The 71,598-nt window shown below is 50.4% G+C and overlaps 2 protein-coding genes and 1 pseudogene across 2 annotated transcripts; all 3 read right to left on the reverse strand.

The window, feature by feature from the left end:
- Positions 1-406: 406 nt before the first annotated feature.
- LOC149344191 (uncharacterized) lies at positions 407-5,476 on the reverse strand (annotated as a pseudogene).
- Positions 5,477-8,367: 2,891 nt separating this feature from the next.
- LOC149344192 (uncharacterized) lies at positions 8,368-13,365 on the reverse strand. The gene is made up of 2 exons (XM_089547166.1): positions 13,000-13,365; positions 8,368-8,709 (listed from the first exon to the last, which is right to left on the reverse strand). Exons 1-2 carry the CDS (start codon positions 13,309-13,311, stop codon positions 8,368-8,370), a joined length of 654 nt encoding a protein of 217 aa, XP_089403292.1. The 5' UTR covers positions 13,312-13,365.
- A 13,675-nt stretch (positions 13,366-27,040) lies between these two features.
- Positions 27,041-30,908, reverse strand: LOC149344193 (uncharacterized). Its single transcript, XM_089547167.1, has 2 exons — positions 29,026-30,908; positions 27,041-27,368 (listed from the first exon to the last, which is right to left on the reverse strand). Exons 1-2 carry the CDS (start codon positions 30,906-30,908, stop codon positions 27,041-27,043), a joined length of 2,211 nt encoding a protein of 736 aa, XP_089403293.1.
- Positions 30,909-71,598: the final 40,690 nt, after the last annotated feature.

Below are 71,598 nucleotides of genomic sequence, written 5' to 3' on the forward strand. Positions count from 1 at the left end.
GTGTTAGTCACTGCTGGCTTTTCGCCACTAGACGACATTCTGCCAACATCACCAGCTCTCAGAGACCGTGAAGAACATTGTGGAGTGTTTGTGAGAAAGAAAATCTTATTTGGCTCTTGGCATGTGGCTTTATATATCGGCGTTATACAGCCGGACGCAATTGTAACCTGGATATCCAAGGCCGAATTCGAGTAGAGCAATCGCAACTGATAGAAATCATTTTCCAACAACTATTGTTCGCATTTTCCAAGCCTCCTTGATTGCGGGATGTTCCATGAATTCAGTGTTATAGTGTGGAGAGCAGCGATATATACTGAATATGTATTTAGTATTTACTAGTATCAGTGGGCTGGTGAAACAGCGAATAAAGCTCTTCAAGGCATTTCGTATGCATGACCATGCGTTTCTATAGGCCCGTCGCGAGCGTAGCTGAGGCAGCGTCGTCAGTGTCCTCGTGATATGTGTCCGCCGCTTCCTCCAATGGAATGTCTGTGCTGGGCAGGACGCTCGCATTTACGACCGCCGCCTCGAGTATGCGTGGCCCCTTTGTGGGCAGGGGTTTGGTGGTTATGCTGGCCTTGTCTAAGTCAGGCACCCTTTCGCTTGACTTGAGGAGCAGCACGATGAGCAGCACAGTCAGGGCGATAAGGAGCACCACCACGCCGAACGCGCAATGTTTGCCTACGGTCGGCTCTTCCATCAACTCTTGCATGTAAGAGGGGGGCTGATGGCGTCGGTCCTCAGGAACCTGGGAGGAAGGTCAGGGACAGTGGACAGATCAAGAGATCCCACAAAATAAGGGAACTGCGCGATCCCAGAGCGAATTGTAACAATACGACAGGAGAATGCTGTTTGTTCTTCATCAGAACAATTGTGGTCTCGCCAGCCAACGAGGTCCTACGCGGAGGAGAAAAAACAACGCAACTGGCTGCAGCAGGGCAGTTCCTGTTGACAGTTTGCTAGTCTTCCGCTTGTTTTGACGCCATGGATAGGAACACATGCGTCCTGGATTCATCAATTTTGTCTCCATTGCACACTTCAGCCAAACGTTCTTGGCATCTCCTTAGAGCTGTAAAAACAAGAGAAAACGGGGCTCTACATGTCTGGCGCGTTCGCAGTGTGCACTATTTGCACTCTGAGTCTTTTCTCTTCATGTTTACTGGTACATTTGTGTCAAAACACTGCTATAAAGAAATGATAGCGCAGGAGAACCCTTTAAGAGCTACACAAACGACAGGCCTGTTCCGTTTACGCTCGACAGTTTTCCCATACGGGAATATGGGCGCTCATCTCCAGAGGACGGAACCGAGAAGAGTTGAGTGAATGCATTGGAATACTGTCTCCTTCGTGCACTTAATCGTGCACTACAAGACACCCTTAGAGCGTGTGGGGGTAGCGGTCTCTAAGGAGATGCCCTCAACTCATCGTGGCAAGCCCAGCCAGAAACCAGCTACCAAGTGACAAGGGGGAGGTCGTTTGCTGCCCAGCTTTCGCCGGTCGCAAGCCAAAGAATGGGTCGGAGGCAAAGCTTCACAAACAAAAACAAAGTTTACACAGCAAAGAGACGGTACAGAGGAATTTACAAGCACTCGTATGAGCCTACACAAAGTGATTTACCGTACAATGAAACACGTGGAAAGTAACATTTGAGAGATACTACAATACAAAAAAAAGATATGATTCTAAAGAGCACTAACTCAAGACAGGCAAACAAACACAATTTGTTCACCGGGCACTGCGATAGTACGACGACAGGAGGAACATGACGGAGCCGTCCAGCAGGTTGGCGCACGCTGCCTCGCTGGTCCGTGGCTGGGCAAGGGGTGTTGACCCGGGAGTTCTCCGGCCGCGCTTCTCCGAAGCTTATTAAACAGCTGTACGGGCTGACTGACAGCTCTCAACGTCCTTCTTGTAGCATAGGCGCGTGCCGCGTCTGTTCGTTTCTTCACGACAAGGCAGGCGCGCACATACGCACAGTATTAACTGTACATTCGCTGTCTCATTCTCGCGCCGGGCGTGCATCCCCTTTAGTCAGGCCTGGAGACCATTTTCCGGAAAAGTCGAGTTCTTTTATCCGATCCGCGTCCGCCGGCGCGCTAGCGAAGTAGACAGCGCATCACTGTGCACGCTCAAGGCTACGCCCTCTGTGTCGGCAAAGTGCAGCATTTACTACAAACTTCTCGAAAGTTCGACGGCGCGCGCGAACATGTTTCTTTTCGAGGCGCGGGGAGACGGCAGGAACACACATAAGGTTAGGTGCTCTCCACATTTCTTTCTTCCAGTGTCCCAGAATGTTCTACTGCGCGCACCGGCGAGATTGCTTATGTGCAGTCTTCAAAATATCGGCCTAATTTTGTGACAAATGCGTAAATTCATCACACACCAAGAAAGCCATCGCGGCATGGGTACATCTACCTTGACTTCTGGCATGCGGCAAACATGCAGGTATCCGCAAGGCCGGTCACAAGACGGCGAGAAGAGGCTCTTTTTCGCCATCCAACCTATTGCCATCTTCCCCCAACTTACGTTTCCTCGACGTGGATCATGTAGGAAAGCCCCAGCGGCCGCGCTAAGCAGTCCGTCTGGTTGACTGTATGCATGAACAAGCTAGGTGTTTATTAAATAAATGATGCACCCCACCACTTAAAAAGAGTGGTAGCCATAGTACCATGTTTTTGACAGGAATGTGGAATTGTTAGACTCAAATGCTGATTTCAGCTTTCGCACGCCAGCTGTGAAATCACTGAAACAAACAGGTAGTCAGTAAAAGTTAAGGGCACTTCAGCCCGGTTTCAGTACGCTTATTTAAGATATGAACCACACTGGAAGCGTGATTCTTGGTGCTTCACGGCATCTCAGGGCGTTCACTTAAGGCAGATGGCTAGTAAGGTGGGCGTCTAACTCGTCAACCCTGCATAGCGAGCCATACCATGTAAGTACATATAGACTGTACAAACCTCGATGGTTTTGATTTACGTTACCTAATGCGTGACCATTTTCTTACAGCCATGCACAAATTACCAGCTCGGGACAGGTCCTAGCCTGCACCTCTAAGCCTTGCGGCCTGTGTTGCTTCGATTAGAGAAGTTGCTTTCATTGTAATAGCTGAACCTACAGATAACAGATTGGATCGTTTCCACACTTATCACGCGCACTGACTGCTGCGCAGCTCGCACCCCCGCCAACCAGTGTTATGGTGTCAAACCTGACTCTCACTGGGTGACTCTGATGTGACGTCACGACCTGCGCTGACCAATTCTCAATTAACGTTAAGGCGCGCGGCATTTCCTTGGAACAGACCTGCGGGCTCCACTGCAATCACGCATTGGACAGGCGCTCCATGACAGCAGCTTTGTTGTCCAAGCTGATCCTCTCGCTGCTCTACCAGTGACCCCGCCACATCGAGAGCGCTCTCTAAACATTATCCTAAACATTCCTGGCGTCCGCTGAAAGCTTCGCATGCCCCAATGTCCAGTGCGGTAGGGAACGGAGCACCTCGCACAGGAAGGTCACGCCGAAAGAACCCACCTGTGCAGGGATGGGTCAGTTACACAAGACGAAACAAGGCCGCAGCTGCGTGTGTCGCTCCCTTCACTCCGTCCACCACTGCCTAAATTGCCGCATTACATTGATCTGCCGATATCGTCTGAGAGCAGCCAAACCTGACGCAAGTCGATATATTTTCAGTAATTTCTGAGCTGCCCTTTCGCAACTGCTTCAGCCGGATCATAATGCGCCATGTGTTCAGTGGTTGCACCACAAACTATGTTCGCTCAGTGTGCGCGCATGTCACATTGCGTTGCAGAAGGTGCCATCGCATGTGGGAGCGCCAAGCAATACGGCTGCCGACAACTCTATGAAGCCATCTCGGCCTTTGCCGTAGCGCGTCACATCCTCCGCTACAAGGGAGCCCTCTGTCATCCAGGCCCTCGCGTCGCATCCGGCAAGCTCCCCAGGCATAGCCCATACCTTGCCATGGAACGCTCGGCCTACTGTCTTGTGCGCATTTGGTGCAGCATTGTGCCGTGTTCCTTCCGCCTTTCCTGCGTCCGAACCAGCCCCTATCATATACCTTTATTTTCCCTTCCCTTTCTCCGCGCAAATCAGACAAGGTGTTCGCCACAGAGACTGTTGCACGGCCTGCACACATTTTTCCAACAAACTAGAACCACTTGAAACGTAACCTTAAACGCTGGTGGTTTAGAATAAGTAGAAAGGAATGTGTGCCTGACGACTCAGTAGAGAAGCACTCGGTTCTAGTGAGAGCTTTTCGCAAACGCACACGAAGTTATGATGGTAGTAAAGCCGCCGAAGTTGTTACCGGGGCAGACGTCGACGGTTGCGGTGAGGGTAGAATGAGCGTAGAGCGACGAGTGCCGATTAAAACGGGGCGGGTAGCACGGTCTATGAACCGTACTAGAATGTGATAAGCATTTCGTGCAAACTCCTCCGTGCTGACACCTGCTATCGACGACCAGGTCGATATCAAAACTTTGAAATGCAGTTTCGGCTCAATTTCGCGAGAGCGGTAATAGTGCTGCACCTTGGTGACTTTTACGGCCCTTAATCCACATACTGCGTAGTAATGCAAGTATTTTTTGTATTCGAATTGAGAATGGTATTCAAGGGCTTTAATTAGTTCTTTCAGAGGTGGGCTGGATAAAAGTTTATGGGGAATGAAGTGGGGAATGACAAGGATGATGAGTGAAGGTTTGCTTGAGGAAGATAAAAATCACCCCGAAGTTTTTATCTTGTTTTTGACTGAGCTTTACATTAGCGGTATTACTGCTGTGCCGTGGCATGTTTTGTAGCTGCAAATTTTAAAACATCTCAGCCATATGGCTAAATCCATTTTTCTTATTCGGAATGTGTTACAGCGGTTTAAGGAATTCTTGAGGAGTAGGCTGCATAATTCTCTTTAGGCAACAAACTGAAGGTCGGCAAGGACAATCCGTGGACGTCGGCTTGTAGAAGATACAAGCTTTAAGGCGAAATTTTTCCCTCAAGCAATCACTAAGGGCTGTCGTGCCGTGCCTCACCAGTGGTGGAGGGGGTTCCGGTGGTGCCGTCATGTACACCTGACTGTGCTCCCTGCTTACGAGTCGAGGCCCTCTCGCCTTCGGCTCTGCTCCAGCGCCGGCGAAGTTGGCCACGGCGATGTCTCGAGGCGGCGGTTTGAGGCTGGCCCGACGCTCCGCTGGTTTGTCCTGTGGGTCGTAGATGGAACCGCGTCGGGACCTGGGAGGCTCCCGGACCAACGGCTACGGCTGCTGGGGACGACGTTTGGAGGCGCTGGACCCGGGAGCGGTGACGGCCGCGGAAGCTGCAGCGCTTCGTCCGCTTTGGACATGGAGCGGCTCCTCCGGCGGATGTTGAGGGCTGGCGACGGCGTTTTGGCCGCATTTTGCCGTGGAGCATCGCTTTTGACCAACGCTACAAAGCTTGGCTTCGAGGTGGCACCCTGTGAGGGATTCATTCTCTTCGTCTTCCTCGTCACAGCTCGCACGTGTGGGGCCCCTCTGTTTCCCTATATTACTAGAATGGTGGTAAAGAGCAGCCCACATTCCGGCAAAAGAGGAAAGAAGAGTGGAACGCAATCACAGTGGCTGACAGGCAACTCTGCTTTTACTCCCATGCACTGCGTTTTTTAGGCGTTGTTGGGATTTGAACTGGGAAATCCAGCTCCGACCCCTCACAAGAGCAAGTTGGAGCGCAAGTAAGGAATGAAAATAAAATATCGTCGCCCGTGCCGCAGGCTACCAGCCGCGAAGCACTCGAGGTTACAAGAGCAACAATGGATAGCGAACTAGGACAAAAAGCTGCATCAATATTTGCTATCGGTTATGGCGAAATGGCGGAGAGTGACAGAGGTCCCACGTTTACCGGGTCTTACTTGGGCTGGCAGTGTAACTTTATCTCGGGCCAATTACCAAATAATTAAAACTTGATCTGGGTGGTGTATCGGCTGCTGCTGAGCCCTACGTCAGAAAGTCAGCAAGGTGCATCGGGCCCGCTATGTCGGCCTTTAGCTAGCCGCTCCGGTTAGCTCAGTTGGTGGAGAGAGTGCTCCGGTGAAGCCATGGTAACGAGTTTAAACTCCGGACAAGGACGAATTTTTTTCAACTACAAGGTTTCTGAAAAATTCGTACAGCTTTCAGTGGTAGCCGTATGGCTGAGCTTGAGTAGATGTCAATAAGTAATTACTTCCTTATTTTAATGTAGCCCTTCCAACAGCGTCGCAACGAAGATGCTGCAGATCCGTGTCTGTGCAGACACGAAGTGCTCCCAACCCATCGAAGCCTGCTTTTACAGTGCAGTAGGACTACTAGGCGCATGTTCCGATTCCGGGCGCGCGTACGTACCTATATCGCTTAAGTCTGCTTTGAGGCACGCGGACCACTTGCCCACCAGATTTTGGGCAACCTGCCAGATGCGTGCACCTGGCAGACCATCTCTGAAGGCCTGGGTGAAGGGTACAACTGCGTGAAGGTCTTCAAGAGAAATGCCTTCAGGGTCAAGTTTAAAGACCCCTTGGTCTAGCTAGCCTAGCCACACGCGGTTGTACCATTAAAAAAGTGACTGCAAATGTGCCAGAATAGTATTTCCAAATAGCAATAAAGTAGCCAGGGAGCCAACCTGAACTTTTCATCGGCAGACGGGGTCGTAAATTAGCCAATTTTCCTCAGAGTATCCATGAACGGCAGCCCTGCCATACACACTTATAACAAAGCTTCGTGGGGCAAGTATGCATCAAATAAAAAAAAGAGGTAAGAGGCATCCTAGTGAAGTAATATGAAGCTATAAGAAAAGCGCCCTGGAAACCGACATGGTACGTATGGATTTTAAGCACAGCTATGTTACCTCTTGCCCGGAGAACTTCTAGTGGAGAAACTAAGTACCGATCACGAGCTCGTTATCTTGCGTCAGAGCATAATCTGCCTATTCCTCGTGCGCCCACTTCAGAACAAGAACTGCCTCTGTGCAACAGTGCAAGTCTCCACACGAACTGTAAATTATCGGCCCTGTCTGCTCGCGGCAACTTTCCTTCACGTCCGACCGGCGTTCTAAATCTAGACGAATAAACCTTTGAAAGATAGGTCGGGACTGCATGCAAGGCGATTGAGCGACTTTGGTTATAGAGCGAATTACCCGTAGTAGCAAGGCTGTTCGCTGCGTGTGGTGGAATCTATTCAACAAAAATTTCCAGACATTCATATCGGGTTTTTCATCTCATAAGAACGTGCTCAATAAGCCTAATGCGCCATAAAAGTTTACCTTCATCAAACAGGATCTTATACTTAAAACCGAAATAGCGCAAAATGGCAAAAGGGACCAGAAAGAGAGGGTAGAAAAATGAGCACCACACGACGAAGCGCTCTGTTTATTGTCACTTGCTTTAATTTACCCTAGATTCTTAGATAAAATACAAAATATCCCCAGTCTTTACTTTTTTTAGTTTTTGCTGTCCTAGGATTCTATTATTGTCATGATGTTTCTAACACCACGTAGGCGCACAGTTCAAAACCCTGTACTTAGAACACTTAATCTACCGAAATACCGAACACCAAAAAACTGAGGACACCGAATTTTTTCACCGCGCTGTGCTCCAGCATTAATGAAATTGTGGCGGGTTATTGCAACTTCAGTTTGGGTTGACATGTTTTCACAAACCTTTAATTCTGCCTTGTTCAAAGAATACAAGCCTATTTCCTTTGTAAATCGGGGATCGACTATCATAGCCAGAGTGGCTTTGGAATGTTAAACCGCATAAACCATAAACCAAATCTCTCGACTGGAGTACAAATCAACACAACGTTGTTCTACATTTCACGATTACTTGGACAGAAATTTTGGTACGCTGAGCTCAATAACCCACAAAGCGTCGCGCTTTATGAACATTTTCTATTCCGTACTGGTTAAAGTGTGAATGCAAGGTGAGCTTCAAGGTGATAAACGTATATGTTAGTCACTGCTGGCTTTGCGCCACTAGACGACATTCTGCCAACATCACCAGCTCTGAAAGAGACAGAGAAGAATGTGGTGGAGGGTTTCAGGGAAAGAAAATCATATTCGGCTTCTTGTTCGCGGCATTATATATCGGCGTTATACAGCAGGACGTACTTGTAACCTGGATATCGAAGGCGGAATTCGAGTACAACAATGGGAACTCGTAGAAATAGTTTTCCAGGGACTATTGTTCGAATTGTTCAAGCCTCCTTGATTGCGCGATGCTCGATGAAATAAGTGTTATAGTATGGAGAGCCGCGATATGTACTGAATATATATTTAGTATTTGCTAGTATCAATGGGCTGGTGAAACACTGGATAAAGCTCTTCAAGGCATTTAGTATGCATGACGAAGAGTTCCTATTGAACCGTCGCGAGCGTAGCTGAGGCACCATCGTCAGTGTCCTCGTGATATGTGTCCGCCGCTTCCTCCAATGGAATGTCTGTGCTGGGCAGGACGCTCGCATTTACGACCGCCGCCTCGAGTATGCGTGGCCCCTTTGTGGGCAGGGGTTTGGTGGTTATGCTGGCCTTGTCTAAGTCAGGCACCCTTTCGCTTGACTTGAGGAGCAGCACGATGAGCAGCACAGTCAGGGCGATAAGGAGCACCACCACGCCGAACGCGCAATGTTTGCCTACGGTCGGCTCTTCCATCAACTCTTGCATGTAAGAGGGGGGCTGATGGCGTCGGTCCTCAGGAACCTGGGAGGAAGGTCAGGGACAGTGGACAGATCAAGAGATCCCACAAAATAAGGGAACTGCGCGATCCCAGAGCGAATTGTAACAATACGACAGGGGAATGCTGTTTGTTCTTCATCAGAACAATTGTGGTCTCGCCAGCCAACGAGGTCCTACGCGGAGGAGAAAAAACAACGCAACTGGCTGCAGCAGGGCAGTTCCTGTTGACAGTTTGCTAGTCTTCCGCTTGTTTTGACGCCATGGATAGGAACACATGCGTCCTGGATTCATCAATTTTGTCTCCATTGCACACTTCAGCCAAACGTTCTTGGCATCTCCTTAGAGCTGTAAAAACTAGCGAAAATGGGGCTCTACATGTCTGGCGCGTTCGCAGTGTGCACTATTTGCACTCTGAGTCTTTTCTCTTCACGTTTACTGGTACATTTGTGTCAAAACACTGCTATAAATAAATGATAGCGCAGGAGAACCCTTTAAGAGCTACACAAACGACAGGCCTGTTCCGTTTACGCTCGACAGTTTTCCCATACGGGAATATGGGCGCTCATCTCCAGAGGACGGAACCGAGAAGAGTTGAGTGAATTCATTGGAATACTGTCACCTTCGTGCACTTAATCGTGCACTACAAGACACCCTTCGAGCGTGTGGGGGTAGCGGCCTCTAAGGAGATGCCCTCAACTCAACGTGGCAAGCCCAGCCAGAAACCAGCTACCAAGTGACAAGGGGGAGGTCGTTTGCTGCCCAGCTTTCGCCGGTTGCAAGCCAGAGAATGGGTCGGAGGCAAAGCTTCACAAACAAAAACAAAGTTTACACAGCAAAGAGACGATGCAGAGGAATTTACAAGCACTCGTATGAGCCTACACAAAGTGATTTACCGTACAATGAAACACGCGGAAAGTAACATTTGATAGATACTACAATACAAAAAAAAGATATTGATTCTAAAGAGCACTAACTCAAGACAGGCAAACAAACACAATTTGTTCACCGGGCACTGCGATAGTACGACGACAGGAGGAACATGACGGAGCCGTCCAGCAGGTTGGCGCACGCTGCCTCGCTGGTCGGTGGCTGGGCAAGGGGTGTTGACCCGGGAGTTCTCCGGCCGCGCTTCTCCGAAGCTTATTAAACAGCTGTACGGGCTGACTGACAGCTCTCAACGTCCTTCTTGTAGCATAGGCGCGTGCCGCGTCTGTTCGTTTCTTCACGACAAGGCAGGCGCGCACATACGCACAGTATTAACTGTACATTCGCTGTCTCATTCTCGCGCCGGGCGTGCATCCCCTTTAGTCAGGCCTGGAGACCATTTTTCGGAAAATTCGAGTTCTTTTATCCGATCCGCGTCCGCCGGCGCGCTAGCGAAGTAGACAGGGCATCACTGTGCACGCTCAAGGCAACGCCCTCTGTGTCGGCAAAGTGCCGCATTTACTACAAACTTCTCGAAAGTTCGACGGCGCGCGCGAACATGTTTCTTTTCGAGGCGCGGGGAGACGGCAGGAACACACATAAGGTTAGGTGCTCTCCACATTTCTTTCTTCCAGTGTCCCAGAATGTTCTACTGCGCGCACTGGCGAGATTGCTTATGTGCAGTCTTCAAAATATGGGCCTAATTTTGTGACAAATGCGCAAATTCATCACACACCAAGAAAGCCATCGCGGCATGGGTACATCTACCTTGACTTCTGGCATGCGGCAAACATGCAGGTATCTGCAAGGCCGGTCACAAGACGGCGAGAAGAGGCTCTTTTTCGCCATCCACCCTATTGCCATCTTCCCCCAACTTACGTTTCCTCGACTGGATGATGTAGGAAAGCCCCAGCGGCCGCGCTAAGCAGTCTGTCTGGTTGACTGTATGCATGAACAAGCTAGGTGTTTATTAAATAAATGATGCACCCCACCACTTAAAAAGAGCGGTAGGCATAGTACCATGTTTTGACAGGAATGTGGAATTGTTAGACTCAAATGCTCATTTTAGCTTTCGCACGCCAGCTGTGAAATCACTGAAACAAACAGGTAGTCAGTAAAAGTTAAGGGCACTTCAGCCCGGTTTCAGTACGCTTATTTAAGATATGAACCACATCGGAAGCGTGATTCTTGGTGCTTCACGGCATCTCAGGGCGTTCACTTAAGGCAGATGGCTAGTAAGGTGGGCGTCTAACTCGTCAACCCTGCATAGCGAGCCATACCATGTCAGTACATATAGACTGTACAAACCTCGATGGTTTTGATTTACGTTACCTAATGCGTGACCATTTTCTTACAGCCATGCACAAATTACCAGCTCGGGACAGGTCCTAGCCTGCACCTCTAAGCCTTGCGGCCTGTGTTGCTTCGATTAGAGAAGTTGCTTTCATTGTAATAGCTGAACCTACAGATAACAGATTGGATCGTTTCCACACTTATCACGCGCACTGACTGCTGCGCAGCTCGCACCCCCGCCAACCAGTGTTATGGTGTCAAACCTGACTCTCACTGGGTGACTCTGATGTGACGTCACGACCTCCGCTGACCAATTCTCAATTAACGTTAAGGCGCGCGGCATTTCCTTGGAACGGACCTGCGGGCTCCACTGCAATCACGCATTGGACAGGCGCTCCATGACAGCAGCTTTGTTGTCCAAGCTGATCCTCTCGCTGCTCTACCAGTGACCCCGCCACATCGAGAGCGCTCTCTAAACATTATCCTAAACATTCCTGGCGTCCGCTGAAAGCTTCGCATGCCCCAATGTCCAGTGCGGTAGGGAACGGAGCACCTCGCACAGGAAGGTCACGCCGAAAGAACCCACCTGTGCAGGGATGGGTCAGTTACACAAGACGAAACAAGGCCGCAGCTGCGTTTGTCGCTCCCTTCACCCCGTCCACCACTGCCTAAATTGCCGCATTACATTGCTCTGCCGATATCGTCTGAGAGCAGCCAAACCTGACGCAAGTCGATATATTTTCAGTAATTTCTGAGCTGCCCTTTCTCAACTGCTTCAGCCGGATCATAATGCGCCATGTGTTCAGTGGTTGCACCACAAACTATGTTCGCTCAGTGTGCGCGCATGTCACATTGCGTTGCAGAAGGTGCCATCGCATGTGGGAGCGCCAAGCAATACGGCTGCCGACAACTCTATGAAGCCATCTCGGCCTTTGCCGTAGCGCGTCACATCCTCCGCTACAAGGGAGCCCTCTGTCATTCAGGCCCTCGCGTCGCATCCGGCAAGCTCCCCAGGCATAGCCCATACCTTGCCATGGAACGCTCGGCCTACTGTCTTGTGCGCATTTGGTGCAGCATTGTGCCGTGTTCCTTCCGCCTTTCCTGCGTCCGAACCAGCCCCTATCATATACCTTTATTTTCCCTTCCCTTTCTCCGCGCAGTTCAGAAAAGGTGTTCGCCCCATAGACTGTTGCACGGCCTGCACACATTTTTCCAACAAACTAGAACCACTTGAAACGTAAGCTTAAACGCTGGCGCTTTAGAATAAGTAGAAAGGAATGTGTGCCTGACGACTCAGTAGAGAAGCACTCGGTTCTAGTGAGAGCTTTTCGCAAACGCACACGAAGTTATGATGGTAGTAAAGCCGCCGAAGTTGTTACCGGGGCAGACGTAGACGGTTGCGGTGAGGGTAGAATGAGCGTAGAGCGACGAGTGCCGATTAAAACGGGGCGGATAGCACGGTCTATGAACCGTCCTAGAATGTGATAAGCATTTCGTGCAAACTCCTCCGTGCTGACACCTGCTATCGACGACCAGGTCGATATCAAAACTTTGAAATGCAGTTTCGGCTCAATTTCGCGAGAGCGGTAATAGTGCTGGACCTTGGTGACTTTTACGGCCCTTAATCCACATACTGCGTAGTAATGCAAGTATTTTTTGTATTCGAATTGAGAATGGTATTCAAGGGCTTTAATTAGTTCTTTCAGAGGTGGGCTGGATAAAAGTTTATGGGGAATGAAGTGGGGAATGACAAGGATGATGAGTGAAGGTTTGCTTGAGGAAGATAAAAATCACCCCGAAGTTTTTATCTTGTTTTTGACTGAGCTTTACATTAGCGGTATTACTGCTGTGCCGTGGCATGTTTTGTAGCTGCAAATTTTAAAACATCTCAGCCATATGGCTAAATCCATTTTTCTTATTCGGAATGTGTTACAGCGGTTTAAGGAATTCTTGAGGAGTAGGCTGCATAATTCTCTTTAGGCAAAAAACTGAAGGTCGGCAAGGACAATCCGTGGACGTCGGCTTGTAGAAGATACAAGCTTTAAGGCGAAATTTTTCCCTCAAGCAATCACTTAGGGCTGTCGTGCCGTGGCTCACCAGTGGTGGAGGGGGTTCCGGTGGTGCCGTCATGTACACCTGACTGTGCTCCCTGCTTACGAGTCGAGGCCCTCTCGCCTTCGGCTCTGCTCCAGCGCCGGCGAAGTTGGCCACGGCGATGTCTCGAGGCGGCGGTTTGAGGCTGGCCCGACGCTCCGCTGGTTTGTCCTGTGGGTCGTAGATGGAACCGCGTCGGGACCTGGGAGGCTCCCGGACCAACGGCTGCGGCTGCTGGGGGACGACGTTTGGAGGCGCTGGACCCGGGAGCGGTGACGGCCTCGGAAGCTGCAGCGCTTCGTCCGCTTTGGACATGGAGCGGCTCCTCCGGCGGATGTTGAGGGCTGGCGACGGCGTTTTGGCCGCATTTTGCCGTGGAGCATCGCTTTTGACCAACGCTACAGAGCTTGGCTTCGAGGTGTTGTTGTTGGGTTTGTCCTCTAGATAATGGCGCATACCCACTGCGGGGGATTGGCCAAGACACAGGCGGCAACTGATAGGTGTACAAAATGTTAAACAAGAAAATAATGGTGGGGAAAAATAAAATAATCATGATAATAATAGCAATTAGGAAATAAATGAAAGGATCTCAGATGTGTAATTGAAATAGGCTAAACAAATGCTGTGAGATCGGTGACTGAAATAGAGAACGGGGCTAGATGTTCCACGTTTCAGAAAGCTTTCATTCCAGAGAAATATTGATCAAGAGAAAGAGCAGAGCTTAAGACGGCAGCCGTTTAGTGTCTGTAAGGAAGTTTTGCATGGCGGAGAGCACATTCCAGTTGCTGTGCCCAAGGGAGGAAGCCCCAAGAGACAGAGCAACCCCAGCTGACAGACTTAGACCAAGCTGTCGTAACGGAAGCTCCAGCAGGCGGCTCCGTAAAGAGGAGAAACGGCGGCAGGTCAACAAGAAATGATCTATCGTTTCGGGTTCTCCGCAGAACGGGCACAATGGGGAGACCGCCAGACCAGATCTATAAAGGTAGAAGTTTAAAAGAGGCACGCGACAACGTAGACGCGTGAAGGAAACCTCAAGCTTGCGTGATCGCCATCCTTTACTGCACCACGGGTAAAGGAGATGCCGGAATTCGGGAGAGGAGGTCAGAGCTGATGCTGCGAATTCTTTCAAGAGCAGATACCTGCGAAACCTGGCCGCGGTAATATATGCGCTGGGTGGAAGCACAGATACGATTGGGCCTTGAAGAGATGCCTTCGCCAGGGTATCAGCAACCTCATTCAAATGGATTCCTCTGTGCCCAGGCACCCAGACCAACCGTAATGAACACACGTGGGGTGGAACCAAGCATATGAGTAACCGAAGAGCCTGAGATGTTGTAGACGCGGTGAGAGAGGAACACAACGATAATGAATCTGTCATAATTATGACAGATGACAAGGAGCTGTTTAATTTGCGCAACGCTAAGACCACAGCTAGAAATTCGGCCAAATAAATAGGGGTGTAATCGGGAAGGCGGAGTGAGAATGACCAGTCAAGGGAGATGGAGAAAATGCGAACACCGGCCTTTTCTTCACACTGTGAGGCGTCTGTCGCTATGAGCACATGAGATTTAAAGCACAGCAGATAATCCTGCAATAAACCGTTGAGCAAATGAAAAGGCATTAACTTTGCATGTTTTGGAAAGATGTCATCGAAGACAATCTGAATAGATGAGTTGGCGCATACCGGACGGATGTCCGAAATGCGGACGTTTAAGGGGTCAAGGAGGGATTGCACCAAACATATCTGAGGGGTACGGAAACGAGACCAGGTTTCGTTGAAAAATAGCCGAGGCTGACGAAGGAAGATCAAATTGGAGGCATGGAGCGAAGAATCGCACATTCTTATGAACGTTTTCACCGTTAAGAGCCGAAATCTAGATGCCAATGATGGAGTACGCGCTTCCAGGTACAAAACGGAATTCGCCACAAATTTTGGAAGGCCCAAACAAAGGCGCAACGCCTCCCGCTCCAAGAGAATCAAGGGGCGAAGTTTACACGCTGGCGCACCAGAGAATAAAACACAGCCGAACTCTAAGACTGGACGGACGTACATTCTATAAATCATAAGAAGCGAGTGCCTTCTCATACCAGAACGAACACTGCTCAGCCTGCGCAGCATACCGACTGCTCGGACTCCTTTCACAGTGATCTGCTCGATATGGGCCCCCCAGGAAAGAGAAGGATCATAAATTACTCCGAGGTATTTGACACTTTGCACTTGAGGAATTACATGGTTCTGGTAAACAATAGAGATATTAACTGGACGAGAGAGCGGAAAAACCAATAAAGCACATTTATTGACATTAAGGGACAGATTAATGTCTCCTAACCATTGGTCTAGGACATTCAGGTAGGACTGTAAGGACTGGTACAAAGAGGAAATGTCGTTCTCTGAAGCAAAAAAGGCGATGTCATCAGCATACACATAGGTGGACACCTGAGGACTGCAGGGAATACTGCTGAGTAAGATGTTAAAAAGTACAGGGGAGAGGACCGCCCCTTGGGGCACTCCTCTCGCTTGTCGAAATTTGCTTGATGAAACACCGTTCTGAAAGCAATAAAATTCCCTGTCAGCAAGGAATTCAGCAACCCAAGCCACAAAGTATCTCGGAAGTCCTACTGCCTGCAGTCTTTGCAAGAGCGTCCTGTGCTCAACGCTGTCATAGGCTTTAGATACATCTAAAGTAACAAGCGCTGCGTATTGGTTTCGGCGCCGAGCTAACTGTATGCGGCTCTCCAGATCGGTATGGGCACACCATATAGAGCATCCTGGTCTGAAACCAATCTGGCAAGGGTTCAAGAACCCAGTCTCTGCAATAACAGACATTATTCTACCATGCAACACCCTCTCAATTAACTTAACGAGATTCGAAGTTAAAGAAATTGGCCTTATATTGTCTAACACATAACCATCTCCCTGCTTTTTAAGCAACGGGATAATCTTTGCTAGACGCCACTCATTTGGAATCCATGGCCCCTTAAGAGAGTAATTTATAAGCGCCAGTAAGTCGGTGGGAGATTCCTCGAACAAAATTTTAATCATAGAAGAAGTCACACCATCAGGGCCAGGGGCCGCGGGTGGAAGGCGGGATACAGTGTTCGAGAGCTCAGTGAGGGAGACCTCCTCGAAATCGTCCAAAGTGGCAAGAAATCTCTGAGGAGAAGGAAGAAGAGTCGTAAGCCGGCGCTCAAGACCTCTGCCTATCTCTTCCAGGGACTGTGCAAGTTCAGCCGGTGACTGAACTAGGGAGACAGCGTTCATGGTGGACGAGATTAGTTTCCTGGATTTTAGGTAATTGAATAAAGCGCGCCTATTACCAGATTTTGAAAGGAATTCGTAGCGTTCAGTATCGTGCAACTCCTTTGCACGAGATACGGTGCGCTTAAACGTAGCTGCAATGAACTTATAATCGATCCAGTTTTTGGGACACTGATTATGGAGAAGTTTCTTCCAAGCAGCCTTTCGGCGCCTATAATCGCGAGCGCACTCTGCGTTCCACCAAAGGCACGGCGATGTTCCCTTATGTGCCTGAACCAAGAACTCCGATTTTTTACGAGCTCCATCCAAAATTGAACAAATGCGGATGGCATTATCTCCACTGGTGGAATGAGATAATTCCTGAAGGTCTACTTTGAGGGCATTTTTAAAACTGTTGTAATTTATGAATGTGCGCCGTGTGCTGTTAGGAGAGGTCAACTGGCACATAACTTGGAAGCTGATCGGAAGGTGATCACTACTGGAGGCACAGTCAACTGGCGCCCAAGAGGACACAGTTATTCCGGGGGAAGAAAATGACAAGTCTAACGCTGAGCGAGCCTGACCACGGACAAATGTGGGGAGACCCGAATTTAAACATATGAGGTTATTCACACAAGCCCAGTCCCATAAGAGCGTACCGCAGCGATCTGTACGAAACCCCCACGAAACATGATGCGAGTTGAAGTCTCCAACAATTAAAACCTGTTTTCTGCAACTAGATAAAAACGAGTCAAGAGGCCGAACGTCATGCACACCTGTTGGAAAATATACATTAGCCAGAGTGAGTGGCTGATATCCAGGAATATTGAGATCAACTGCCTGAATTTCGCACTGCCTGTCCATGTATTGAAATGACACAGTTGCCCTGTGGCAAAATTTTGTGGATACGAACAATAGCAACCCACCACCTCTTGAGGGCCGGTCAAGCCTGAAAGAACGATAATTTTGTAAATTGTACCTAGAATCTTTAGAGAGCCACGTTTCCTGAAGAGCAATTAAATCTGGACTTAATTTACTGATTAAACAAACTAAATCTGTTGAAGCAGAAAGAATAGACCGGCAGTTCCACTGCAACACCTTCAACGACCCTATGTCGCCGAAAGGGCCGCTGCGGAGACCGCCTGATCCAAAATGCTGCCTTTGGGTGTAGATCTAGGGTGATTCTTTTTATTCTTCGACTGAGAGCAAGACGGACCAGCACCACCTATCGGAGACGCACTGCGCTTTTGAGCACGCATCTCAGTCTCCATATCAACGCACTCTTCAGATGAGAGTTCAGTCTCACTGTGATGTGAATAACTGGTTGTAGGGATAGACGAAGGCTGTGATTGAGTCTGACTCAGTGGATTGGAAGTCACGGGCACAGAAGGTTGGGGAGGTGCAACCAATGGAGAAGTGATTGTGCCACAAAGAGGGGCAATAGAAGCTTGCAATAAAGTGGACATTTGGGATGCCATGGCCTGCGAAATGCACGCGGACAGATTTTCAACTATGCGATCCATGGCACTTGCCATTGCTTTCTCCACCGCCGCCGCAATCGCTTGCGACAAGGAGGAATCCACAACGGTTGCATGCCGTGCTGCCACACTTGCATAGCCAGATGTCCTATCTTTGATGACTGCAACTGCCTCACGTCTTGAGCACCTGCGCTTGTCAATCAACTCTAGTACTTGCACTTCCTCAGCCCGCGCTGGGCATTCGGAATGGCTTGCTGAGTGTCCACCGCCACACAAACAGCATTTCTCTTGTTGAGCAGAACACCCAGCGGGGTCGTGGCTCTCTCCGCACCCACAGCAGCGAAAACTCGATTTACAGGCCTTGGCGCTATGGCCAAACCTCCAGCAATTACGGCACTGAAGGGGCCGAGATGTAAATTGATCCACACGGAAAATCAAAGGCCACACCTTAACTTCAGATGGACAGGACAGCCCCGCAAATGTAGCAATAACAGTTTCCGTCGGTACCTTTGTTCCATCCACCACACGACTGCATCGGTGAATGGCGATCACGCCAGCCGAAGAGAGCTTTTCTAATGTCTCGGACGCGCTTAGCCGTGGGTCTACGCCACGGACTAGCCCTTTCGAACACGCCAGATGAGGAGGTATGAACGCGCTCACCGGGTGATTGGCAAACGACGAACACTTCAGCAGGTCGGCTATGCATGCCTGGTCTGGCGATCTGCATACGATCCCTCCACGGCCGAACTGCCGAACGTCAGTAATCTTCATGTAATGGGGGGTGGTAGATTTAAGCGCAGCCTGAACAGCCTCGGGGTTATTCAGCTTGATGGAGCCCTCATCCGCGGGGACGAGAGCAACCGGTATGCTGCTTACTCCGCCACGGAGAAAACAATCAAGAGGCAGCTCATCTGGGGCGAGACAAGCTGACCAGGGGGAGTTCCCCTGGCCGGGAGAGTTTGTGGACATCAATCCACGTTCCCGCGTTCAGCCACCCTGGAAAATAGGAAGAAAACACAAGAAATCAAGCAGAAATTCGAGGAATAACTCAGCACCGCCTGGTACTTAGCCGCAACCCAACAGTGGATCTGGAAACCGGCTCCGTGCTTCACCGGTGCTGCCGCACGAACGCGATGCACCCTGTGAGGGATTCATTCTCTTCGTCTTCCTCGTCACAGCTCGCACGTGTGGGGCCCCTCTGTTTCCCTATATTACTAGAATGGTGGTAAAGAGCAGCCCACATTCCGGCAAAAGAGGAAAGAAGAGTGGAACGCAATCACAGTGGCTGACAGGCAACTCTGCTTTTACTCCCATGCACTGCGCTTTTTAGGCGTTGTTGGGATTTGAACTGGGAAATCCAGCTCCGACCCCTCTCAAGAGCAAGTTCGAGCGCAAGTAAGGAATGAAAATAAAATATCGTCGCCCGTGCCGCTAGGCATGGCCTCCTATATTTTGCATGCCTGATTTTCCGCTTCAAATGCTCTGTTCTACATTTGTTTCCTACATTTTAGGATGACGGCACTGCTTACGGGCGAGGTACGAGGAGGTCACAAGAGAAGGGGTCGCCAGCGTCTATGGGCGCGTGCTGCTGGCTGATGACCTCGTATTGCCTCAGGTTAGTTAGTTAAAAATGATGAAATGTTCTTGTGTGGGCAAGGAGCCTGTATGGAAGAAGCATTTACAGTCTACGTCACCCTTTTGTGGAGTGGTCGAACAGTGCCCATCAATGAATGAAAACTGAAATAAGACAATAGTCGATGGCTCTCGAGTAAAGTATTGCAGCACAAGTATAGCAACACAGGTTTAGCAGCACAGGTAACCGGCCCAGTATTGGAAATGGATGGCACCACTCCTGTCCTTTGTAGGTCCGGCCTTTGCCAATACGTTTACAATATTGGGCCGATTAGCTGGGCTGCTGGGGTTATTCCGTAATTTAATAGCCCCGCTCAGTCGTTCAGAGTCCAATAAAGCTGCGATCGGCACGAGAAACCAAGCTCAACATAGGGAGCGGGTAGTCTGCGATGCGAGCGCCTCATTGAGGCGAGCGCTTCATCTATTGCGGCGAGCGTTTTTTCTTTTAGTTTCGGTGCTCGCCGCGATGAGGCACTCGGATCGAGGACTGAAAGTGCGACGGTCGGAATCTTTTAATCTCGGCTACCCTGATCGGGCATGGATAGAACAGGAGGGTATGCACTAGTAGGTATAACCGGGTGTCAAAAAAGGTAGTTATGAATCTTTCAACTTCGAAATCACGAAACATTTACTGCCGGTTAAGGGGAGAAAAGTCTATGACTTAAGCATCACTAACTTTTTTCAGAAACTTTCGAACTTCTGAATCCGGCTTTCTGCACCGAATGCGGCGCCAAACGTTGGAGTCCCACGGAAACAATGCGTACGGCATCGTAACAGACGGAATTGAGTGCGGATCACGCCAAACATGCTGCCTTTTCCATTTTCTATCCTGCTGTTCTTCTCCATCCCCCCGAATGGGGTCTACGATAGAGTTTGGCTCTTATAGATTCCGGAGATGTTTCTAACAAGAAGCTTAAACTCTTAATTCCATGCTCCGAGTTGTTTCGCATGTAAAGATAAGGGACAGTGAACGGAATGGACGGGCACAGCGTTTTTGCTTATTACTTGCTCACCAGTTTCTTACCGTTTACCTTTCTTTCTGCTTTTTGGCATGCTTATGCAGCTGGTCCTGCTGTTAAACGTATCGCTATTCGTGCTTTTTCAGCGGTCACCAAACACATTGTTGGTTTGTTCGGTGTCCGCGATCACAATTTTACTTCTGCTGGCGCCTTGTGATATGATGCGGTCCTCATGACAAATAGTGCAGAAGTGACATTCAGGGACGCCGGAAGTGTATTTTCAGTGGGGGGCGGGGCTTGAACAAGTTTCTTTTTACTTGTTTTTTTGTTCATGTACTACGGGTGCATAATATATGGTTCGGCAAGAGCATCCTACTTAAAAAGATTAGACCCCATTCATAATCTTGGTCTGCGCCTATCATCTGGAGCATACAGAACATCACCAGTAGCCAGCCTTTACGTCGAAACTAATGAAGCCGCTCTTGAGGATCGAAGAATCGCCCTTACATGCTCATATGACTTAAAAATCCGTTCTCTTCCGAAACATCTCTGCCATCCAATTGTCACCAAGTGCCCATCTAAAAGATTATTAATCAACAAACCACACTCTATCAGACCATTACTACTGCGCTTTGAAGATAAATGCGAAGAGCTAACAGTACTAGATGCCCTACCAAATATTGCACAAAGGAATGAATGTTTGCCACCATGGTACAGCCTGCCTTCAGTATGTGACTTCACAATGACACGTTTAGATAAAAAGCAAACGCCACATGAGTACATATAACAGGAATTCTTTGCACTACAAGAAAAGTATGACACCTACATTGAATTTTATACCGATGGCTCAAAAACAGAAAGTCACGTTGGAAGTGCAGTAATCCAAGGAAAAAACAAACAGATAATGCGACTACCAGAATGCGCATCAGTTTTTACTGCTGAGTGTTATGCCGTCTTTGTAGCTGTTGAAAAAATAGTAAGAGAGAACATCAAAAATAGCATAATTTACACCGATTCCCTGAGTATGCTTAAAGCACTGCACTCCAGAAATGCAGCTGAACCCATAATAGGTAACATCATACATAACATTGTTAAAATCACAAAACAAAAACATAACATTAAATTCTGCTGGGTTCCTAGCCATGTTGGAATCGTAGGTAACGAGAAAGCAGATGTATGCGCTGCACAAGCCCGGAATGGCCAAATAAAGCAAGTGAACATACCGCACAGGGATTCCTTAAAGTTTATCAACAGTAAACTCAGAAATAAGTGGCAGGCCGCATGGCAAGATCACGTAAACAACAAATTACATTCTGTGAAATCAATTTTAGGGGAATGGCAATCATGTAGGCATCAAGAACGTTTTACCGAAGTTATTTTATGTCGACTCCGCATTGGACACACCCACCTCACGCACAACTTTCTGCTAGCCAAACAAAACAAACCTCTCTGTGAAATGTGTGGTGCTGAACTCACAGTGAACCACATTTTAATTTCATGCATAAAACTAGAAGAACTAAGAAAGAAATATTTCACAACATTTTACAGGGAAAGCATCCCATTAGACCCCATGCTACTCTTAGGTGATCGAGCACTGGTTGACATTTCATGTATTTTTAGGTTTCTCAAGGAAGCCAACGTTTTAAACAAACTCTAAGTATTTTTCGAAAGCTTCACCATTAACAAAAACTCTAACCTTGTGTTTGGCGCATCATAGCCTCAGTTGCTTTTGCGCCATAAAAATCAATATAACTAACTAACTAACTAACATTGTGATATGATGCGGTCCTCATGACCAATAGTGCAAAAGTGGCATTCAGGGACGCCGGAAGTATATTTTCAGTGGGGGGCGGGGCTTGAACAAGTTTCTTTTTACTTGTTTTTTTTTGTTCATGTACTTCGGTTCTAAATACCGCAATACAACCAAACGCGCTACAGTACATGTATACAGTTACCAATAATGCACGCAAGCAGGAGACATTTCGGCAGTGCTGCTCTTTTTAGGTGCTTAGGCGGGACCAAAGGTTGTTGCTCCCTCCGCTTCCTGATGACGTCGCCTAAACTTAGGAGCGCCGTTCTTTCTTTGTGTATATGCAAAATCAAAAGATGAGATAACCTCTTTTGAGCCGTTCGGTTGCGCAAATAAGTTATTTGACCTTGATCCACTCTCCACAGCTGACTCACGCCCTGTAGGAAGTAATATGTTAGCATAAATACTTTTGCGCTTCTTGGAGTCGAGGACTGCGTTGGGTACGTCCTCAACAGTGCTAAGAGCGTCTCCAATTATGTCGCAACTCCTGCTAGCCTCTTGCAGTACCAGTTATAAACAGTGATTACTGCAATGGACATACAATGACCATGGCTCACAGTCACTAAGTCTTTTTCGCACACCCGAAAAACGACCAGACATATTCGCCGCCCCGTCAAAGCTGTGGCCACGTACACATTGAAAGTCTAGGCCGAGGCGCAAAATCATGTACTTGATGGCCGAGTGCAGGATCTGAGATCTACTTTCAGGCGCGTTATACAGGCCGAGATACTCTTCCCGAACTTTGAGATTATCCCTCTGCATCCACCACACGGAAAAGGTGAACTGCTCGTCACCATTTACATCAGTTGTTCCATCAGAATGACACCAATAAATGGACTAGACTTCACGTCCTCTACAATTTCCCGTTGCACACTATGGTCCACAATCTCTATAAGCTCATTCTGCATGACACCGCTCACCCATTTATTTCTCTTAGTCATCCACGTCTTATGGACCGGGACATCCTCCTATCTCTCGTTGAGCAAATCGAGCAAATTTCCATCACATTTACCCCGCCCTCGAAGAGCCTGACCTATGCTGCAGAGGCAGCGCTCAGAGCTAAATATGACACGATGTGCTGCCCCGGTTTCCTCCCGCTGTTTGTTGTATTGCTGCTAAAGGAGACGCAAAACAGGAATGCCTGCCTGGCATGAAAAACTTTGGCTCACGGAGGCCAAGTGAAATTTGCTATTTTGATGTGACTTCTCGATAGTTTTCAATTTTTAAAAACAAACTTAACAAAAGCTGGTTCTATACTTCCAGCCCTGTACCCTCTTTCATTGAAATGTCGACGGCACTCGTGACACAAGACTATGTCGCTCTTGCTTTCGTAAAAAAGTCAAGGAAATCGCACAAACCAATCACGTTGGCACGATCTACCGCCTCGGTTTCTGCGGAACCTGTAGGTTTCGTCTGGAAGTGACCGTACAGCGCTTTCTCATCCTCCCTCGATCTGTTTCTTGAATTCATGAAGGCAATTGACGGAATTCACATTGCTTGTTTCATCAGAGCTGGTTCATCCTGCTGTTCGACGTGAAGGCCCCGGTGTTGGAGCTTCTACAAATGAAATCAAAGACGTATGGTCACTTTTTGCTTTTCACAACGGGCTCCTTCTATTTTCAGTGAATGGTTTTTAAAACAAGCGAAATCAAGTTTCCCCAACAATTTTCCCGAATCAATATATAACAAGGCATTATCATTAGCATAGCAGATAGTCTACTTTTCTTTTGGTTGGAAACACTGAAAAGACTTGCCCGCGAAGCAATCTGCGGATGGTAGAGAGAGCTCAGAATGATGGCTACATCGCTGATTGGTTGAGCATCGATGGCATTAGAGCTGTCGGGACGGGCTGGACTAATTTCTGCAGAAGTAGCTCCATCTGTTAGCGACCGGGAAGAGGGAAGAAGAAAAAAGTGCGGTTGAACGGATGCATTCACACAAATGGAAGTCGGAATCAAATACTAAGAACTGTAAGATATCGTACCTTGAGATTCTCCTCTTCTTAGGTATGTACGCTTTGAAGCCGATATGAAGAAACTTTTTATATTTTTTTGGGAGCCAGACATGAAGTGTAAGGCTCGAATCAATAAAAAAATGCAGTCAGTTTTAGATCGCTGCTCACATAACTGCGGTGGGATGAGGCGGATGCCCGGTAAGCAAAACGAGAACACCGGGGGTTGCAGAAAACTCATAGCGCAGCAGCACTGACTGCCAGGAAAAGCAAAAAAAAAAAGAACGAACATCATCGCGTACAAAAATACGTACCTAAATATACAGTCCTACAGCTGGCAGCAACTTTTTTTAATAACGAAGCGTTATATGCTTTATGTCGGCCTCGGGGACAGAGAAAAGAGCGCCAATTTTTTTTCTACTTCAAGCATAGAAACCAAATCCATCAAAACAAATGACAACAAACATCGAGCTGCTACCATGCAGCAACGCTATTTTATGACAACTTGGCATCGTGAAGTCGTAATGTGCCGATTCGAAATAGAATCTCAGAACAGGCTGTCGCGACTCAACAAGTCGGGACAGTACGATGCGCGCGATAAAGGCGTCTTACATCGTATTGCCACATATATGACGACAACCATAGCTACACCGAGAGCACCAGCACATTTCTATATTTTAATCTGTATGTCTAACAAATTTTCTATTTCAAAAGGAGCAAGTCTAAGCGGGCATACTCAACTATAATAATAATGCAGACGTAGATAGAGCGGTACATGCCGGAATAAGCCCCAAAAAAGGCTGGAACTGTCCACGGAGGTTGACAATGGGCGCCGGCCTTCCTTGATCGCGGTGCAAGCTTTCGCTAAGCTCCCTAAAGGTTAACTCGCAAGAGCCTTCCCAAGCGCTTCTTTAAATAGGGCCACTGGAGTGGACCACTTTTCCAGTAACGTCCAGCGCATGCGGAAAGCCTCCTCGTCCGCCAATTTTGACGACTGAATTTTTGAACAGGAGAGGAGTTCGGTGAACATGCTTTTCCACGAGGTCCCTTCGACGCAACCAACTCCCGCACAATAATGGACCATTTGGGGAAATCTGTAAGTCAGCTTTATGGAAGGCTTGTTTTCCAACCACAAGGTCTCGTTCTGAGACGACACTCTCGTATTCTTTGTGCAGTCGGGTTCCCCCTTCTGAGTAACTGCTAGAATATCGCCATTCGACTTCAAGATGGTCCCAAGAGAGGGGAGGGACCGATGTCAACCTCCTGTAGCACCGCAGTAAAGGTTAGGCAGGAAATGCAAGGAAACGGGCTTTGCTTTCGTGACGGCAGGAGTGGGCTACCTCATACAGGAACTCCGCTCATAATAAACTTGCTTAGAAGTTTCTGCTCAACAAATTAGACTGGACGGGCGCTGACTCCAACTATGTTAATTGAACACGTTTTTCGTAGAACATACAAGAAAAGACGACCGTGAGTGCATGCGCATCTGCGACAGACCACAAAAGGAAAAGCCAAGATGACAAAGATGACAGCAAAGGTAGATTAATGTGGCCGGCACGCATTTCGTCCCTTATTTTTAAGCAATCTGAATTCGCTGGCATGGAGGGAGACAGAAGTGGTGCTGACACACATGTCGCCTTTTGCCTTGATGAAAAATGCTGAAAAGTCCGTAACAGTGGATAAAACTGCTGCTACAGAAATTGATCCATCCCACCACATTTTAGTCCTTATTTTTGCTCCGCCCTTCGCCTCTCCTTGTAACAGCCCGTTTAGGGGCCTTTAAGTATAATGACAAATGATGATGAGGATGATGATGATATGTGACAGATTTGGAGACCTGCGAACGCTGTCAATGGGATAACTTTCGACATGAGAATTTATAAAAATTACAAACCTTATGCGCCGATTTTAAGATCATCAGTAAAAGGCGGCCTCTGCGCCGGAAATTAGCAAATGATTCTTCATAGCTCACTTCGAAACCACGGACGTGATCTACACCTTGCCTGATTATATGTGAATGCCCTTATTAGGAAGTCACCTCCATAAAATTTTTAGATTATGTTGACGATTATCTATTATGGGATATTAGACCCGTCTCAAGACATTTCGCACTTTAAATGATATGCTCTCCAAATACCAAATCCACCTAAGGTTATGAACTGGCGCGCGCTTACCTGCCAGAAAATGTGAGGGCTAAGCTGTTAAAAAAAGCAAGAGATAAAGGCTAGTGAGATATTAAATATGCACGAATATGACAGGATTTATAATCTAAGTAACAGTTTGCTAAAAATATGCAAATTTTGTCAAGTGACTGATTTAATTATTTGCTTCAACAGATATAACAGTACAGGAAAGCACTGCTTGGGGCATTTGCCAAAGCTGGTGCAGACCCGTTTAACAAATTTGTTGAAAGGCTATGTTTATGATCGCATGAACTGCATGACATAAGCGCTCCAAAATTTTGACGATAGTTTTAAAAAGTAAACATAAAATTAGCAAAAAAAGAAATTTCCCAATGCTACCAAGAACACAACAAGAAGAACGGCAACAGAAGTAAAACGCGTATACTTCATAGTCACTGACTTATTCAATTACGGCATGGATGAACATACGAGTGTAATGCATATTTAATTAAGAAACAATATACCTTGAAGAAAATATTAATTTGAACAATGTGTCACAATCGAATTGCTCGCATTAAATATTTCAAGATTAAACAGAAATTCAGCGACTATTTCTATACGCATCCCATTCCAAATTTCAGCCCTCAGGAGTGCAGCGAGTGTTGCTTTATGCACATTAATGTCTACGAAGGCGCGCTAGCAGCTCTAGTAACACTAGGCTCACCAAACAAGAACGCTATAAACTATTTCGCAATACACTTATTACTCACAAATCATCAGGGTAACGAATTTGTACCAAAATACGAAGCTTTCAACTGATACGAAGAGTCAGGTGTGCCAGTTCTTGCGGCACTTAGAGTCCCCATAAAGGAGCTGCTCTAAAGGCGTGCGGCGGGTCCTGCGGATCCTTCACGTCGGCGAGCAACAGGTAGCGCCTGATGGCGCGCCAGCAGTCCTCGTTGAGGTCGTCTAGCTGCGCGCGGTCGTCTCCGGACGGGAGACACACGACGCAGCGGCTCACGACGCCGGTGAGCCGCATGTACTCGTTCATGTCTTCCAGCGCCTTCGCGGCATCTCGGATCATCGCCGCCGCCTGGGCCTCGGTCACCGACGCCAGCTCGGCCACTTGCTCCGGCAGCGCGGGGTGTCGATACATCCACTCCACAGCTTCGCCGCAGGGCCTGACGGTGGAGGCAGGATTCGCATTTGGGGGAGTTCGTGTGTATTTCAATTTACGCGGTTCAGTACTTGTCTTCACGCGTAATTTGAAAAAAAAAGAAAACTTTGAAATGCACAGAATATTGGCATAGGAGACATCAGGGAGTGGTGACATAGTGTTGCAGATGACGAGCTGAAATTATCTCGGCAGTAGCTAGAGCACACAGCAAGTAAGGTGCACAATGGTAAAGATTTACTAAGCGCCAATATTTAACGAAGAATGGCAAGCCCCTTTTTAAAACAAACTTGTTTTGGGTGCGGTCTTAAAAGCAATATAAAATCCTCTATTTATAATTTATAATTGAATTTTTCTTGCACGCAGTTCAGTTTTCGTTTGAACAGCCTAACGATGAGTGTACTGTAACTCTATGGTGCTTATAGGTGACGTCGAGCATGAAAAAACTGCAATATAAACGCTGCTTCTGCATTCTTTGTCATTCCCACGCTTCAGGCAGGCTGCAGTATAATAGTGAATTAAAATGAGGAAGCAGCGATTACATCACTTGTTTTTTTCATGTCTCACGTGACCTATAAGCTTCTTTGTCCACATAGTCATTGTTTGGCTGTTGAAACCGAAACAGCACGAGAAAAACATCTGATTAAAAATTATTCAGTAGTCGTAAGAGGGCACCACGTGGTAATCCGTGTATAACATTGCCTTATGCATCATTACAAAGAAGAAAGCACACATCCAAAAGTTAGGTGTCTATGCTCCTTAAGGTTGGAAGGTCGACCATGACGGCAAAGTCCAGTTCGGCGCTGGCGCAGAGCAACACCAAAATTTCCTGGGAAAAGTAGTTGTTATTAATTACTAAAGCAGCACGTTGGTGTTTTGTGCCCGTTTTCATGATTACTAGGGCGGCGGGCCTTTTTCAGGGCAAGAAAGTGGACACCCAAGAACGTTTTGCCTGACCCCTTTAACAAACAATCCAACCACAATCATTTGAATGGATCTGTCCCGAAGACGTTTCTGCACACTCCGCGGATTAGAACAGTACAGGGTTAGGTTTTCAGTACTTCCATCCTCATAAAGGTGAGATAAGTGGCAGTTGTAGCCTCCCTTTTACTTTTTTTCTGGCGGGGGGGGGGGGGGGGGGGGGGGGGAGCCGAACTAAGGGCTCAGATGATAGTCAGATGCAGTCACCAGACGTCAAAGAAAATATGATGACCCCTAAAAACAATATACCGCACATTCTCTCCGACAACACCTTACAGTTGCGTTGCTGGACATTTCGCAGAACTTTCACTTACTAGGTTTTTTGTTTCAAATTGAGTTTTAGCCACCATTAGAAGAAATGAATTACATTTTTTTTTCTAAATTTAAATGTTGACCGAATCTAAAAGCAGTTTCATAAAGACTCTGCCTTCTTGTAGAGAGCCTTACTTTCCGCAACACTTAACTTATTTAACTAAAACTCACTTTATATGTGCGCGTTTCCTCCGTTGATACCTCCAACATAAAGTTCCTTAATACGTACAACAGATATTTACCACGTAAAGCAAAATGAGCCGCTCAGACCCAGTGGTTAGCTTCCTTCTAGTAATCGCTGCACGGTATCCAAGTCAAGAAGAGCGCATGACTGTAATGGCAGCCTCATCCAGCTCCCCCTTTCTACATACCTGTCGCAACGAGTACCGCTCACGAACAGGGCTGCGCGGCTGAGTAGGCCGGAATTCCGTCGCGTCGTGTCCCAGACGGCGAACCAGTCTCTGGCTGCTTGCACCTCGTCAACGGACACGTCTACAGTCAGGCTGAGCAGCGTGTAATTGCTGGCGATGTCTACGGACAAGACCCTGAAGAACGCATTGGCGTCGCGGGCTCTTTCGGGCACGAAGTACATGCGCTGTATATTGGGCAGGGACTTGACTATGCGCGCCAGCAAGTCAATGTCTTCGTCCTCCATCTCTGGAACTTTCATGTGCAGTTCCTTTATGCTGGAATTTTGAGCCAAAGATAAAATAATGGCCTTCAAAAAGCCGTTGTTGGGCACCACAAAAGCTGGGTCGCAGTATAAGATCAGGTGAAGTTTTTGAAGCGTAAGCGTGCCTCTGATATAGTCAGCAACCGCTGATATTAGCGAGTCATCTACAGCATGCGTCGACACCCCTAGCTGCACCGATGTAACGTGAGACGCTGAGCGGAGCTTCTGCACTATGCGTAGAAACTCGTTCCTCGTATCACTTCGTAGGCACGCATATATTTCTGAAAATCCCTTGTAGTCAAGCATATCAGCACTGTTCGGAGGAAAGTTAGTCTCGAAGAAAACCTGTTCTTCTGCGTCGGCTTCTTTGAGTGCTTTGCAGATGTGCGGCAAAACATCATAGTGAGTGAAGTTCATTTCGATAGTGACTTTGAGGTTTCGTTTTGTTCGCAGAATCGAGAAGAATTCAACCCATTGCTTTCCATTGCCAGCACAAAAGGGAAGCCTCACAGCATCTAAAGTTTTATTCTCTGTGAGAGTCTCAAGCCAGTCGTCGTACATGCCGCTGTCAAGCATTTCCGAGTCTTGTCTGGTTGAAATCATATTGAACGCTTTTACAGTCACATTTTGTTCGAAAATCTTTGGAACGAGCGTGGCGCTCTCCTTGTCGACAATGAAGTTTGTGAGGGTCACCTTCAAGACAGTATTGTTTGCTAGCAACCCTTCAAGAACGTACTTCAAGGAGTCTTGCAGTTTATTACACGCCACTATAGTCAGGGTTGTTAGCGTCGTGGTAATCCTCAGGTATTCTGCGAACCCTGCTCTATACGCTGGAGGAGCCTCGCCTATGAAGGATTCGTCCAGAGACAGATTCGTTAGAATGGAGTTGCCTCGGAGTGCGTCCAAGAAACTTTCCGCGGAGTGACTTTTGACGCATATCATCGGGATCCGCAGGGCTGTCAGCGAAGCATTATTTCGTAGGTGACCGGATAGCACCTCTAAAAACGCCGCAGGACATTTCCATGCAGTTGGGCAGTCAAGTTCTTCTAAGCTGCGCAAAGAAGCGATCAATGCACAGAGGTCCTCTTGAGTCTTCGCACTGGCGAATCGAGGATTACGGAACTTGAGCACTCTCACGTGCGAACTGTCCTGAAGGGCGTCAACGAGGAGGGTCAATTCGCCCGGCTCCATTGCCACAACGCTGATGTCCAGCGTCGCAATGCAGCTATGCGTCTTTAAGAGCTGGCAAGCCAGCGCGATGCTTTGCTGCCGCTGTTCTCGCGATGGAACTGTCAGGCAGGGTTTTTCGAAGCTAACTAGAGACAGCTGCCCAGATCTCCCTTGTGATTCTCGCAGTTCGAAGCGAGCCTGGCAGAGAAGTTCGTTCCATGTAGACAGCTTCCGGACAATCTGGCACGTTTGGCTGTCGGTAGCTGTGCAAGGATGGAGGTAGTCGAGGGAGGTGCCTGTATAGCAGCCACGGATTTCCCGCAGGGCAGTAGGGTGTACTACGGGGCCTTCAGCTGGCGTTGACTGCCCACACGCCTGTCCGCCGGGGGGTGTGCTTCCGCGCTGAGCCATTGGATCTGCGAGCATTAACATTTGTTTTGAGTTGATGACAAAATTACATTCCGAAGCTCTGGGGCATTTTTTTCATTTAGAATCACGTTGTAGCTCGGAGACAGCGAGAAGTCAGTACATTACTATGATACTGCGTGTTTGTGCTTTGATACTGCGCGATGGAGGACCGCGTATTGGCCGAAATTTGTTTTTTTTCGGGGTAGTGAACTTGCTCATTCTTGATAACGTAAGCGCTCATTTTCTCGTGCGGAACGGAGAGCGAGAGATTCTATTCAACCAGGCCTCGTCTTAATGGACATATTTTGATCATTTTAAGTAAACTGAAAAAAAATTCATCTTTTTAATGACTAAAGCTAAAGATACAGTGTGTCGCACTCGAACGATTATGATTATTTTTTACAACCTGAAAATGTTAATTTTGTAATGAGATGTCCCTGCCAGAGCAGTTCGACATTTCGCTTTCGCCAGCGCACCGTAGCCGTGACCGCGATATAATCCGTGATCTTGCGCTCGACAGCAGGCCAAAGCCACTCAGGCACGGCGGCAGGATCTCACTAGTCGTGGCATATAGACAACCGTAGATCGCACATTTTGCACTCGGTATTTGTATTTACGCAGCGGAAATTTCTCGACGCAGTTTAAGGGAAGTATTGTAGCCTCAAGCCAAGCTGACCAGCCTTTAACTTGGGACGTTTTTCGTGTTCTGCAGATGGGAAGAATGGGTATCGCTCTCGGTGCAGGATCATTAGGTTGGTGCTATAAACTGACAGCATGTTCTGGTATGGTGCTTGGGTTTTAGGCTGTCATAGCTTCACACAACCTCAGAGATACGCAGTAGGGGACTGCTTCAGAACAGTTTAGAACACCTTGAATTCTTTAAAGAGCATTCACACCACACCGCACAGAGGCATTTTCGCATTTAGCCTCCATCGAAATACAGTCTGTGAGGTCAGGATTCGATATCATGTCCTTGGGCATAGCAAGCGAACGCCGTAGCCTCTAAGCAACTGCGGTGGGTCGACAGTTTGATAGCAACAGACCTGACACACTGACATTATTTAGCCGCTAGCGGGTGCAACGCTGTACACAATTGTATGGCAAAGCCAAACGAACGCAGGCACGTCTGGGAAGAGTGGAAGTAACGGAGTGCTAAGGTACAGCATAGAGCAGATGAAAAGGAGCGGTTCTAAGATCCCAGATAAGATAAGACCCCTATAGAATGTCCACTCACCGCCAGATGAGATGGGACTAATGCCTGTTTGAAGCTGCTGAAAAGTAGAAGGCTCATTCAATACCGGCGTACTGCCTTTCGTGACTAGTCAGTGGCCTTGCTCATCTCCTTCTTCGTCTTCCCGCTTAGCCTCACTAGCGTGCGTCAGCAGCGCCACAGCAGCAGTAAGAGCTGCGAAATATTCTCTACCAAAATATAACACATGAGAAGGAAAGATATAACGGACTTTATCGTAATGTGGCCCAATCAATTAACAATTTTGAACACGCACGATAGTAAACGGACACTGAGGAGAAATCAATGCAATTCTTTTTACTAAAAATCGATTCTAGGCCTCTTTCTTAGTAGGTTAATGAGATATATATTTTTTTCAGGCAGCGAAAGAAAATTTTCTTCCCAGAAAGCTGCTTTCAAAAACGTTGCCATCACTTCGACTCAAAGTTGTGACATTCGTACAAAAAAAACCATGATCCGGTACAGCGTAGCATCTTTGGTAAGCGCCCAAAAACTATCGACCCGAGAAGTTCATTCTGAAATGGGCCAATGAGGACGATGCTCGTAATTCCTTGACTTTGAGATCTTTTCAGCATACAAAAATCCGCGTTTTTAACGGCAGTAGCGTCGTTTTGATCAGAAAGGCGCTAATGTACCATTACAGGCGAACTTCAATTCTTCCTCTGTGTCCCTTTAATATAGGTGCACTGCAAATGAACGAAAAAACATTGACGGGATGATTACAGTGTATAGTGCGAATTTCAGTGTCATCTGAATGACCACGTGAGTGTGGCCAAATGGGTACTTCTTGTATTTTCTAGTGAAGGCCTTTGTCGCTTCATTGGCTTTTCCTTGTCTCTCATGCGTCTGTAGCGCCACCTCACGTGCCAGCGTGTAGAAGACGATGAAGTGAGAGGCTTCCAGTCAACGGCCCGAGGACATCATCATCATCAACGTCCAGGGCTGCATCGCACAGCTGCCTTGCTAAAGCTTAGAGTATTTTCTTTTTTATGCTTTATTATATTTTGAATTAATCTATCTCTTTTTTTTCTCTCTCTCTCTCTCTCCATCCAAACTCCTACTTTTTTTTTTACTCCCTGCCCTCCTTGTGGTAGACTCCCCCGGTGTTGCTCTCCCGTGTGCTTTTCTTTTGCGTTTACTATGTACAGGTGAATAGCAACCTTTACCTCCCGATTCTTGGCCGATCCCCCAGTGTGGGTATGTGCCATTCTGTCAAAGGCTACAACAACAACAACAACAACAACAACAACAACAACAGCTGACGCGTCGTTCAGCTCACCGCCGCTTTCTTCACCAAGCGTCATGGGGCTTCCTCAATAAATGTGGACCACATTTCCACAACTGGTGACCGCGGACTTCCGGAAATTCGAGGCAAGCAATCACGCCGATTTCACTTACACAGCCATTCCTTCACTACCTGCGGCGCCATGACCGCGTCACACTCGGCCCCATCCAGCCAAGGCGAGTCCGTTCTAATGTCTTGCAGTCAGACTGATTTCCCTGAGCTGCACGGCTTAGCGTCTTTTTACATCAATGACCCACCCCTCTGGTTCGCGACGCCCGAGTCCCATTTTTACATTCATGGCGTCTCAAGCCAAGCCATCCGCTTCTACCTCGCCAAGCAGCGTCTTCGTATGGCCTGTTCCACACCTCACTTTGCCACCTCTTGGGCCCACCCTATACGATGACCTTAAGGCGGCCGTCATCAGGCACTACAGTTTCGCGCTCGCACGACAGCCGCATTTTGAGCGTGCCGCGACGGTGCAAGTGGAGCCACTGCAGTCTCATGAGCAGTCCTTCTGCGTCCCGACGGATTCCCTTCGTACTACCACCGCAGACCCGTTGCCATGAGCGTCTCAGGAGCTGGTGTCGCCGGATTCGCACCAAGCTCCTGACCCCTTACCGCACCTTTGTGCCTCAATCGCTGAGGTTCTCCCACACAAAGGTGAGACGTCTAAGGACTCCTGTAACCCAGCGTCTCCTGCGTTCAACCGTAGATGCGATGTGGAATCCTTGCCACCAAAATGGGCTCACACTGCTCCCGGCCTGGCAGCTCGCGAGGCCTGTTCCACCGCGCAACCGTGCCCACAGCAACACCAAATGCCTGCCTCCATTGTTCTATCATCAGCATCCTTCAGTAGGCAACGTCACGGCCCACGCCCACCGACTGTGTCGCTGCATTGTTTGATGGAGATGGCGAATCACAGCCTCCACTTTTCACGACCACAATTTACAAAGGGCACCATCATTCGCAGCCTCACGCATGTCGTGCACATCCCTCTAGCTCAAGGACCTCCACTGTGGTGACGCTCCCAGCCTTTCTTCCTCGGCGTCGGCGCTACTACCACCACCAACGCAGAGTGCAAGCCGCTGCGAAGCCAGACCTGCACCGTCTCACCAGCTTTTATCTGCCAAGCTTTGCTAGAGACGTAAAGGTTTGTGCATGCGGAGTTTTCAGACAGAATACAGCACGCGTCAGTGGCTGCTACGTCTGCTGTACCTTCCATCTTCTGACGTCTTCCGACTGCGAGCCTGCCCTCACAACGACTTCTGCTTTACTGCTCCCCAGCAAGGCGGTACCTACTGGCCGACCTCTACATTTCACTCAAGCGCGACCTCCTGAACTTCGATTTTGGTTTTTTCTCATTAGCCATCGGACTACGACCTGAACGCGGACTTACTGTACATACGTGTAAATAGTTAGTACATAGTGTCCCCATCACTGTATTCACCCCCCCCCCCCCCCAACCACCCCATTTGTTTCATCTCTCGAGCTTTATTTTTTTTTATCGACCGAAGGTCTAGGAGAGGGGCTCCGTAGGGCCACCTTACGTGCCAGCGTGTAGAAGACGATGAAGTGAGGGCTTCCAGTCAACGTCCATGGCTGCTTCGCAGAGCTGACGCGTCGTTCAGCTCACCGCCGCTTTCTTCACCAAGCTTCATGGGACTTCCTCAAACGTTACTAGTCCTACGCGACGCATGAACGACACAAATATAAAAATAACAGTTACTGCAGCTTCTCTTTTATCCTCAATTCCACACACACGCACGCGCACACACACACACACACACACACACACACACACACACGCACACACACACACACACGACACACACGCACGCACGCACACACACACACACACACACACACACACACGCACACGCACACACACACACACACACACACGCACACGCGCACACACACACACACACGCACACACGCACACGACACACACGCACACACACACACACACACACACACACACACATCGTCTAGAAGTTTATATAGCCCCCCTAACTCTGGGTGATCCCCTTGCTTCGCCTCTGCTTCGGTGGCGCACAGTGCTGGATCTCCTCCTCGAGGTCGCTTTCCATCGACGTCGGCGTCACTACCAGTGATCTTGTCCTCGTACACGACCAGGTGGATGTTTGTTAACACAACGTTTCCCTTGGCGGTCTCATGCTCGCTCCGGAGGTTGCACGTACACGAGGCAAGATATTGATATGGTGTTTATATCTGTCACTGAAATGTTTATTACGCAAATATCTGGCATTTGCAACATGTCACGTCGTCAATAAAGCATTTCGCTCGTAACTGGCGAAGAGAAAGATGATTAGGATCGCAGTGGCACGCGCCTTTCCCTGACCCCGCGTGCGCCTCTCTGGAGAGACAAGAGGCCGCTATCTTCGAAATAAACTTGGGTGCTAAGAACTTTTTCAATTAAAGACAGTCTCTGGTCGAAAATGGTGGCTTTCAGTGATGGTCATGTCGACTCATTTCTCTTCCTGCAATGTAAACGACTTCTAGGAGGAATAAGGTGCAAATGGCTGGCATTTGAACGTGTACAACAGCCAATTGACAGTCGTGCACATGAGCAGGGGTATAAAAGGAGCGAAAAGACAGTGAGAAGGGAAGCTCGAACTTATTCAGAGTGAGGAAACTTTCTGTCAAAAGGATTCAGGCATGGAGAGGAAGAATATAACTGGCCGCTGCATGCATGCAGAGGGAAAGGGTGAATTTCTTGGTTACCGATAAATGGAAACAAAAACTTGGAATTGTCCCCAGGTGAGCCTCGATTGACAAAGCACTAGAGTACAATAAAGCTGTTCCTTCTTCCAAGAGCTCTGGGTAGAGTGCGCTGCTGTAGCACTTTGTCCTTTAACACAAGGCTACGGCTACGTTAGGTGAGGGCGCATGTGACTTCATTTCGCAATTCAGCCTGCTTTGGTGATGTGCGACTGAGGCAGAAAAATCATCCATATAAACCGATTTCACAGCATATTTACTGCTTTCAGCCTGACAATGTTTGTTAAAGGACATTAATTTAGTTCTTTTTTAAATGCTTGCAAATGGCGAAATGTATGGTCATTTCCACCTCTGTAAAATGTGCTGCTGTAGCAGTTGCAGCCGCTAAGCATAAGAAACGCTGACTACAAACGCTTTGCGCCATTGAGTCAGTTTTTCTGATTTCTGTGCTCGACTGCATACTGGCGACCTCGAGTCGTAAAGCGCCTAGCCATGCCGCTACCATTACGCGTTCCGTCGTGGCATGCAGCCCCACTTCCCCGCGCACTCTGCAGAGAGGAAGCTACAGACAGACATCAACCCATCTCCCCAAAACCGACATGGAAAAGACTTGCTTACACTTACTTACAATCCGTCTTTTTACTTCAGCCGCTCTGCGCATGCGCGCCTCTTCTCCTCCAGCTCCACTGGTTGGAAAGACAACTGCCAGTTTTTATTTATTTATTAAGGTACCTACATCGCCCGTTGAGGAAATTTTTGTAGGGGGGATACAGTTGCAAAGCATACATCGTCATGCAGATGACACTGTGTACAAAAAACAAACAATAAAAAAACGCATTCTAATACTGAGCAAACTGATAACAAAATAATCATGAAAGCAAGAGAGACGCAAAAAAGGTTAATTCAACAGAAGTCGCGACAGAGCATTTTCAAAAGAAGATGGCGGGGCTAAGACAACTTCTTCTGGCAATTTATTCCAGTCATGCACTGTTCTGGGAAAAAATAAGCTTTTAAAGACATTTATACGACACTGGTATTCTTGAACCTCTAAAGAATGATCTAAACGGGAGGATATATAGCTGGGAGCTTTCATGTACGAATCTTTAGACAAACCTGTTGCTCCTATAAAAATATTGTAGAATAGCTTAAATCTAAGGTATTGGTGTCTATCTTGCAATAAAGGCCAGCCTAAATTTTTGCACATATCAGAGGAGCTTTTGGTTAAATCATAGTTTGCGGACACAAACATTGTTGCTCGTTTTTGAATTAGTTGAAGTTCGCTGATAAGCGATTTTGTTGTAGGGTCCCAAGTCGCACAACCATATCCTAAGATGGGACGCACGTTTGTCAAGTAGAGTGTCTCCTTCAAATCAGCAGGTGCCTGCTTGAAATTGCGTTTTAAAAAGTTTAACACACGGCTACCTTTGCGAGCAATATGGTTTACGCGGTCGTTCCAAGGAAGGTTGTTGGCGAAGATAACACCTAAGTACTTGTAATTCTTAACAAATGATAAGTTTCGGTCGCATAAAGAGTACTGGGTAGGTAATGGTTGATTTTTATTTGTAAATTGCAGAACTTTACATTTTGAAAAATGTAATCTCATGTTCCCTGTTTTGCACCATGCTAGGAGAGAGTCAAGGTCACTTTGCAATTCATAGGAGTCGCTTAGACAAGTGACTTCGCGGTAAATGCAACAATCGTCAGCATACAACCTGATTCGACTGGAAACCCGGTAAACTATATCATTGATAAATACTAAAAAAAGAAGAGGGCCCAAAACCGATCCCTGGGGAACACCCGATAAAACAGCAATGTCTGAGGAACTTACACCTTCAAGAATAACGCGTTGCTTTCTGCCGACGAGATACGCTTCGAGCCATTTCAGCAGGGTGGGTGGAACTTTGAGGGTAGACAGTTTCAGTAGTAATAAATTACGTGCGGCAGAATCAAAAGCTTTTCGAAAATCCTAAAATATGCAGTCAACCTGGTTAGCATTGTTAATTGAGAAAGCGACATCATGAGCAAACTCTATCAGTTGCGTATCGCACGAAAAGCTTTCTGAAGCCATGTTGCATTGGACAAAAAAAAGGTGTTATCCTGGAGGTGCTTAAATAAATTAGTGTAAATGATGTGCTCTCGCGATATGCATGTGATACTTGTAAGGGAGATAGGCCTATAGTTTACAGTGGATCGCGAATGCAAAGCAGAGTCAAGACGGCCACAAAGAGCACTACAACGAGAGTGCTCGAGTGAGGCGCAGTGGGCCCGCAGAGCAGTGATCCGGGAGGAAAGTTGGGCATTGTGGGGTTGGGAGCGATAGGAGCGTTGAAGGCGTGATCCACATGGCCTCTCTTCAAATCCGTCCTTGGCAGTAAGCCTGCCCTTGCTCCCACTCTAGCTAAAGCCCTCACTCAGGGGACTCCCTCTGAAGTTTTTGATCAGCTCGCCTCTCTCTACCTCCCTCCCCCTCTGGCACCCTCCTACCCAATGTACTCGGGCGGACCTAAACCTGATCTGGACCTCTCCTTCACTCTCCGAGAGCTCGAATCGGCTCTGGCTGGTAATGCTACCCGCTCGGCTCCCGGTGAGGATGCCATTAAATATACCACACTTCGCAACCTTCCTTACTGCGCTAAAAAATTCCTCCTTCAAACCTACAATGAGGCCTCATACAGCGGCTGCCTGCCGAGCTCCTGGACCTCCACCCTCATTTCTATGATTCCAAAGCCGGGCAAACCTCCCTCTCTCTCTAACCTCCGCCCAATCTTCCTGATGTGTTGCTATAACCCTTGAGCGAATGGCCCTGACTCGCCTCTCTAATTTTCTCAAGGCGAGGGAGTTCTTCCCCCATTCTCTCATCGGCTTCCGACGCCGCCTATGTGCACAGGACATGTTTCTGATTCTCCAGCACACTTTTCTGTCACCTACCCCCCCTCAAATTCACGCACTTGGGACCGTCGATGTTCGCAAGGCCTTCCACAGTGTTTGCCAAGACCACATCTTTTCCCAACTCGACTCCCTAGACTATGGCCTACGCATGTGCTCTTATAACCGTTCATTTATTTCTAAACGTGTGGCTCGCTTTCGAGTAGACACCCATCTGTCCGACCGCACCACCTCACCCGTGGCACTCCTCAAGGTGCTGATCTCTCTCCTACCCTTTTCATTTCGCTATGGCTCCTCTCGCCTCCCAGCTAACTCAATTTCCTGACCTGCATCACACATTTTACGCCGATGACATCACTCTGTGGTGTTCGTCGGGCTCTCCCGGTCACCTACAGGACACCCTACAACGTGGCCTAGATCTCACTTACTCCTTTCTCACCATCGCTGGCCTCTCTCTAGCGCCTGAAAAATCCGAGTTTCTCCTTCTCAACCATTCCTCATACCAGCGCTCACACAACCACTTCGTCTCTCTCCGACCGTGTACTGTGCGATGTCAGTGCACGTTAAAGAACTTCAGGTGGTCGAAATTTCCGGAGCCCTCAACTACGGCGTCTCTCATAGCCTTAGTCGCTTTGGGACGTTAAACCCCATAAACCAACCAACCAACCAACCAACCTTTCTGGCTCTCACATTCTTGTCGTCACGCAGTGCAAAGTTCTTGGCTTTCCTTTGCATGCGACCAAGAACGTGCAAGCCCTCCACCACGCTGTCACCACCTGCCACTCCGTAACTCACCTCCTGCGGCGCGTGGTCACTCGGCGCTCAGGTCTCCACGAGGCTCATGAGTGCCGGGTGCCCACGCGCTGGCCCTCAAGAAGGTCTTGTACTTTGCATCCTACATTTCCTTCAACCAGACTCAACTCAACACTCTCGAGACTGCCCTTGTGGGTTTCTACAAGGCAGCTCTCAACCTCCCTATCACTACCTCTACCGCTAAAACCTTTGCCACAGGCCTCTGTCATCCTCTCCGTTTTCTTCTCTCTCTCCGTCGAGACTCGCAGCTTGCCCGGCTTTCCCTTACCCGTCAGGGTCAGTGGTTACTAACTCAAGCGGGTATCTCGCCCAATCCCATCACCCCTTTTACCTCTCCTATTCGAACCCCGGCTCCCAATCTTCATATCCTCCCCCCCCCCCCCCCCCTACTAACATGTCCCCCGTCCTGCACGCAGGCCATCGTCATGTGGCCGCGCATCACCCTTCCCCTCTCTTTGATACCCAGAGTGTCGCCTACACGGATGCCTCCTTCGTGGCTCCTCGAGGTTCCTGCGGCTACGCCCTGTACCATTATGATGTGCACACCACACTGTCGAGGGACTTTTGGAACGCGGCAGTGGAGCGTCGGACATCGGAGCGCCGTGCGTGCCAGCCCCGTGTTGCGCGTGTGCGCGTGCGAGTGGTGTGCGCGAGGCAGGCACGAGGAGCGTAAGGCTACGTGTCAGGTAACCGAGGTGTAAAGGAAGACACCGCACCACAAGTCTAGTCGTTCAAGCGTGGAAGTGGCAGCGGTCGGACGTTGGGTTCGAGCTGCCAATGACTTCCCTTGAATCATCGACTCAAGATCATTAAGCCTCATTCAAGCGCGGAGGTGGCAGCCGTCGGACTTCGGGTCTGTGCTGCCGTCAGCTTCGCTTGAATCTACGACGCAGGCTTACCGCAATTGCCATTTTGCTGCCAAGGCTTCCTTGGATAGGCTGCACAAGCCTACGGCGTTTTGGAACGCCATCGACAAGACCTGGCCACGGGTTTCCTGCTGCTGCTGCCCAGGTCTTGGGGGCGACTGACAAGAGTTCGTCAGCGTCTCCCGTGTCATCTCCGTTCCTCCTCTCCGGGCTCTCTACCACCGCCTACCTGGACGCAACGCCAGCGACGCATCGCAACTCGCCAACCCGCGTCTGTGTCACCTGCAAGGCCATCCCGCTCCAACTGGGACGCTTTGTATCCGGTGAACTCTCTCCTTTTTGTCTCTAGTGTTGTACGCGTTTCTAGTGTGTGTTTTCCTTGATGTTTTCGTATCTTTTATTGGCTCCTTTTCTTTAAAATATAAACACGGCTTCGATTTGTTTTGTTTGATTTCTTTGTTCCTTTCCTCGAACCTGCACGCGAAAGCGTTCCCCTTCAGCAGTCGGGGACGCGTCCACCCGATTCGCGACAATTTGGCGTCCGCGCGACAGGACGAAGCCGCGTTTTTTTCTCTTTCCTTTCTTTAGTGTGTAAAAAAAAACGATGGCAACACTAAAGGAGTTGGTTGAATTACGCGAAAAGATGGGGTTGAGATATTCCGAGCTGCGTTCGTGGGTTTCCGCTGAGCAGGAGAAGGAACGCGCTGCACGTGAAGCTAAACGCGCTGCACGTGCAGCAGAACGCGAGCACGAAAAGGCTCAAGTAGAAGCCCGACGCGAGCATGCAAAGTTGCTGGCAGAGGCTGAAGAGCGGAGATTGCATCTCCAATTAAGGCTTACAGAAGCTGGTGGAGGTAGCCGAGAATATCGCACCGGGGCCCACAGCAGCGGTTAGCCCTCATAAGTTGATCCCGCCTTTCGCTGATCGCAGGGATGACTTGGATTAATACCTGAAACGCTTTGAACGTATCGCAGACGGGCACAGCTGGCCTAAAGAGAAATTGGCTACAGCACTCTGTATGTGTTTGACTGGAGAGGCTCTCGCTGTGTTCAGTCGACTATCTCCAGCAGAATCAATGGATTACGATAAGGCGAAGCTAGCCCTGCTACAGCAATTTCGGCTCACAGCAGAGGGTTATCGCGAAAGGTTTCGTGAAAGCAAACCGCTTGATAAAGAAACAGGCAAGCAATACGCAGCACGCTTGCTCAGTCTTTTCGATCGGTGGGTCGAGATGTCGGGAACGGCCACAACGTACAATGATCTACGGGACTTCGTGGTGGCCGAACAGTTCATGAGGAACTGCCATACTCGTCTAGCGATTTTCCTGCGAGAAGGAGAATGCAAGACGCTGGACAAAATGACTGAGGTAGCAGACAACTTTCTAGAGACCCAGTGGCAAGGAAACCTGTCTGAGTTCAAATATCCTTCCGAGATGGGCGTTCCGAAAGAGAAGGATGCTACATCAAATAGACAGCCAGTGAGGTGCCTGATTTGTAATCGGCTAGGACATAAGGCTGCCGACTATCGGTCAAAGCCAAAGCAGCTTTATTGCGTTTATTGCCGGAAAACAGGACATGAAGTAAGTTCTTGGTCAAGAAAGCAAGAAAAACAAAACCAGTTGTCCTGTTGCGTTCAGCCAGAGTGCGCTGCGCCTGAAGCGATGTACACAACAGCAAGTATGCTTAAACCTGCGAGGATAAGGTGGTTGTCGGACTTGTCCGGGAAAATCTTGCAGACGCACAACCCATGCCTGTCCTAGAGGGAGTGCAGGATGATATTAAAAGGTATGTCAGGTCGTGCGACCCCTGCCAGAGGACGTTCCCGAAGGGCAAAGTAGGGAAGGCAATGGGACGCATGCCTCGTATCGACACCCCGTTTGACCAGGGAAGAGTCTGTGGTGCAAGATTTCATTTGTAAATTGCCGAAGGGTGATGCCCAATGTGCAGTGCTTTGTAATCCAGTGTATGTAACTTGTGCAAATGCAGTATGGTAGAGTTTGTGGTCTGTTTTTCTTCTGCCTTCGTTCTCCGGTTATGGATTGTTCGGTGTGTGTGTACATATTAACCTGTATGGTAAAGACGTGTTTAAAGTTTGTGCCTGATGTTTCGTATGTTTTTTAGTTTGTCTTTTGAGAGATCTATAATGTTTGATCCCATGTTTTCTGTGTGCGCGTTTCCATGTGCCTCCATATGTGACTGTGTACAGCGCCTTCGTGGACTTCAGCGAAACTTAACTTTTTTACTACATGAACACAAGTGTTGTGTGCACCGACGGCAGTTTTTTCTGCGAAAAAACTTTTCCGAAGGGGGGCATATGTGATGTGCACACCACACTGTCGAGGGACTTTTGGAACGCGGCAGTGGTGCTTCGGAAATCGGAGCGCCGTGCGTGCCAGCCCCGCGTCGCGCGTGTGCGCGTGCGAGTGGTGTGCGCGAGGCAGGCACGAGGAGCGTAAGGCTACGTGTCAGGAAACCGAGGTGTAAAGGAAGACACCGCACCACAAGTCTAGTCGTTCAAGCGTGGAAGTGGCAGCGGTCGGACGTTGGGTTCGAGCTGCCAATGACTTCCCTTGAATAATGGACTCAAGATCATTAAGCCTCATGCAAGCGTGGAGGTGGCAGCCGTCAGACTTCGGGTCTGTGCTGCCGTCAACTTCCCTTGAATCTACGACGCAGGCCTGCCGCAATTGCCATTTTGCTGTCAAGGCTTCCTTGGACAGGCTGCACAAGCCTACGGCGTTTTGGAATGCCACCGACAAGACCTGGCCACGGTTTTCCTGCTGCGGCTGCCCAGGTCTTGGGGGCGACTGACAAGAGTTCGTCAGTGTCTCCTGTGTCATCTCCGTTCTTCCTCTCCTGGCTTTCTACCACCGCCTCCCTGGACGCGACGCCAGCGACGCATCGCAACTCGCCAACCCGCGTCTGTGTCACCTGTAAGGCCTTCCAGCTCCAACTGGGACCCTTTGTATCCGGTGAACTCCCTCCTTTTTCTCTCGAGTGTTGTACGCGTTTCTAGTGTGTGTTTCCTTTGATATTTTCATATCTTTTATTGGCTCCTGTCCTTTAAAATATAAACACGGCTTCGTTTTCTTTTGTTTGATTTCTTTGTTCCTTTCCTCGAACCTGCACGCGAAAGCGTTCCCCTTCAGCAGTCGGGCACGCGTCCATCCGATTCGCGACAACCATCCCCACCTCCCCGCTCCTGAAACCCACACCAGCGGGCCGTATCTACACCCTCCGGATGCATTGCCCCTCGAGGTCCTCGCCATTGCGCATGCCCTTCAGTCATATGCTCTCCTTCCCTCTCTTCAAGAGTACACAGTCTATTCAGGCTCACAAGCCGCTATACACCACATACAGAACCGCACCCTAACCCCTTCTCTCCAACAGGAGGTCGAACGAGCGGTCCCCGCATAGCAGCCTTCCCTTGTTTTCCTCCGCTGGGTCCCTCGGCATTCAGGGATTGACGGCAATGAGCTGGCCCATCAGCTAGCCCGCGACACACTTTTCCGGGCACCGTTGATCCCCTGGCCCAAGCCCTCGGAAGGCGGTGGGAGACTCACCCTTCGCGACACCATAAAACAGGTCTACCCCGAGTTCCGCCTTGACAAACGCCTTTACCCTCCCCCTCATCCATCGTACATGGTGCTGGAGGCTCGCCTTCTTCGGCACATAAAAATGAATGCAGTTGTCGCCCCGTCTCGCCTCTTTCTCTATCGCAATCGATCGGACCCTCCTGTCCCAACTGCCCCTGTATCTATGCGGACCTTGCCCATTGCCTCTGACCAGTCGGGTTCCTACCCCCCACGTTCTTTATTCATCACCACCTGGCTCGACTGCCTTGGCGTTGAAGGGGAGGAAGAACAGCGACTTCTGGTCGCCGGGCGGTCGACATGCTCAGCCTGTAAATTATGGCCGAATGAAGGTCTTGTACTACTACTAGTTTAGAGTTTTTGTTTTGTCGGCACTTTTATATAGAGGAACTACGTTGGCGCTTTTCTAGTCATCGGGCAAGGCGACAACATCCATTGATTTTTAAAATAGAGTTACTAAAAAGGGGGCGACAGAAACTGCACAGTTCTTCAACATATAGTTCGGGATACTGACATCGTCCATTCATCGTCGTCGTTCGACTAGAACCACGAGAGCGCGGAATGCGCGCGCGAGCTGGCTTTAGAAAGAAAGAAGCCGAAGTGTCTGGCTGCGAATGCTCCGTTTTTGGGGCTGCTACCGACGTCCGCTGCAGTCACCTACTTTGACGTATCCAACCGAGCCGAACGTACTGTACCACTCGTGACAATACGGTCAGGACCGTGTGCCGTGTTCACCTTGAGCTTCTGCAAAAGTAACGCTATTCCATGTACTGAGAAATCTATGCCACTCATCTCCGTAAATTCATTCACGATGTGTAAATCGTCTGTAGGGCATACCGATAGAGAAAAAGTGACTGATAATACTGATTAAACTGTTCAGCCTTGCCTTGCATGTCCGACCTATGGTTTAAGTTATCTATAATATCAGGAATGTTGTCTTTTACACGCTGCTTACTTTGTACATATTTCCAGACTTGCTTTGGATTATTCTTCATTTTTCCGCCTAGAACACCCAGATACGCACGTTCGGCCTTGCGCATCTCTCGCTTTATAGTCTTGCTCAGCTCTTTCAATTTACAGTGCAAGAAAGGCTCTGGTGATTGACAGTAGCTACGGTATAAGCGGTGCCTTTTGTTTTTCAAGGATCGAATGGCGGTGTTCATCCAGAGCGTATCTGTTCGACACTTCGACGAACTGGTGCGTGATGGAACATACGTATGCACTAAGGACAGGAGTTTCGTCTTCAGTAGGTGCCAAGTGGAATGTATATCAAGTCTGGAACTGTGGTGTGTAAATTCTGGGAGAAAGGCATCGAGCTCACGCGATAGCGAGACATAGCCTCCTCTGTCGTAATGAAATACCGTACGGGTTTCGGCTTTCTGCGGTGCACGGCAAAACAGTATATTCTTGCGATTACCACTTCATGGTCGCTTAAACGGTAAATTGTGGCGGTTGAAGAAACGAGGGTGCGGTCGTTCCAGAAAATAAAATCAAGTACATTTGCATTACTGCAGCCTACTCTAGTTGGGCATTCCACAAACTGAAGTAGGGAATGAGTGTTAAAGGTGCACTGAAGAAGATTCTGAACTTGTCTTTTTGCCGCGGGAACTCGATCTACACGTTCCTAGCATTCATAGAAACTGCCACTTATTGCCCTGTATGGCAGATTTCCCTAATTAAATCGAATTAACGTCCGGCTCCCGCCCTTTCTTTTTTAATTCTGCCTCGTACGATGGGCGGAGTCGACCAACGCGTGAAGTTCCTTTCAGCCAGCTCCGTGGAGGCTTTGCTTTCGCTTTATTTTGTTTTTTAGGTTTCCATGAATAAATAGTTTCATTCGCAGATAATATAGCTGCAAAATAAGCCCGCAGAAATAAAAATACGCGCGGACTATTTGCTACTACGGACTACTAGGTATTACTCCGCCGATGGCAGAGCGGCAAGCCGCCACGGGACTGGGTGAAAGGCACTCCACGCGTTGGTCGACTCCGCCCACCGTACGAGGCACAATTAAAAAAAAAGGGCGGGAGCCGGACGTTAATTCGATTTAATTAAGAAAATTGGCCCCACAGGGCAAAAAGTCGCAGCTTCTAAGAATGCTAGGAACGTGTATATCGAGTTCCCGCGGCAAAAAGACACGTTCAGATTCCTCTTCAGTGCACCTTTAATCATTTCACGAAAAGCAGTATGGAGAAGCGATGTAGTGTTTATATTCGGCTTAAGGGAGACCCATTCTATATTAGGTAAATTAAAATCACCAACTAAAATAACTTAAGATACATCCAGTGTTAATAGGATGTTGCTCAATTCAAATAGAGGTTGCGGTGTTTTAAGGGCTGGAGGTCTGTAAAATGAACCAATAGCCATTGAGGAACCGTTAGCCAGTATGACCTTACACCAGACCGTTTCGCATGTCTTGCTTTCTGTGTTAAGATGTATGCTGTTCAGTCCATTATCGACAATGACAAATACGCCACCACATGCTTGTTACGGTCCTTCCGGTATACATTTTAATTAGGCCGAAATATCTCACAGAAGCCTATTGTTTCGTCCAACCATAACTCGGTGCCAATGACCACATGTGGCTTGACCAATTCCATGAGTGCAGCAAACTCCTCTTTTTTATCCTTGAGGCCAACGTTACTAGATTACCTGGTAATCTAGTAACGTTGCTTGAGGCTGCGGCAGTTCACAGCAATAATTATCAAGCCGGTTTTAGGATCTGCTTTTTTCTGCTATGGAGCATTCCTTGATGGCTACGGGTTTATGCTTTTCACGGCAACAGTAGCGCTGTCATACATGTAAACTTGTTTTGCCAACTTTAGTTTGTTGACACTAAGTTTGAAGTCACCGCCACGTTCCTTGGCAGACTGTACAGCCTCTTCCGCTCATGCCTTGCTTTATTCGAGTAGTATTCACTGATATCCAAGACACGTATCTTTGAATTATGAGCCAGCTGTAAGTAAGCGTTCCTTGTCTTTGAACGATAAGAATTTCACGGCATGCGCAGTTCATGTTAGTGACAGGCGCATGCGACAGATGGTTGCAGCTCTAGAGGACACATTTGCCTCTTGGCAGGCACAGCGCCTGGAACCAGGTCGCGCTGAGTCTACCACGTGCGTTTTGTTTTAACCCGTTTGAGGTAAAGAAATGGCGCAGTATCTGTCTCACATATCTCGGTGGACACCTGAACCGCGCCGTAAGAGAAGGGAGGAAGGTAGGAGTGAAAGAAGAGAGAAATAGGTGCCGTAGTGGAGGTCTCCAATAATTTCGACCACCTGGGGGTCTTCGACGTGCACTGACATCGCACAGCACATGGACGTCTCTTGAGTCTCGCCTCCATCGAATCTATCAAAATTGCATACGGGATACGGACCTCGCACACCGTTACCTTATATGGGTCCCTGCTCATCAGGGGTTGGCAGGAAACGAGGCAGCAGACGCAGCCACTCGCGCTCTCTCTCACCAGGCTGTTTCCTCCTCCCCACCCGATCAGAAACCCGTTCCTAATCCGATCTATACCTTCGAATATATTACAACCTATTATCAAGACAGTCATCGCCTTTACCCTCGCCTATGTAAAGGCCTGAAGGAACGAAGGGAAAAGTTTATTTTCACTAATGGTTTTTCCTGCGGTTTGGTGGTGGTGGTGCTGGTGAAAACATTTATTAAGAATGAACAGGAGGTAAGTTTGGATCAGCCTGTAAGGGACCGATCCTTACAAACACTAGGTGGAGGTCCCTAGTATGGAACCCCAGTGGCGGTGGCCGCCTCCCGGGCGAGCCCGACTAAGGCTTGTTGGGCCTGTAAGTCGTTGCAGCCGAGCGGGGTCGCCTAAGCTGCCGCTAAAGGAGGGATCAAAATGTTTTAGCGCTGCCGGGCACAGCAATGTATTGGTGAGAAGGCGGAGAAGGAGCCGCTCATCCGCCTTCTTCAGACCTCTACATGGGCTAGGGTAAACGCGATAACAATTTTGATATGTTGTAATATCTTTGAATGTATAGACCGTATTAAAATCGGGTTCCTGATCGGATGGGGAGGAGAAAACAGCCCGGTCAGAGAGCGCGCGGGCGGCTGCGTCTGCTGCCTCGTTTCCTGCCAACCCCTGATGAGCAGGGGCCCATATAAGGTAACGGTGGGCGGGGTCCTTATCCCGTATGCAATTTTGGTCGATTCGATAGGCTTGGAAGGGAGTGAAGCCTTGTTCGACGTTACGACAGGCCCCTCGCGAGTCGGTGATCATGTATTTTGAATCGGAATGTGAGGCCGCAAGAGCAATCTCGACCTCTTCTGCTTGTGTTACACTGCTGGCTCGGAAGGTGAGGCCGTTAACTGTGTTGCTGTTGCGAACCACCGCGACCGTGTACAATCCCCCGTGGTGAGGACCGGAGGCGTCCACGTAGTATACACCTGTTTTGTTGCCATAATGTCGGGCTAGCGCTTCCGCTCGTGCCAGGCGCCGACCATTATGGTCTTCGTGTGACATGTTTGCTGGAAGAGGCCGCACGTGGAGGGCACGTCACCACAGTTCTGGGATGCGAAACCTGTCTTCCATTGGAGGGGTGTATTGGATATGGAGTCGAGCAAATAGGCGGCGACCCGACTCCGTTAGCGACAAGCGCGTGTACTGGTTTGTAAGGTGCGCCTCCCGGAGCTCCCGGAAAGTATTCACCACCCATAGAGCCATAAGCCGGCTGTTTGAAGTAGTGATGGGGAGGTCAAGGGCACGCTTAATAATTTTGCAAAGGATGACCTCAAGCGCATCCCCCTCTTGTTTCCGTAGGTGGAGATAAGGAGTCGAATAGATAATTCGACTGGTTACAAAGGCGTTTGCCAGCCGCAAGGCATCCTTACTTCGTAACCCCCCGCGTTTGTTGGAAACCCGGCGGATCATGCTTCCCACCTGGTCCCCCACCTTACGGAGTTAGGCCAACGTAGTGTCTGGCCGACTGTATTTGTGGATGTAGAGTCCTAGTACCCGTATCTCGTCACTTTCGCGTATGGGACCACTCTCAAGAGAAAGAGAGATTTTAGTTGTGCACTTCTGTGAGGGCAGGAGGTGCACAAATTCTGATTTTTGAGGGGAACATTGAAGACCGCAGCGGCGGGCGTAGCGGTCTACTATCGTCGCCGTTGTTTGCTGGCTGGTTTCAATGTCCCCTGTGCTACCCTGCGTGGCCCACAGGGTGACGTCATCGGCGTACAGTGCATGCTGCACGCCGGCAACATCCTCCAGCTGTACCGGCAGGTGCATCATAGTAAGATTGAAGAGCAGCGGGGAAAGTACCGCCCCTTGGGGAGTTCCCCGCGTGCCGAGTAATCAGGGACCGTGCTCTGTATCTTGTATTCGGATGTAGGATAGACGATCCATTAAAAATTGGCTTATGCATCGGAATGTGTTGAGACCACAGTCGGTCTGGCTTAGGTTGGTGAGCATGATCTCGTGTGTTACATTGTCAAATACCCCTTTAAGATCAAAGGCGAGTACTACCCGGTCATTATGGGGGCATTCGAGGGGGTCAAGGATTTCCCTATTAAGTTGCGGGAGGACATCCTGTGCGGATCTGTGTGGGCGGAATCCGAACATGGTGCTCGCAAAAACATGTTTGTGTTCAAGGTATGCAGATAACCTATCCCGCACCATCGTCTCCATTAGTTTGCCCACACAAGAGGTGAGAGAGATGGGGCGAAGGTTATCTGTGTCAATTGGTTTGCCTGCTTTAGGAATAAATGTGACCTGAGCCGTTTTCCAGTCAATTGGCAGGCGGGTGTCCCCGCGCCAAATTGCATTGATGTAGTCGAGGAGGGACTGGTATGCCAAGTCGGGCAGGTTCGTCAAAAGCTTGACGGTGACCTTATCCCTTCCTGGCGCAGTGCCCTGTTCCATTTTGGCGAGAGCCGCCCGCAGATCATGGAGCTGGAAAGGTTGATACAGCTCCGTGTTGTCCTTGCCTGCATAAGAGTACGCAGATCCATGGGGGTCTTGGGCTGTACACAGATACTGGTCCCGAAGTTTCTGTGCCAGTTGAGTTGTGTTGCCAGGGAAAGCGCGCATGGCTCGCTGCAAATGTTTTTGTGTTTCGGTTCGTGTTTGGGTTGGGTCGAGTAGGCCTTGAAAGACACTCCACGTGTTGCGGCTGGACATTTGTCGCGCGGCCGTGTTATATCTATCCAGCCAGTTGGAGTCGGCGAGTTTGGCCGGGTACTCTGCCGCTTTCTGGGTAAGCTCGGCAATTCGAGCTTTGAGCTTTCTGTTATGTTTTTGGCGTCGCCAACGGCGGACGAAGCTGCGACGGGCTTCCCAGAGGTGTAGAAGGTGGTTATCCACGTCCGTGACCGCCTCTGAGAGCTGGATCTGAGTTTCATGCGAGAAAAGGTGTGTCAGCAGCTGTTGAGACCATGCTGGGTAGCCTTGCTCGGAAATGGGTGTGTTATGAAGTGAGCGAAAATTTTGCCCGAATTTCGTCCAATCTGGGATACGTGCTTGTGTTCTGGGACGCTTGAGGGGGCGTGTGTTTAGTGTAGTGTTAAGGATGCAGTCGTCGCTACCGAGGGTCTCCTCGGTGTTGAGCTAGTCTGCGTGTCGTATGTTGCGAGTGAAGGTTAAGTGCAGTCACATATCCCGTGACATGGAATTTCCTAGCCGGGTTGGGTGGACAGGGTCCGTGTGGAAGGTGAGGCCCAACGTGGACGCAAGCTCCGCCAGCTTACGCCCGTAGACTCCTCCTTGCTATACCCCCACAGCTGACTGGGAGCGTTAAAGTCGCCCACAATCAGTAGGGGATCGCGGCCCGCTACTCTTATCGCGCGGCTAAAGAGGTCCGCAAAAGTCACTCGCTTTAGTTTATGAGAGCAGTACACGTTGAGTATATACAAAGGTGGGTCCCTGCGGCGGACTGGTAGGAGGGTCACCATTACATAAGAATACTCTCGTTGGAGGTCGAGATCCGCTAAGTTGGCTGCGTAGTCTTTGTGAACGAGAAGACAAGACGCGGGATCCTGTTGGAACGTCGTGTAATTTGAAATTTTGGCGCCCAGGCCTGGCTCTTGGAGGGCAACCACGGCTGGTAAGGACTCGAAAGTTTCAAGGTAGAGGCGGAAATTGGCCCGCTTAGTGCGGTCCTTAAAGCCTCTACAGTTCCACTGTGTTATTGAAGTTGAGATGGCCGAATTGGAGATGGCGGAACTCCTTTGATTAAGGTGTCTCGCCATAATTTAAAATTCTTGAGGGGGGAAGAGGAGGGATTGGCTGCCCCAGAGCCAGCTACTTGCGCCATCAAGGGGGTGATGACGGAAGGAGCGGGGCACCTGTCCTCATTGTCCGAATCAATAATCTGACGGTTTAATTTTGAAGGGCGGGATACGTCCCTAATGGGCCCCGTCCGATGGAGGAGGCGGGGGGTTTTTCCGAGATGTCTTTTCAGACACCGCGGGGACGGCAGATTTGACCTTTGTCAAGACCTGGTCCATGGCGGTCTCGACCATATATCGCAATTTAGAGGTTAAGCGCTCCTCCATCGCAGAGATGGCTGTCACGAGGGAGGCGAGATCTCCGCGTCGCTCTCCATTGCGTCCGAGTTCTGCGGGCTCGGTGCGGCGGACGCAAATTTTGACTCTTAATTTTGAATGTTGTTGAGCAAAAGCTCATTCTGTGCCCGGAGCACGTATATCTGTTTCTTAATCATGAAATGCTTTTAGCTCCCGTTGTCGGCAGTGTGGTGACGTCACGCCGAGACTGAGAGCCAACATCCTGGCACTGAAATCCACTCATCCGGGCACTGAATTCCACACATCCCGGCACTGAATTCCACACATCCGGGCGCTGAAACGAGAGCATCCGGGCACCGTACGAGATTTAACGAGATTTAATGAGACTCTCTAAGCCCTCCTAGAGGACCGGCATACAAGCGCCGGTAGCTTCGCGCCGAACGGGTGGTGGCGTTCTTCCCTTCCTGTATGGTGCGGTTCGGGTGTCCACCGAGATGACGGGATTACTGCTCCATTTCCTTTCCTTAAAAAGCGCTGCGTTCAAAGGGCAAGGCATCGCGCCGAACGGGTGGTGGCGTTCCTCCCTTCCTGTACGGTTCGGTTCGGGTGTCCACCGAGATGACAGAGAATTACTGCGTAATTTTCTTTCCTCAAAAAGCGTCGCGTTCAAAGGGCAAGGCATCGCGCCGAACGGGTGGTGGCGTTCCGTGGACTGCCTGGTAGCGCTACAACACACAGTCGCGTTCCTCTCCTAAAGGCGAAGCTTAAGCGCCATTAATTAGCAGATAATTAGTATTTAGTCATTAATCAGTAATTAGTCTCTAATTACTAATTTGTCATTACTTCGTCATCAATTATGTGTGACGTAATCCAGTGGTGACGTCACCACAACGATTACAAAGACGAAAGGCAAACAGAAACCGGATACAGCTGACGAGGCAGAGCGGAAGACATTCCCCAGACACACACAGGAAACGATTGCGTCCACATGGACCAGTGCACAGTATGTGTGGTGTGGTGTCTTGAGCACTAGACCCATTTCAAGATTTTCATTAGTACCATCTACAACCAATGTGTTATGCCCGTAAACATTTCATGCTTACTCTACTCTCGGTTACGGGAGAGGCAGAGATTTTTTTTGTATTCCGCGTCGAGTGCGGAGACGGTTACGGGGGAGGGTGAGGGATGGGAGGAAGAGGAGGCGATATCAGCCCAGCTGCTCACCTGTTTGTCGTGTTGAGGCGCTGATGCCCGGGCGTCGGCAGCGGCAATTGTCTTGAGGGCCGGGAAGTGGCCAGTGTCTCTGCCGCTGGGCGGTGGAGGCGCCGTCTTCTTTCCGGGCGCTGGCTTCACCGACGGTGAAGAAGGTGACGATGTCTTCTGGTCGGTGCCGTGAGCACCACGCGGCGTTCAGCCACCGGCACCTCATTTGGAATGATTTGGCTGCTTGCCAGGTCGCTGGTTTTTTGGCAGCAATGGGCGTTTAGCCTTGGGGCCATGCACCTTGAGCTGCCGGAATTTTCCCGTGCAGTCGCGGGAGTTGGTAGCGTGGGCTTGCCCACAGACTGCACAGGACAGAGTACATTCATGCGGCGCCTTGACTCCGTCGACGGTCGGCGCCGTTTTGCCACACAGACCACACTTTTGATCCGGGCAGGGGCAGGTGTCTGCTCGATGGCCCACAGTGCCGCACCGCACGCAGGCCGGAATGGTTTTCTTGTACGCACGCACAAGGGTCACCTCGGAGTTATAATGCACATATCTCGGCACCACTTTTCCCACGAAGGTGAGCACCGCGACGTCGGATTTGCCAAGGTTGCGGATATCGGCAAGCTCTGCAGCACGCCACTGGATCTTGTTTTGGAGGGACTCACTGGTCTCGTGCTTGGATACGGTGATCACGCCGCGGCACACGTCTCCAGTGAGTTTCAACTGGCCGTAAATGGAAAGCTGGCCCTTCGGTGATGTTAGTTGAAAATCCCGCAGAAGCTTGCCCGCGACGTGCGGCTCTCTGGTGCCTGCGACGATCAGGTTTTGCTCCCATGTGGGGAGCAGGATGAGGAATGCTGCGGCCTTTGCGCCCAGGTAGGCCGCGAATGCTGCTCCCAGCTCGCCATGTTGGTATACATACCTGAGAGCGACGGTCACCCGGGGCTTCAGGATGATGACTATGTCTTCTGGATGATGACGCGGAAGTGGCTTTGGTTTCCAAGAGGGTCCGGTCTTAGACTGGGCCCCTCCATGAAGCGCTGCAGCGCGCGCAGCAGCGTTGTGCCGTGTTGAGCGGCCTGCCGACGTGGCGTCCGCGGTCTTGGAGGCGGCGTTCCGCTTGCGGGAGCGGTGTTCCACTAGTTTGAAGAGCCTCGGGTTCTCGATGGGCGGAGAATCGGGGCTCTCAGGCGTTGGAGCTGAAGGAACCTCGGACCAGGCCATGGCGTCCGGGTCGTAGCCGCGTTGGACTTTTTGGGCAGCCATCTTGACACGGGTGGGCGACACTCACGGCCGAGCGTCGGCGTAGGCGTTAGGCCTAGCGCCGTCGCCACGAAACGCGTGAGGATCGGCCCTAAAATGCGTAAATGTTGCCCCACCTGTGTGTGAGTGGTATCCACTGGTAGCTGTCGACTTCCCGAAGACAGACGCGGCTGTGTTGACGGGGTTCCGGCCGAGGAACCGTGGCTCCAGCCAAAAGTTGGCGGAGACGATGCGCTGTACGTCCACTCGCTCCGCGCGCTCACAGCGCCCCCTCTGCGGTTTGGGGGCATCTTCAGAGACGTCTTGGTTCTACCCCCAGGAGCCTTCTCTGCCGAAGTCGTCCGCCTCTAATCAGTGGTCAGTCGCCCTCAGTCCAGGGCTCCACTGGCCACTGCCGCCCGTTGAGCTCGCTGTACCAGACCTTGTTGGTCTTCACAGCGGTCTCTGGACAGCAGAGTCTCCCACTGCTCCGCACTCGGGTTTTGTATTTTGGGGACCACGTCTATGTTTTGGGAGGCACATGTGATGTGGTATAGAGTAGGTTTTTCTTTGCACCAGGGACACTTGTCCGCGTATATCGTAGGGTGCATTTTGTTTAGTATATGTAGGTTTGGGAAAGAGCCTGTTTGTAATTGTCTCCAAGTGACAGCTTCCTCTCTGCTGAGAGGTGTGTGCGGTGAAGGATATCGCATTCTTCTGCCTCTATAGTTTTGTAGTATGGCCGAGTATTCCTTGGGTGCTGGCGCGAGTTCCGCGGTCTCGTCGGATGCTCGGAAAGTAATGTATCCTCGAGCTATCCTGTCGGCCTCTTGGTTCCCTGCCACTCCCGTGTGCCTCGGTACCCAAACAATTTTGTGTGCGATCTTGTCGTTATGTTCTTCCTGGTTTTTAATTCTGTCGCTCGCTGTGAGGAGTATACGGAGCGCGTGACGACCTCTCCTGCCATTCATGTAATTTCTGCAGGCTGTTTGAGAGTCAGTGAGTATTTTTAGTGACCGCCCGGTTCTATAGCCCTCCGCCACCGCTAGAGCAACGGCTACTTCCTCCTGAAGAAGGCGGATGAGCGGCTCCTTCTCCGCCTTCTCACCAATACATTTCTGTGCCCGGCAGCACTAAAACATTTTGACCCTTCCTTTAATGGCAGCTGCCCACACTATAGTGCTGTGTCTTCTGACACCTATCACATGGTGTGGGCCTGCCCCTCCAACCCGGCTATTCCCCCTATCTCCAACCCAACCCGGGAGGACTGGGAGGCGACCCTACTCGGCTGCCACGACTTACAGGCCCAACAAGCTTTAGTCGGGCGAGCCCGGGCGGCGGCCACCGCCACTGGGGTCCCATACTAGGGACCTCCACCTGGTGTTTGTAAGGATCAGTCCCTTAAGGGCTGATCCAAACAACCTCCTCTCCCTTTTAATAAATCTTTTCTCCACCACCACCACCTCCATCCAAACGTGGCCACCATGGTCGGGTTCAAACCCGGGTACTCCGGCTCAGTAGACGAGAGCTTTACCACTGAGCCACCGCGACGAAACAGTAGAAAACGAATTTTCGCTACTCTCCAGAGAGCGCCACTTTTTGTGAAAAAGGTGGATTGTGCGCAGGACTTGCAGACCGCAGACATAGGAAGCAAGGTTGAAAAGCGACTAGTAGCAGTGGCGGAGGGCTATAGAACTGGGCGGTCGCTAACAGTAATCACGGACTCTCAAACAGCCTGCCGAAATTACATCAATGGCAGGATAGGTCGTCACGCGCTCCGTATGCTCCTCGCAGCGAGCGACAGAATTAAAAACCAGGAAGAACGAAACGAGAAGATCCCACACAAAATTGTGTGGGTACCGGGGCACACGGGGGTGGCAGGGAACCAAGAGGCCGACAGGATAGCTCGCTGATACATTACTTTCCGAGCGTCCGACGAGACCGCGGATCTCGCGCCAGCACCCAGGGAATACTCGGCCATATTACAAAACTATAGAGGCAGAAGAATGCGATATCCGCAACCGCACAAATCTCTCAGCAGAGAGGAAGCTGTCACTTGGAGACAATTACAAACAGGCTCTTTCTCAAAACTACATATTGCTACGGACGCTGGGAGGACGACGAAGTGGTTTTGTTAAGACGACGCTGAGGTGCGAGCTTGTGTGCTGTGAGACTACTCCAAGCCGTCGGTCCCTTGCGTAGCAGATTACCTCTGCTGTTTCTATTGCTGCTTCTAGCCGCCACGTAACGTTTGGTGTGAGGTGCTGGGGTCCCTTCATCGCCATCCTGGTCACGGAGCTTCGGTGTCCTGGGCCTGCCGTGGACGTCGGCCGTGAGTACCTGGTCAGCGCCGCACGGCCGTGCCCCAGCCCGCCCGACCTGAACCGACCTCGACGCTCACCCCAGCCCCGTCCCCCGCCCGGACCACACTACACGACGACCCAAGACCCGACGGACCCAAGACCCCACCGACCGAAGACCCCACTGACCCAAACGTGAAGACACCGTCCCCCTGCCTCTGCCGTTCGGTGCGTCCAGAGACCTCGGCCGTCAGCTCCTGGCACCCTACGGCCCGGATGCTTCTTGGACCAGGACTCATTCTCTCATCTTTCTCATCGTGATGGCCAGCACTGCACCATCTTCTACATATTGTTCGATCCTTCACTCAAGACCATCGCCATTTCGCCGTCTGTTCGTCACCGATCGGGACGATCGCTCGGAGGCCCCGGGTAGTGTGACGTAGACGAAGCTGGCAGTGGCGCGGGACGGAGCGCCCGCGCTAGGCCAGCGGCGATTAAATCATCTCATATCCATGGCTCACCACGTCTCATTCTTCGGCTGGCCGCCGCGTAACGATATACTAAACAAAATGCACTCTACGATATACGCGGACACATGTCCCTGGGGCGGCGAAAAACCTACTCTATATCACATCACATGTGCCTGCCAAAACATAGACGTGGTCCCCCAAAAAATTCAGGGGGCACTTTGACTGTCTAAAGTGGGTAGAGGCGGAAGCGTTTTCCGCACCACCTTCGCTGCTTCTGTGGCACTGGTGGCGTCACATATAATTTAGACTAATTACTAAGTGATGACAAATCACTAATTAATGGTTAATTACTGATTGCCTGAATACTAATTAACTGCTAATTAATGACGCTTAAGCTTCGCCTGTAGGAGTGGAACGCGACAGCGCGTTGTAGCGCTGCCAGGGAGTCCACGGAACGCCACCACCCGTTCGGCGCGATGCCTTGCCCTTTGAAAGCAACGCTTTTTGAGGAAAGGAAATGGCGCAGTAATTCTCTGTCATCTCGGTGGACACCTGAACCGCACCGTAGAGGAAGGGAGGAAGTGGGAGTGGATGACATAACAATTTGGACTACAGAAGGGAGCCTTGGAGAAATGGAGGACCGCCTTCAGCGGGCCGCCACCATAACCGATAGCTACGCTATCGGCTGTGGTCTCCAATGTGCTCCCGCAAAATCGGAACTTCTGCACATCAGATCCAATCCTAAAGACAACACGAGTTTGCAAATCTCTCTGACGGGAGGTCCTATCAAAGAGGTCGGGGAGCTCCGCATACTAGGTCTGTTCATCCATAACAGGCTCAGCCCGGAATCCACTATTGCCATACTCAAGCGCGTAGGCGAACAGGTCGGACGCATGATCCATCGCGTTTCTAACAAGCGCGGCGGGTTGCGAGGCAGGGACGCGCTTCGGCTCACCCATGCATTCGTGACCAGCAGGATCCTCTACTCTGTTCCCTACCTTCGCACTACGAAACAACAAGAAATAAGAATCGACACCATCGTTAGGAAGGCTACAAAGCGAGCACTGGGCCTCCCAGTGGCCACATCCAATGCTAAGTTGTCAGCGTTGGGGGTGATCAACTCCTACCAGGAGTTACGGGAGGCCCACCTCGTGAACCAATATACGCGACTCTCGCAGACGGCACCCGGGCGCCGCCTGCTAGACCGCTTGCACATCCAACAAGAGTGCACTCCAGAGGAGACGTGTCGGATTCCGGAGCTATGGCGTCACAAGCTCTGGGTCCCTCCACTCCCGCGCAACATGGACGCACATACACACGCAGGCAGACGAGAGGCGCGCGCTCGGGCACTCGAACACCAACACGGATCCAAACAGGGTGTATACTACGTTGACGTGGCAGGGCCGTCGCCCAATGGATTCTACACGGCCGCAGTAGTTCACCAGGATCAATGCGTTAACGGGCTCTCCTTTCGAGCTCGAAATTCAGCACAGGCAGAGGGAGTAGCCATTGCGCTTGCCGCCTCGGACTTGAATTCGAAGGTAATCGTGACAGATTCTCGTCGAGCCTGTCAACACTACCTGGCTGGCGAGATTTCACCTTTAGCCTAGAGTATATTAAAGCGCGCAGTGAGGGAATCGGACCCTTCGCCCAAACGCATAGTTTGGACTCCCGGCCATCAGGGCGTTAGAGGAAATGAGGCTGCGGACGCGGCTGCCCGAGCGCTTACCTACCGGGCACCTCATCCAAGCTCTTCCGGCTCGGAGATTGTGCAACCGCTTCTGCGGTTCAGAGAAATTCTGGACTACTATTGCGAACGCGATCGGCTTTTCCCGGTCCCGGCTAAGGGCCTACGTAAAGCTCATGAGCGAACTCTGAGGCGCTTGCAGACCAACACTCTGTTGTGTCCTGCAATAGTGAAACATTTCGACACCAAAATTGATGGGCGCTGCCCTCACTGTGGGGAAGCATCCGATACCTTCCACATGGTTTGGGCCTGTCAAAAGAATCCTTCCCTTCCCCCCAATCCTTCCCCTTCCCGAGAGACATGGGAGGCAGCCCTGCTCAACTGCTTGGGGCTGGAGTCTCAAGGGGCTCTAGTCCAACGGGCGCGAGTAGCGGACTTGACCAGCGGGGTCCCGTACTAAGGACTCCACCTATGTAAAGGGCCATTTTTGGTCTGCAAACTCTCCTTTTGTTTATTAAAAAGTTTTCACCACCACCACCAGTGGGAGTGAAAGAAGATGGATAAAGAGGAGCCGTAATGAAGAAAATGAAAATTGTATTTGAGGAAAGGAAATTACGCAGTAACTGTCCCACATATCTCGGTGGACACCCGTCAGAATTCAGGGGGGCACTTTTTTTACCTAAAGTGGGGTCACTGATGTGTGGTGAAGATGTTAAGCTTCGCCCCTATGAGTGGAACGCGACAGCGTCTTACAACGCTGCCAAGGAGTCCATAGAACGCCATCGCCCATTCGGTTCTACGCCTCGCTCGTCGGTAAATTGGTTTTTGAGGAAAGGAAATGTATGTCTCTCATTTGTCGGTGTACACCTAAACCTCGCCGGAAGGAAATGGAGGAGGATGAGAGTGAGTGAAGACACCGTATTCACTAGACGCGCCTTTGTTCATTCCAAACCATCGAGCTGGCATGGCGGAGTGGATAGCATGCTCGTCTATCACGCCGAAGACCGGGGTTCGATTCCTGAGCTCGACCAATTTCTTAATCGGTTTTATTTATTTATATGGCCTGACTAGTAAAGCCAATTAGGCTAATTGGGTAATTAAGCAATTAACTAAGCTCAGTCCCATTTACTTGGAGCATCACTATACGATCCCTTCAATTGGTTGCATGGTTACTAGCCAAAGTACAATTGGCCCCGTTTGAAATTCGCGCAATGTGACGTCACGACCGTTTCCACCAATTGAAAAGCGTGACATTTCTGTCGACAACTGCTGCTTACAACGATGAGACATTACAGGCTTCCGCCTTAATACAAAACCCGAGTTCGGGCCAGTGGGAGATTCTGTTGTCCAGCGGCCGCTGTGAAGACGAACAAGGTCTGGTACAGCGAGCTCAACGGGCGGCAGTGGCCACCGGAGCCCTGAACTGAGGGCATCCGACCACTGATTAGAGGCGGACGACTTCGACAGAGAAGGCTCCTGGGGGTAGAACCAAGACGTCTCTGAAGATGCCCCCAAACCACAGGAAAAAGCATTAGTGAAAATAAAGTTTTCCCTTCCTGCCCAAAAATGTGCTTGAAGGAGCGCAGATGGCGAGAAAGTTCTCATGCGGTCGCTTTAGCAGTGGCGGTTATGTCGCATTCGTGCGCGGCCATGTCGTTGAATGTCGCTGTGCTTTCTGTTCTCCATTTTAAGCATGAAATGCTTTTAGCCCCCGTTGTCGGCAGTGTGGTGACGTCACGCCGAGACCGAGAGCCATCATCCGGGCACTGAAATCCACTCATCCGGGCACTGAAATCCACTCATCCGGGCCCTGAATTCCAGTCATCCGGGCTCTGAAACGAGAACATCCGGGCACTGTACGAGACTTGACGAGATTTCACGAGACTCTGTAAGCACTCCTACGCGACCGGCATGCAAGCGCCGGTTGATCTCGAAAGGAGTCACAAAAAATAACTGCTGCCAGTGCCTTCTGAATGTTTATCAAGATATCAATCGCTGTGCGTTTGATAATGTACGAAATTATAATTGCCGATTTCTAATAACGCGTGCAAAAAGCACATAAATGCCACGATACACTTCGTTGTCATACGTGAACTCTTAGGGGCTTCGCGCATCGAAGCAAAGCCGCGCAGGCGCACAGGGGCCCGGGGGAGAAGCGCTGCGTTCAAAGGGCAAGGCATCGCGCCGAACGGGTGATGGCCTTCCTCCCTTCCATTACGGTGTGGTTCGGGTGTCCACCGAGATGGCAGAGAATTACTGCGCCATTTCCTTTCCTCAAAAAACCTTGCGTTCAAATGGCAAGGCATCGCGCTGAACGGGTGGTGGCGTTCCTCCCTTCCTGTGCGGTGCGGTTCGGGTGTCCACTGAGATGACATTAGGCCCGTAAACATTTCATGCTTACTCTACTCTCGGTTACGGGAGAGGCAGAGATTTTTTTGGTGTCGTTTGCGCGCTGTGACCACGTTGGCATGTCGCTGGCGCTGCAGTTACGCCCTCTAGCGATCAGGGCTTTCAAAAAGGAAGCTCGGCAACGCCTCTGACGTGCCGTGTCTCTAAGTAGAAATAAAATAAAAAAATTGCTTCGCGCTCCCTACGTATAACGTTGACAATTGGCGGTTGCTCTTTTCTTGACTATATCTCGCGGATACACGGCACGAGTTCTGCTCAAAACTAGTTCACTTGCATGTGTCTTGCGCCGTGGCTTGTTTGACGGAAGGGGTTGTAAAAGCCGATATTTTAAAAGCATTGGCTATATTTTATGCCCTCGCAGTGTTTCAGAAGTCAGTTCTGAATTGGCCGCAAGCGTACGAACGCTGGAGGAGGGTTTCAGCCCTGAAGCATGGGACGCGCTAAAAAAAAATTACCGACGATTACGTTACTTCCTAATGCGAAATTTGAGCGCAGCAAATAAGCTGTTTCACCTTTTTGATAGATTGAGGCAAAGAAATCGAGCAACACATGTATGCGCTATCACAGAATTTTTTTTTTATTTTTCACACGTATTCCTTTAACAAAGACTCCACTAACAGTTCTTGACAGTCATGAAGGAAGCTTTGTGGTCGGAGAAATAGACTGATATATGTTCGACTTGGTACAAGTGCCTCGCGAGGTTGTCACAGCCGTGGGACGCGTTACGAGCGAGAGGAACGGGATGTTCTCCCGCATAAGTGTTAGGAAATTGCTGTTTGTCTTTATGTCAACATTAAAGTCCCCCACTACTAACATCGGTGTGGATCGATGGACGGTTAATGCGAGTTGCAGGAAGTGCACGACGTCTTTCGTGAGTGCGGTAGGGGCGAAGTAGGCAGCTACTACCAGCAAGCCGTTGGGCACTTTGCGGCGCACAGTTCGCCAACTTCATGTGACGTGCCAGACATTTCGACTGGTATTGCAGAGAGACCTGTGCGCAAGTAGATAGCGACTCCCGCCGCTCTGTTGTGGTCTCTGCGAGCACCACAGCAGTATAGGAAATTTATGATTTCGAGAGGCTCTTCGGGATCCATCCAGGTTTCAGCAAAGCAAAGTACAGAGGAATGGCGCAGAATGTGATCGTGGTGTACGTCCTTGGCATGTGCGGCAAGGGAGCGTACGTTAAGAATGTGGTTGTGAATGATGAATCAAGTGCTGCCAGCGAATGACGCGTCCATCGGCTGTCTGCGTGTGTTACTGATGTGTGGTTAACATGTTAAGCTTCGCCTGTAAGAGTGGAACGCGACAGCGTCTTGGAACGCTGCCAGGGAGTCCACAGAACGCCATCGCCAATTCGGCTGTACGCCTTGCTGGACGGCAAGTTTATTTTTTGAGGAAAGGAAATGTATCTATCTCGCATATCTGGGTGGACACCTGCACCTCGCCGTAAGGGAAAGGGGGAAGATGGGAGTGAACGAAGACGCCGTATTAGCTAGACGCGCCTTTGTTCATTCCAAACCATTCAGCTGGCATTACGGAGTGGCTAGCGTGCTCGTATCGCACTCCGGAGACCCTGGTTCGATTCCCCAACTCGACCAATTGCGTTCTGGGTTTTATTGATTTATGCGGTCTAACTAGAAAGGTTAATTAGGCTATTTCATATTTATATTATTGTATTTCTATCCATCGTGTTCTGTCATTAACCTGTCAATTGTTGGAACTGTCTAGGATGTTCGACACAACGTATATGAAACGAGCAACGTCTTACTGAGTGGGGAAGTGCGTGGTGGTGGAGGGAAAGCGGCTTCGTACTTATGTTTTTTTCAGCAGCGTCTCCTTCCGCGGACGCTGTTGTCGCTGCGGCGCGCGTCTTTCTTTTCTTTTCTTCTGACCTCTTCATTCTCCTCTATATTAATTAGGCTAATTGATTAATTAAGCAATTAACTAAACTCAGTCCAACTTAGTTGCAGCATCACTATACGATCCCTTTGATTGGTTGCATGGTTACTAGCCAAAGTACAATTGGCCCCATTTGAAATTCGCGCACTGTGACGTCACGAGCATTTCGACCAATTGAAAAGCGTGACATTGGGGGCGGAGCTGGTTACGAGGCCGACGCCGACGCGATACCCAGGAACGGACGCCAAAGAGCTGCGCTCTAAAACGGAATGGCGCATCGAATATTCTTATACGTGCCAGGGGGGAAAGGCGCGTGTGTCACACAGCCGCGCTGAACGAAGTGTTGCGACGCATGCGCATCGTCCAGGGAGCGGGGGAGCTCACTCTCGCGATGCGCGAATACTTACAGATGCTCCGGGTGAGGTACGACCGCATCCTGGAGGAGACGGCGCGAACATCACGCGCCGCGGGGGACTTTAACCTCCATGTCGAGAACACGGCAGACCTGCTACATGCGCGTAGGCTCCACTCACGAGGAGATCGCCTTAATCGAGTCGAGGAGGTGGTGATCGAGGACGGCACGGCCTCAGCCGATCCCGCAGACATAACGCGAGTTTTAAGCATGAAATGCTTTTAGCTCCCGTTGTCGGCAGTGTGGTGACGTCACGCCGAGACCGAGAGCCATCATCCGGGCACTGAAATCCACTGATCCGGGCACTGAATTCCAGTCATCCGGGCACTGAAATCCACTCATCCGGGCACTGAATTCCAGTGATCCGGGCACTGAAATCCAGTGATCCGGGCACTGAAATCCACTCATCCGGGCACTGAATTCCAGTCATCCGGGCTCTGAAACGAGAACATCCGGGCACCGTACGAGACTTAACGAGATTTAACGAGACTCTCTAAGCCCTCCTACGCGACCGGCATGCAAGCGCCGGTTGGTCTCCAAATGAGACAAAAAATAACTGCTGCCAGTGCCTTCTCAATGTTTATCAAGATATCAGTGGAGCTGTGGGTTTGATAATGCACGGAATTATAATTTCTGATTTCTAATAACGCGTGCAAAAAGCACATAAATGCCACGTTACACTTCGTTGTCATACGTGATCCGGGGTAGAAGCGCTGCGTTCAAAGGGCAAGGCATCGCGCTGAACGGGTGGTGGCGTTCCTCCCTTCCTTTACGGTGCGGTTCGGGTGTCCACCGAGATGGCAGAGAATTACTGCGCCATTTCCTTTCCTCAAAAAAACTTGCGTTCAAATGGCAAGGCATTGCGCTGAACGGGTGGTGGCGTTCCTCCCTTCCTGTACGGTGCGGTTCGGGTGTCCACCGAGATGACATTAGGCCCGTAAACATTTCATGCTTACTCTACTTTCGTTTACGGGAGAGGCAGAGATTTTTTCGCAACCACTTCCTGACGCTCTTCACGTCACAGTGGTCGGGCGAGGTCGAAGACCTGGACGCGGCTGTGGCAAACCTCTGCGGGACTTTGCCCAGTCCACCGGGCGATGTCGACACGGTGCCCCGCACGCCAGCTACGCGCGAGGAGGTTCTCAGCGTCTTGCGAAATATGATGCAATCGTCCGCGCCGGGACCAGACGGGCTGGTCACCGGTTTCTACGTCACTTTTTAGAGCGCAGCTCTTTGGCGTCCGTTCCTGGGTTTCGCGTCGTCGTCGGCGTCGGCCTCGTAACCAGCTCCGCCCCCCTTTCATCCCCCGAGCGCTAGCAGCGACCGACTGATACCGCTGGATGCCGCTGACGCCGCTAGAGAGTCAAGATAACGTTACTGCATAGAACACCGTCGCCGCCATGCAGAAAGAGGAGGAAAGGCCCCCCCCCCCCCCCCTGTTCTTGTGTGGCGGATAGGGTGCTCTTCAGTTGCCGACGCGCCGGTTATTAAGCATGAAATGCTTTTAGCCCCCGTTGTCGGCAGTGTGGTGACGTCACGCCGAGACCGAGAGCCATCATCCGGGCACTGAAATCCAGTCATCCGGGCACTGAAATCCAGTCATCCGGGCACTGAAATCCAGTCATCCGGGCACTGAAATCCAGTCATCCGGGCACTGAATTCCAGTGATCCGGGCACTGAATTCCAGTCACCCGGGCACTGAATTCCAGTCATCCGGGCACTGAAATCCACTCATCCGGGCACTGAATTCCAGTCATCCGGGCTCTGAAACGAGAACATCCGGGCACCGTACGAGACAACGAGATTTAACGAGACTCTGTAAGCCCTCCTACGCGACCGGCATGCAAGCGCCGGTTGGACTCCAAAGGAGTCACAAAAAATAACTGCTGCCAGTGTCTTCTCAATGTTTATCAAGATATCAGTCGCTGTGCGTTTGATAATGCACGTTATTATAATTTCCGATTTCTAATAACGCGTACAAAAAGCACATAAATGCCACGATACACTTTGCTGCCATACGTAATCTCTTAGGGTCTTCGCGCATCGAAACAAAGCCGCGCAGGCGCACACGGGCCCGGGGGAGAAGCGCTGCGTTCAAAGGGCAAGGCATCGCGCCGAACGGGTGGTGGCGTTCCTCCCTTCCATTACGGTGTGGTTCGGGTGTCCACCGAGATGGCAGAGAATTACTGCGCCATTTCCTTTCCTCAAAAAACGTTGCGTTCAAATGGCAAGGCATCGCGCTGAACGGATGGTGGCGTTCCTCCCTGCCTGTACGGTGCGGTTCGGGTGTCCACCGAGATGACATTAGGCCCGTAAACATTTCATGCTTACTCTACTCTCGGTTACGGGAGAGGCAGAGATTTTTCACGTAGGCCCCGGCACGTCGACGACTACGTGACCACCTTCCCACGGCTAGACCTGGTTCTTAGCGGTGCGGAAGCGAGGGTATCATATTAAGGCGGAAGCTTTTAATGCCTCATCGTTGTAAGCAGGAGTTGTCGACAGAAAATGTCACGCTTTTCAATTGGTCGAAATGCTCGTGACGTCACAGTGCGCGAATTTCAAATGGGGCCAATTGTACTTTGGCTAGTAACCATGCAACCAATCAAAGGGATCGTATAGTGATGCTGCAACTAAGTTGGACAGAGTTTAGTTAATTGCTTAATTAATCAATTAGCCTAATTAATATAGAGGAGAATGAAGAGGTCAGAAGAAAAGAAAAGAAAGACGCGCGCCGCAGCGACAACAGCGTCCGCGGAAGGAGACGCTGCTGAAAAAAACAGATAAGTACGAAGCCGCGTTCCCTCCACCACCACGCACTTCCCCACTCAGTGAGACGTTGCTCGTTTCATATACGTTGTGTCGAACATCCTAGACAGTTCCAACAATTGACAGGTTAATGACAGAACACGATGGATAGAAATACAATAATATAAATATGAAATAGCCTAATTAACCTTTCTAGTTAGACCGCATAAATCAATAAAACCGAGAACGAAATTGGTCGAGTTGGGGAATCGAACCAGGGTCTCCGGAGTTCGATATGAGCACGCTAGCCACTCCGTAATGCCCGCTGAATGGTTTGGAATGAACAAAGGCGCGTCTAGCTAATACGGCGTCTTCGTTCAGTCCCATCTTCCCCCTTTCCCTTACGGCGAGGTGCAGGTGTCCACCCAGATATGCGAGAGATACATTTCCTTTCCTCAAAAAATAAATTTACCGTCCAGCAAGGCGTACAGCCGAATTGGCGATGGCGTTCTGTGGACTCCCTGGCAGCGTTGCAAGACGCTGTCGCGTTCCACTCTTACAGGCGAAGCTTAACATGTTAACCACACATCAGTAACACACGCAGACAGCCAATGGACGCGTCATTCGCTGGCAGCACTTGATTCATCATTCACAACCACATTCGTGACAGAATGCTGTACATAAGGCTTTCGCCTTGCACCACTTTAGTCGCCAAAGTGACTCCTAATTTTTGTTCATGTAAACAAAAGAAAATACATTGCAGACCGCTCGTCCTGTCCTCTTCTCGTTCTTCAGTCTCGTCCAAGTTCGCGGGTATTCCGCCTCTCCAACATGTCAGAGTTGCGACTGCGCAAGGAAAAGTAAAGCAAGGAAAGCATTAATACATGTGGCGATGCTGTATCAGGCCGAGAAAATACACATTGGAGTTGCGGACCAAGGTATAAAGGCACTATTATAAATCGCACAGAGTTGAGCTGGAAAACCACCAATGACGAATGCACACCACTGAAGCAATACGCAAGATACGAAAGTCTGCATCGGGTGTTTTTAGAGCGCAGCTCTTTGGCGTCCGTTCCTGGGTTTCGCGTCGTCGTCGGCCTCGTAACCAGCTCCGCCCCCCTTTCATCCCCCCAGCGCTAGCAGCGACCGACTGATAACGACCGACTGATACCGCTGGATGCCGCTGACGCCGCTAGAGAGTCAAGATAACGTGACTGCATAGAACACCGTCGCCGCCATGCAGAAAGAGGAGGAAAGGGTCCCCCCCCCCTGTTCTTGTGTGGCGGATAGGGTGCTCTTCAGTTGCCGACGCGCCGGTTATTTCACGTAGGCCCCGGCACGTCGACGAATACGTGACCACCTTCCCACGGCTAGACCTGGTTCTTAGCGCTGCGGAAGCGAGGGTATCATATTGTTTGTGTCGGCATCGGCGGCGTTGTCCCTGAAACCAATTCCGCAGCTGGGGTTGACTCACTATCGAAAAGGTGAAACAGCTTATTTGCTGCGCTCAAATTTCGCATTAGGAAGTAACGTAATCGTCGGTAATTTTTTTAACGCCATTGGCGGAGCCTTAACGCAATTAGTAAACGCATTCCTTGAGCAGGGGCACAAAGCACCCTGGTTTAACGCGGGTCGCATGGTCCTCGTCCCCAAAGAGGGAGGGTCCGCATCGGACCCCAAGTCATGGTGGTGGTGGTGAAAACATTTATTTCGAATGAACTGGAGGTATGTTTGGATCAGCCCGTAAGGGACCGATCCTTACAAACACTAGGTGGAGGTCCCTAGTATGGGACCCCAGTGGCGGTTGCCGCCGCCCGGGCGCGCCCGACTAAGGCTTGTTGGGCCTGTAAGTCGTGGCAGCCGAGCAGGGTCGCCTCCCAGTCCTCCCGGGTTGGGTTGGGGATGGGGGGAATAGCGGGGTTGGAGGGGCAGGCCCACACCATGTGATAACACTGTTGAACACATACTACAAGCTAGTCGCATCCATCCTCGTCCAGCGCTTGCGTCCACTCCTCGCGGACCTCGTCAGCCCCTTCCAGTCCTGCGCCGTGCCGAGTCGGTCCGTTTTCGCGTCACTCACCATGACGCGAGACGTCTTTGAGTATGCCCGCGCGAAGGGGTTTGGCGGGGTCTTTGTCTCCCTGGACCAAGCGAAGGCGTTTGACCGCGTGGAACACCGCTACCTCTTCGCGGTGCTGCGGTGTGTCGGCTTGCCTTTAGATTTTGTCAACCGGATCGCTACATTGTACACGGGCCTCGAGAGCGATCTGGTGCTCAACGGGACCGTTCTTCCGAGGTTCCCAGTCACAAGAGGCGTGAGGCAGGGTTGCCCTCTCTCCCCTGCGCTCTTCGCCCTCTCTTTAGATCCGCTGTTGCGGTGGTGGTGAAAAACATTTATGGGAAATTAAGTTTTTTACAGAAAGGTGATTGGGGTAGGACCGTATTGGCCCTTTCCCCTTACAATACCGGGTGGAGCCCCTATTCCGGTGCCCCATTGGCAAGCAACGCCGCCCGCGTCCGTTGAACCAAAGCCTGTTGGCTTTTTAGGTCTTGACAGCCGAGCAGGGCCGCCTCCCAGTCCTCTCTGGTGGGGTTGGGGTTGGGGGGGACAGATGGGTTTGACTGACACGCCCAAACCATGTGGAAGGTGTCAGCCACCTCCCCACAGAACTGGCACGCGCCATCAAAGGATGTATTGAAATGTTTAAGCACCGCCGGGCACAGTACAGTGTTAGTAAGAATTTTGATGAGGAGGCGCTCGTCAGCGCGATCCAGACCCTTACAAGGGGCCGGGTAGCGCCGGTGCTCCTCCTTGTAGTAATCGGTGATTTGTTTGAATGTAAGGGCCAGATTGTCTGATTGGGAGTACCCTTCTAAGGACAGGGAGATAGCCCGGGGAGAGAGTGCGCGGGCGGCCTGATCGGCCTGTTCGTTTCCCTGGAGTCCTTGGTGACCGGGGGCCCAAATCAGGTTGCGTGGAGTTGGATCTTCGCATCGACAGCTATATTCCAGTATGCGCCAGGCAAGCGGGGGAGCCCAGCCCAACTCGTAGTTCCGACAGGCCCCTCGCGAGTCGGTGATGATGTGTTTTGACTTGGGATTCGTGAGAGCCAGAGCAATGGCAATCTCCTCCGCGTGTGTTGCGTTGTAGGCTTTGAAAGTGAGCCCGTTAACTGTGTTTGTGTTGTGTACGACTGCGGCCGTGTACCACCCCCCGTGGTGTGGGCCGGCAACGTCCACGTAATACACGTGTTCTTGGTTACCATAGTATCGCGCCAACGCTTCCGCGCGCGCCTGGCGACGACCGCTATGGTCTTCTCTGGACATGTTGCGGGGAAGGGGTCGGACCCGGATGGCGCGTCTCCAGGGTTCTGGCACTCTCTCCCTTCCCTCAATGTGGTAGTCATGTTTGATGTGTAGCCGGTCCAAGAGGCGGCGACCGGACGTGGTCTGTGCAAGACGCGTGTATTGGTTGACTAAGTGGGCTTCTCGAAGCTCCCTAAATGTGTTCACCACGCCCAAAGCCAGAAGCCTCTGGTTGGACGTGGTGACCGGGAGATCGAGAGCCCGGTTGATGACTTTCCGCAGGATGACCTCCAGTTGGTCATCATCGTGTTTGCGCAGGTGCAAGTAAGGAGTTGAGTAGAGGATTCTACTCGTTACGAAAGCATGGGCAAGCCGCAGTGCATCCTTGCTTCGTAATCCGCCTCGCTTGTTGGAGACCCGGCGGACCATGCGGCCCACCTGGTCTCCCACCGTGCGAAGTTTGGCTAGGGTGGTGTCGACTCTGTTGCGGAGCGTTGCCTCCAGCCACCGCATACGCGGTTTCCCGACGACTGGGCAGGAGACAGTGAAGATTGCGGCTTATGCCGGCGACATTTCCCTTTTCATGCGGGACAGTGGCAGTTTTGCGGCCTTCCTGGCCATCTTTGAAACCTACGCAGCGCTCTCCGGAGCCAAGCTCAACGCGGAGAAGAGCCACGCGCTCCGTTTTGGAAACTTTTCGGACGCACTTCCAGCGCCGGTCCCCTTCGTGGACGCCGTGCGCGTTTTAGGAGTTCTCTTCGAGGCAGGTGGCGTTTCTCCGCGCACCTGGACCAACGTGGTCGATCGGGTGACCAACGCACTTTCGGAGGCGGCCGGCTTCGACCTCTGCATGGATGCCAAGGTCGCCGTGGTGAAGAACCGCGCGTGCGCCATGGCCAACTACGTGGCCCGAGTCGCGGTCATGCCGCGCCGCACCGCCGCCCGCCTGGCGACGCTCGTGGGCGTCTTCCTATGGGAGGGGAAACCCACGCCAGTCGCGCGCCACCTACTCCAGCTCCCGACCAGCCGAGGAGGACTCGGACTACCATGCTTCGCCACGGTGGGCCGTGTTCTAATGACAAAGTTGGTTTGCCAGCTTTTGGACGACGACGCCTACCCGGGACGTCCCCTTTTGCTCTATTGGCTGAGCACGGCTCGTAGAGCTTTCGCCCCGGGTAGGCACGTAGGACCGCAGGCCGAACGGCCACTCGCGTTCTATGCAGCAGCCGCGGGATTCAAGCGCGCGTTGGGGGCCGATCTGCCTCAGGTAGATATCGGCGAAGCCTCGGCGATAGAGATCAGCCAGCTGATTGCCTGCGCGCGGCTATCGCCAGACGACCAGCGTCGCACCGCGGCGAGAAAGTGGCGTTCCTGGGCCACAGGTCGGTTTCCGCCCGCGGTCAAGGACTTCGAGTGGCGACGTCGCTGGGGCGTCTTGCCCACACGACAGCGGCTCGCATCCTGGGGTGTTGTACCCAACGAGCAGTGCCCGAACTGCGGGGCACCAGAGACAATTCAGCAATTTTCCGTTGAATGTTCAGTTGCTCGATTTATGTGGCGGCTTGTACGCCGTATGTTTTCCGTACGCTACGGACAGGGCGTCCGGCGCCCGCGGGGCCTTTTCGCGGGACTCGTTGTCCAGTGTGTTTTGCTTGTGTTGTGGCGCCTTCGCTGCCTCGCCGAAGCTCGCAGGCAGCTGGCGCGAGCCATGTACCCAGCGCTGCAGAACCTGCGTCTTCTCCTTTGGACCTACCGGACTGACCGCTTAGAACAAGACGGAGAAGCAAGGTTTCTGCAGCGCTGGTAGACGCGTTTCTTTGTTGTCCGCGACGGAAGGCTGATGATACCAGCCCCCCTCTTTTAGTGTGGATGTCTCTGAACATACTCCATTCCCATTATATTGTCACGTTGTAGTGACGGCAGTCCAGCGGTCAGGAAGACACGAGAAATACTTGCAAACGAAGCTCTTTATTTGGGCTGACTTGCGCCCGCAAAAGAACTGAATCACTCGGTGGCGGCGTAAGCAACAAGCGTGCTCGTCAATCGTCGAACTACGAATGGCCGCTGCTCGCGGCATCGTTCAATTTAA

Source organism: Amblyomma mixtum, chromosome 5 (assembly GCF_055824585.1).
Source record: "Amblyomma mixtum isolate Tamu chromosome 5, ASM5582458v1, whole genome shotgun sequence".
Lineage (NCBI taxonomy): Eukaryota > Metazoa > Arthropoda > Arachnida > Ixodida > Ixodidae > Amblyomma > Amblyomma mixtum.

Excerpts from the sequence above, each read along its gene's own strand:
- LOC149344192 (XM_089547166.1), bottom strand. The coding sequence starts at position 13,311 with ATGTCCAAAGCGGACGAAGCGCTGCAGCTTCCGAGGCCGTCACCGCTC. Across the intron at positions 8,710-12,999 it reads CGGAACCCCCTCCACCACTG|GTTCCTGAGGACCGACGCCA; the intron begins GTGAGCCACGGC and ends CCTTCCTCCCAG.
- LOC149344193 (XM_089547167.1), bottom strand. The coding sequence starts at position 30,908 with ATGGCTCAGCGCGGAAGCACACCCCCCGGCGGACAGGCGTGTGGGCAG. Across the intron at positions 27,369-29,025 it reads AGCGGTACTCGTTGCGACAG|GCCCTGCGGCGAAGCTGTGG; the intron begins GTATGTAGAAAG and ends CTCCACCGTCAG.